This window comes from Podarcis liolepis (genome assembly GCF_965112155.1).
Source record: "Podarcis liolepis genome assembly, chromosome: 5".
Taxonomy (NCBI): domain Eukaryota; kingdom Metazoa; phylum Chordata; class Lepidosauria; order Squamata; family Lacertidae; genus Podarcis; species Podarcis liolepis.
In genome coordinates, this window is record NC_139556.1 from 81,466,910 (window position 1) to 81,526,473 (window position 59,564).

The 59,564-nt window shown below is 45.6% G+C and overlaps 1 protein-coding gene across 2 annotated transcripts; it reads left to right on the top strand.

The window, feature by feature from the left end:
• Positions 1-320: 320 nt before the first annotated feature.
• On the top strand, positions 321-32,773 carry LOC310707154 (vomeronasal type-2 receptor 1-like). 2 transcript variants are annotated; one of them, XM_083503997.1, is made up of 7 exons: positions 321-485; positions 3,564-3,858; positions 14,039-14,330; positions 17,325-18,197; positions 23,562-23,789; positions 28,545-28,668; positions 31,214-32,773. In XM_083503997.1, exons 2-7 carry the CDS (start codon positions 3,596-3,598, stop codon positions 32,203-32,205), a joined length of 2,772 nt encoding a protein of 923 aa, XP_083360123.1. In that variant the 5' UTR covers positions 321-485; positions 3,564-3,595; the 3' UTR covers positions 32,206-32,773. The 2 variants fall into 2 exon arrangements, with proteins under 2 accessions (XP_083360123.1, XP_083360124.1); XM_083503998.1 differs by lacking the exons at positions 321-485; positions 3,564-3,858 and adding an exon at positions 12,815-12,954.
• The last annotated feature ends 26,791 nt before the right edge of the window (positions 32,774-59,564 follow it).

Genomic DNA, 59,564 nt, shown 5'->3' on the forward strand with positions numbered 1-59,564 from the left:
CTGCTTCTGAGGTAAATTTCCACCCACCCACTCCCTGGTTACACTATGGCAGCTCTGGGGTTTTTTGCAGTCTGCTAACTGAACAAATAGGTACATATTAAAAATAATTGTTTTACAGAAGAATGATGTTTTCGGGGGGGGGGGGTTAATAAAAAAAATTGTAACCACCACTTCTGCCTCCAGCCTTTTGATTTCACAACTCTGCTTTTCTCTTCTTCCAAACATCCTAATTACATAATTACAAGATTTAAATAGGTAGAGGAAGGAAAAAGGAAAGAGGAGTAGGAAGGAGATACAATGGGGGCCTGTCAAATTCACAGCTAGACTCTCACATCTCCCTGAATATTAACCTTTCCCTTAGAATCATAACTGCAGAGGAAAAAAGAAAAGAAAACAAGACTTCTGCCTTCACTGGATCTGTTCCCCTGGTGCCCATTTTGGATTTCGTAACCTTCTGGGGTTCAGGTGTTTTCTGTTGCTACCAGGTAAAGACAAGTAGTGACAAGTCGTGAGGTGTTTATATTGGCTTTTAGCAAACATCGCCCCAGAGGATCTTAGGACAGCACACAGTGTTATACTATGTTCTCCTCACAACAACCTGGTTGGGTAGGTCAGACAAGAAGGAAGCGACTTATTCATTGCCAGCCAGAAGCAATTTAAATGTAGATATCTCTGGTCATCATCCAACCCCTTCAGCCCAGTGCCTAAGTACTCTTGAGACCAAATCCCACTCCTCACAGTATTTATTTATTACATTTATATTCCATCTTCCAAGGATCTCAAGGTGGTGTATTTGGTTCTCCTCCTCATTTCATCCTCTCATTTCAGCCTGTGAGGTAGGTTAGGCTAGGAGATAGTGACGGCCTCAAAGGCACCCAGGGAACTTCATGGCTGAGTGGGGATTCAAAGCCTGGTCTCCCAGGTCTTAGTCCAACACTCTGACCATTTTGCCACACTGGCTTCCAGTAGTCATGGTATGATAAGGTCATAAGAGGGTAAGAAAAGTCCTGCTGAATCAGACCAAAGGCCCATCTGCTGTAGCATCTTGTTCCTAACCATGGCCAACGTCTAGGCAGAAGATGAGGGCAATAGCCCTCTCCCAGTGTTGGTGGATTTATATTCCATGAATTTATTTGCCTAATCCCCCTTTAAAGACTAAGTTGGGTAGCCATCACTACACCCTGTGCTGTGTAAAGAAGTCTTTCACCTTGCCTGCCCTGGATCTTCTATTCAGCTTCATCAGATAACCCTGGTTCCCTAAAACTCTGGTTACGCAAGTGAGGTAAAACCTCCTCTCCGTTCATTTTCTCCACATGTAATTTTAAAAAACTCAATCATGTCCCCCCCCTTCACAGCTTTCATTTCTCCCACCATGTACCCCAGCGTTCCTTGACATATAGGGATATATCAGGCGTCAGCAAACCTTTTCAGCAGGGGGCCGGTCCACTGTCCCTCAGACCTTGTGGGGGGCCGGACTATATTTTGGGGGAGGGAATGAACAAATTCCTATGCCCCACAAATAACCCAGAGATGCATTTTAAATAAAAGGGCACATTCTACTCATGTAAAACATGCTGATTCCCGGGCAGTCTGCAGCCAGATTGAGAAGGTGATTGGGCTGGATCTGGCCCCCGGGCCTTAGTTTGCCTACCCATGGGATATATTATTTACCCATATCAAAATCTTGCTAAAGTACTTAGCACATAAGCGGACAATGTAATATTCAATTGGTAAGCCAGAGTTCCAACAAAAGGTGAACGGCAGGATCAAAGAGCAGCCAAGTCCACATTGAGTGATGAATCATTTGATGACAACATGAGACCCAGCACTATTCAACGGAGCATTTGGAAAGTGTGCAATACGTGTACCAAAATCCAGGGTGGCTGTTCTGTGTTCTGGTATAACCACCACATTTTTGCCAAGAAGTATTGGTAGGTTGCATATTTTCAGTGTTCTAAGCCTACAGTAGAGATTCAGCCAAGATGGTTGTTGCATTACAGAGAGCAAAAGTTCCCAGAGTGAATTTAACAATCAATCCCCTTTCCCAGGGAACTCTGGGAATTGTAGCCGTGTAAGGAAAAGGGTGTCCTAGCATCTCTCTGCACCTTTAATAAACCACAGTTCCCAGGATTCTTTGGGGGAAGCCACGAGAATGTTGAAAGCACTGCAATACTGCTTTAAATGTGCAGTGCAGATGGGGCCTTCGTCACAACTCACTTTAATTTGGTTGAAGCCCCTGTCACCTGCATAGACAAAGAGACAGGGCCTAAGAGCATACCCCCGGATTTCTCTAAAATGCACCTCCAGCATGCTGGGGTCCCTCAGTAAAGGTGTTGACTTGGAAAAGACTCCCTGGGGAGCGAATGACTGAAAGCTGCTGCTTTAAAAGGGGGGAGGGGGAATGTCAGTCAAGAGGCCAGATGTGGCTTACTGGATGTTCACATCTGGCCCATGATCTGCCTGCCTTGCTTCTGCACACGTGCAGCACTTAGGCTTGGAAAGAGCCTCCCATTGGGGATTTTAAAATGGATAAGTTGTGTTGATCTGTTGCAGCAAAGTGACTTGTGGCACCTTCATACCCTAATGCAGGGGTCAGCAAACTTTTTCAGCAGGGGGCCGGTCCACTGTCCCTCAGACCTTGTTGGGGGCTGGACTATGTATTTTGGGGGGGAGGGGAATGATGCAACAGCACCATGAGCCCCAGTGGTTGCTTGCCTGTGTCTTGCGAACAGCAGGGGCTGGCGGTGGGACGATGAGCGGTGCGCGAAAGGGCTCCGGAGAGGGGCTGCTTAAAATGGCGGCTGCTTGAGTGCTGCTGCTGCTGGCACCAACAAGGCCCAGTCCCCTTCCTCCTGTAGGCAGGGCGGGGAGAAGCCAGAAGGAGGGAGGAGACACCGCCGCCACTGACGTGTGAAGGAGAGGGAAAGAACGTGCGTGCTGGCGATCCACACGGTGATTCCGGACCATCCGTGGGCCGGATCCAGAAGGCTATTAGGCCTGATTTGGCCTGCGGACCTCAGTTTGCCTACCCATGCCCTAATGTGTTATGGTATCTGTTGCCATGGACAAGCGTTGTGGTTCCCAGACTTTCCCCCAGGAATGTTTGCGGGAAGCCATGACTGTTTAAAGTGGCACCATAGTGCTTTAAAACTGTGGCGTGAATGTGGCCTAAGTGTCCTCCATGTCTGATCCAGCAATGATTCTTAAACCATCGTTGTTTATTTATCCTTGTATGCAAGCAGCTGCGCTAAAGATTTAAGCAAAAGATGGGAAATAATGGCATCAGAACGAGAGAAGGGAAATGCATGAAAAGATGTGGGTCACTCCATTTTTATTAGTGGGGGAAGGAGCAGTTCTTTGAAAAATAATAGTAATAAAAACCACAACAACCTTTCCTATCCTTCCAGTACTTCGTAGACGAGGTTGTGCCTTGGCAGCTGTCGCAGCAAAGAGAATCCGCCTGTGTGGATCCTCATGGGAGCAGTCGTTCTCCTTCATAGGCTGGCGAACAGTCAACACGCGAGAGCCTCATAAAAACCCTCTGCTCTTTTTTTTGGAAGCAGCAATTATTTCCTTCCAGCAGCTCAGAGTTAAAATGGCCCGTGCAAAGTTCTGGCTGCTCACAGGGCTGCTGATGCAGGCCTTGTACGTGTTTGAGCCCACCCGAGGCGAGGAAGGCGACACAGCTGGGGGGGAGGGAGAAGAAGAGTGCCGGCTGCTTGGGAAGTTTGATCTGCGCGGCTACGTGAACGCGGAGGATGCCATGCACGTAATCGGAGGGATGTTCCCTATGCATTTCAGGACCATCCTGGAAGAAGATCCCACCAGCACGCCACCCAATTCGCCAAAATGTGAGGGGTAAGCTGCTTCCTCCTCTTCTCTAGTCCTCCAGAGAGTTTTTGCCGTATACAGAGTCAGAAGCGTCGGTCCATCAAGCTCAGAGTTGACTGGCAGGAACTCTGTAAGGTTCCACAAAGGGATTTTCTCCCAGCCCTAGCTGGGAGATGCTGGGGATGGAAGCTGGGACCACATGAAATAGATGCTCTGCTATGGAGTGGCAGCATTTCCCTTGCTTGAAAAAACAACTGTGGCAAGGCAAGGGTGTGTGTGTTGTTATTCATGGTGAGAGCTGGACAAAGGCTTTCTCAATATGCTAAGCTGGGGGCAGACAATAAGTGCATCAGAGGCCGAAAGGGGATATATAATATAGGTATCGATGCTCAGGTGTGTAGGCATTTGCTTCTTTTGTCCTGCCGTCACCTCTGAGGTAGAGCATCTTGTTTTGCATGCAGAAGGTTCCAGGTTCAATCCCCAGTCATCTCCAGGGAGGGCTAGGAGAGATTTCCTGCCTGAAAACCTGGAGAGCTGCTTCTAGATCAGGGTTTCCCAAACTTGGGTGTTTTTGGACTACAACTCCGATCATCCCTAGCTAGCAGGACCAGTGGTCATGGATGATGGGAATGGTAGTCCACAGACAGCTGGAGACCCAAGTTTGGGAAACCCAGTGCTAGACTCATTGAGCTGACTCATTGCAAAACAGCAGCCCATGCTCCTAATCAGATACGGAAGGCATTTTGAAGTTATAAACTACGAGCAAAGGCCAAGCGTCAGGAGGCAGTTTATCTGAAGTGGTTTTCCTGCTTGGTTGGCAGCATACCAAAGGGGTGGCCACCCATCCTTTGCTTCGGTAAATACCAGCGAAGCAGAGCCCACCACCTCCCGAGGGAGACTGCTCCGCTGTCAAACACCTCTCTCCATTAGGATGTTGTTTTGCCATAACTTGCTTCCCTGCAGTTTCTACCCATTTGCTTTTAGTCTTGCCCTCTGGGGACAGGAGAGAGGTGGGCTGAACTCATGGAGCAGAGCCCATTGAGGGCATCTTGACCGCCAAAGCATTGAGCCATCACTGTTGAGGACAGAGCCTACAGTGGAGTGAGGGTTCACACCATAAGCAGCAATGCTTCTCTCATGCTTCCTGGGATGAGGGTTATCGTTAAATAAAAATTGCTGGGTTGGATTTGCCATAGCACTAAGGATATGGCTCCATTAGCGCAAACATTTATGCTTGCCTGATGAAGCAATCACCCCTCTCCTTCCTTGTGCACTGTTCTGGGGGTCATCCTGACCCTCTGAAGGAGAGCATGCTGTTGTGCTCGTGTGCTCAGATCCTGCTTGCAGAATTCCCACAGGCATCTGGTTGGCCACTGTGGGAACAGGAAACTAGATTAGATGGGCCACTAGTCTGGTCCAGCCATCTCTTCTTCTTACGTGCCGGAGGGTCCTCAAATTGGTATTATTATTATTATTACTGCTGCAAGAGTGACCATGTCTTCACATAGCAGCAGGGATATCAGATGGTGCAGCAAGCATTCTCCAGAGGATATAGAACTAACAAGAAAGCAGATTCTGTCTGGACATTAGGAGAAGCTTCCTCCATGGTAGGCTGAGGCGCCGTGTTGTCCCCCAAGATTGAGGGGGACTGGCATGTGGCGGATGTGTGTGATGTCACACAAGCATCACATGCCGTGTGTCATGTGCAATTCTTGTCACTGTTGCCCTTTGGTATCTAGCACCCTCTCCCAATCCCCTCCCTCTGACCTCTCCTCAGTGTCTCACCACCAATCCCTGGGTTCTGAGCCTTCCTCCTCTGGGATTTCCCTTGGGGGTCCCTGGCTGGGGCCTCCCACCACTCCTCCTTGTCCAGCCAGTCCCTGACAATGAATTCATTTAGCTGGAGTCTGTCCCTGGAGTGGAATGAGGAGGTACAGTGCTGAGTGGGTAGAAAGGATTATACCACTTGAGTCTGCTGGTGGAGAAAAATAGGCATTTTGGAATGGCCCTCCCCAACCTTAAAGAACTCCATGCAAATTGTTCATTCATTTATTCATTCATTTATGTCATGCTTATATGACAAAATGGTTTCTATATGCCAAATAGAGCACTGAGACAGTGTAGGGAAAGCTGGAATGGAAACTTTCTCCCTGATGATTTCTAATTGGCAGGGAGTCTACCATCCATTCTGCCACATCAGCGTTTTCCCATCTCATTCAGATTTCATTCTGTCTGTTATTATATGCTAACAGCCCTGTGCATGGCGTTGCTTGGGAATTCTAGGAACGCCTGCCCCAACCCCCCACCAATGTGGTTTTTTAAAACATTGGTTCAAATTGGTACTGTTTTGATAGGTTCTGTCAGCCATCTTGATTCAAAATGGCAACCAAATGTATCCAAACATAGATGAGAACCAGCTCCTTGATCTGAAAAACAAATCTGGTTATGATAACTTAAGAGGCATGCAAATGCGTAGCAAACAAAACAAACTTTTAAAAATATGTAGTAGATGTAATGTAATATATATGCACTTTGTATATGTGTAATCTCCCAGTCTGAATCTGTAGCAACGAAACAGCAGAGGGCTATAGCTGCTGCTGCTGCTGTTGGTGTTTAAATTTACATACTACCCTTCATCCGAAGATCTGAGGGCAGTTCACAAGATAAAAGCACAAAATAAAAGCACAAAATAAATTCAGTGGTAACGAGGAGTCGGACACGACTAAACAACTAAACAACAAACATCTTGGTTCTCAAACCTAATTCATTTCGGGAGTCCGTCCCACTCCCGAAACAGTTCGAAAACTAAGGCGCGGCTTCCAGTTGGCTGCAGGAATTTTCTGCACTCAAGCAGAAGTCGTGTCAGACGTTCGGCTTCCAAAAAACGTTTGCAAACCGGAACACATACTTCTGGGTTTGCAGCGTTTGGGAGCCGATTTCTTTGACAACTAAGCCGTTCAAGAACCAAGGTACCACTGTAGTTAAAACAAAAACAAAACAATAACCCCCCCACACATTTACCTATCCATCACATTTATCTATAATATGAACTGTATTTATTTATTGCCATGAGGTTCTATAATTATGTGTAATGGATAATGCTGTCTCTTAACCAAGTTTGGTGTTGTTTTTTTCTTCTGCTTGTGGCAAAAAGGGCAATCAGATATTAACTCATTTCTTACAAGCACAATCTGCTAGCATCACTTACCTGGAAAAAGTTGCCCTACTATCCTCTAATCCAGGGGCAGACAACCTAAGGCCTGGGGGCCGGATGTGGCCCAATTGCCTTCTCAATCCGGCCCACGGACTGTCTGGGAATCAGCGTGTTTTTACATGAGTGGAATGTGTTATTTTATTTAAAATGCATCTCTGGGTTATTTGTGGGGCATAGGAATTCGTTCATCCCCCCCGATATAGTCCGGCCCCCCACATGGTCTGAGGGACAGTGGACTGGCCCACAGCTGAAAAAGGTTGCTGACCCCTGCTCTAGTCAGAAGAGGGACTTAATCACAGAGGTGTTAAAGACAATTCATAATGCCCTAGGATCCAAGGCTATTTAGAGCTTTAACTTTCAGTGAACAGCAAAACTGGTGCACCAATCCAGCATTAGGATCAAATGCAGCCCAAGCAAGCCATACAAAATAAATGACCGTATTTTTCGCTCTATAAGACACACCAGACTACAAGACACACCTAGTTTTTGGAGGAGGAAACCAAGAAAAAAAATATTCTGAATCCCAGAAGTCAGAACAGCAAGAGGGACCACTGCATAGCAAAAGCAGTGATCCCTCTTGCTGTTCTGGCTTCTGGGATAGCTGCGCAGCCTGCATTCACTCCATAAGACGCACACACATTTCCCCTTACTTTTTTAGGAGGGAAAAAGTGAGTCTTATAGAGCAAAAAATACGGTAAGTGATGGAAGTTATAAAGAACAGCCAGGGGGTAGCATTTTTGTTTGCTCTGGCTCTTGCTTCTCAGTTCTTTCTCAGTGCCATAGAACTATACAGTGGTACTTCGGTTTACGAACTTAATCCATTCCGGAAGTCCATTCTTAAACTGAAACCGTTCTTAAACTGAGGCATGGTTTCCCTAATGAGGCCTCCTGCTGCTGGTGCCCTTCCACCATTTGGATTCCATTCTTAGACTGAGGTAAAGTTCTCAAACCAAGATACTATTTCCGGTTTTGTGCAGTTTGTAAACCAAATCATTCTTAAACTGGACTGTTCTTAAACCCAGGTACCACTGTAGATTCGTTGAATTGTAGAGTTAGAAAGGAACCATGAGGGTCATCTAGTTCAACTCCCTCTTTTGCCCAACATGGGGCTCGAATCCACAACCCTGGGTTCTGTCTCTATCTCTTTTTTCATATGCAGATTTTTGCACCACAATTTTCCCTCTGTAATGTATTTTTTTGCATGCTGTTCTCAAATGTTACTCCTATACAGGCCTTTACTGGAGAACTGCACTGCAAAATTCGGGGAAGTGTGAATTTTGAATAATAGTTGCGTTTTGGTATGAATATTGTTTCGGAAAGTACGAATTTGTTTGGCTTAAATTGAATTTCTTCTTTACCCCACCACCATAATGGCTGGTACTGGAGGAAGGAGTTCCTGCAAAAATGTGGACATTTTAGTAACCAGCATTTGCTTAGCTTTGCAAACTGAGTTTCCACACCAGCCCAGCCCTCCTGGTGCCAATGGATTTCTGAGCAGCTGTTTCAAATAAAGCTCATTTAATTAATTGTAATCACTGATTAGTTCCATGAGGGAATGGATTAGAATGTAGAGATACGGCACTGAAAAATAGTTACAAGAAAAACGGTGACATTAAAAATATTAAAGGCTTAAGGGAAGCTTTAAAACTTCACGTGCCCTTTGTGGGGAGTGAATTGGTGGGTGGGTGTGTATCTCAATATCTGCAGTGCATGTGAGAGAAGATATTGGCAGGGGAGTTGTACAGGCAATGCTACATTCTCCCACCTGCTCTATAGTTAACATACACACACACAAAAAAAACGTGTTTTCAGGGAAAACATAAATAATATGTTTTCAGTGAAAAAATAATGTGAAAGAAAGGAAATGTGAAAAGAAAGAGGGAAAATAACCAAAACAAGAGTGTATAAGTACTTACTGTAAGTGATACAATTAATCCAATAAATGTTTTTCTTTTCTGAGGCTGGCAAGCCACTTTCCACCAATCCTTGGAGACTTAATTGGGGAAAGTATTTCTCTCTCTCTCTCTCTCTCTCTCTCTCTCTCTCTCTCTCTCTCTCGTTATTATTGGTCCAGGGTGAATGCTGGCAAGTGACAAAAGAATTCATTGTGGTTTCTGTAACAATAAAGTATCTGGCATCAATGATTGTTAGGAATCGCAGCCATCTCACTGGGAGTTATACCACGCATTGCCAGATCGTGGGGTATGCACTCTGAATACAAAGCAGGGATACAGCTGACCCTTCTACCAACTGCTGTGTAAACTGGAAGAGAGTCGTAGGTTTGCTTCTTGCTCTCTTCTGGGAATTCTTTAGCTGCTAAACAATAGGTAGAAGGTATTTAAACAGTACTACAGTGGTACCTCGGGTTAAGTACTTACTAATTCATTCTGGAGGTTTGTTCTTAACCTGAAACTGTTCTTAACCTGAAGCACCACTTTAGCTAATGGGGCCTCCTGCTGCCGCTGCACCGCCGGAGCACAATTTCTGTTCTCATCGTGAATCAAAGTTCTTAACCCGAAGTACTATTTCTGGGTTAGTGGAGTCTGTAACCTGAAGCGTATGTAACCTGAAGCATATGTAACCCGAGGTACCACTGTATTATGGAAGTCTTAGCACAGGCACAGAAAGGGAGACATCAGCCCTATGGGATCTATGGATGGTATTTGGCTATGTTTTAGTCAGAGTAGACCTATCTTGGACATGGTCATTTCTTTCAGTGGGTCATACTACTCTATGTTGGATTTTTTTTGCTAGCATTCTAAGGTCCACCTGCCAGAACCAGGTAGAAACAGTGTTTCAGTCAGGTGAACTTATTCATACTCAAGCTCAGGAATTTGTGATAGTCGTACCTAGAATCAAACACAAACTCCTTTCACATAAAAATCCACTCCTTGTTTCCTTCCAATAATTTTTTGGGGGGCTGCAGGGAAGGGCCATAGATCAGTGGCAGAGGATCTGCTTTGCTTTCAGAAAGTCCCAGGTTCTCCTAATTTCTCCTAATTTTGCATGCAGTTCTGCCTACTATACATATATTTGCCAGATCCTGTCAATATAATACATTTCTACTAACATACGCATTTTTATGCACAGTAAAGGTAAAGGGACCCCTGACCATTAGGTCCAGTCATGTCTGACTGTGGGGTTGCGGCGCTCATCTTGCTTTATCGGCTGAGGGTGTACAGCTTCCGGGTCATGTGGCCAACATGACTAAGCCACTTCTGGTGAACCAGAGCAGCATACGGAAATGCCGTTTACCTTCCCGCCAGAGCGGTACCTATTTATCTACTTGCACTTTGACGTGCTTTCAAACTGCTAGGTGGGCAGGAGCAGGGACTGAACAACGGGAGCTCACCCCATTGCGGGGATTTGAACCACCGACCTTCTGATCAGCAAGTCCTAGGCTCTGTGGTTTAACCCACAGCGCCACCCGTGTCCCTTATTTTTATGCATGGATCCTCCTAAAACATGCATTTTCATACCTACTGTTTTGTTGGCATACCACACCGCAAAATTTAGCAAGGTGTGAAACACAGGATAGCTGTGTTTCAGTACACATAATATTTTGGGAATTGCAAATTAGATAGGTTCACATTAAAATACAAAACTGAATTTCTCCTCTAGACCTGACACATCTCACTTGGCAAGACATTCTACATCTCAAAGTATTGGTATTCCAAGATTACATGGAGATCAGTTGGTAGAGCACGAGACTCTTAATCTCAAGATCATGGGGTCAAGCCCCATGTAGGGCAAAAGATTCCGGCATTGCAAGGGGTTGGCCTAGATGACCCTCGTGGTCCCTTCCTACTCTACAATTCTGTTATTTACTCAGTAGTCTGTGTTTGCCTGAACTTGAGTCTGGACTAACGATTCTGAACCCCTGTGTTCTGATTCAATACATGATATCCAGTCACAGAATATTTCAGGATTTGGGCCTCTCCCATTGGCCCTTAAACTCTTAGTTATGATTCACAGCTTGGCAGTTTAGACAGCCAATCACATTGTGAGTGGGAGTGGCCCAGGCCTCCAGAAATGTATATCAACAGTTGCTTTGCCCTGTGGTCCCATTCTGTTAGTTCAATAAATGTTCTTGCTGTTACAGTGGTGCCTCGCAAGACGAAATTAATTCGTTCCGTGATTTTTTCCGTCTAGCGAATTTTTCGTCTTGCGAAGCACGGTGTCGGAAAAGTTTTGGAAAAGCTTCAAAAATTGCCAAAAACCTCAAAAAAGGCTACCACACCGCGTTCTATGAGTTGCTCCTCGAAGTCAAGTCGCAACTGTATTAACGGTGTTAAGGAAAAGGAAACAAACTTGCAAAAAACGCAAGACGTTTCCGTCTTGCGAAGCAAGCCCATAGGGAAATTCGTCTTGCGAAGCAGCTCAAAAACCGCAAAACGCTTTCGTCTAGCGAGTTTTTCATCTTGCGAGGCATTCAAATTCTTTGGTTCTGTAAATGAAATAGGGAGGTAAAATGGATCTGGATGATCTCCTACACCCCTTTAGGCCACATTCCCAGAGTGGTGTAACAATCAATCCCTCTTCCCAGGGAGCTCTGGGAATTGCAGCTCTTTGAGGTGAATGGGGATCTCATAACCACTCTCAGCACCCTTAACAAATTTCAGCTCCCAGGATCCTTTTGTGGAAGCCTTGACTGTTTCTCTACAGATTTATGGTGTGAATGTGACTCTGGTGTATGAGAACTGTGTTGTACATTCTCATACAAAAACTCGAACAATCCCTTCCCTCTATTACAGCCTGAAAGCCTCTTAACGCAAGGCCTGGAGCATAATGGAAGCGTTATATTTTCCCTGATGTCAATCTAGAGAATAGGAGGGTGATAAAGGAAATGTTTTGTTGTTGTTTACTCTTGGCCCTGAACAAGTCATACTATTTCAAAAACTAGAACTAATACATCCACCTACAAAAAACAGAAACCATCCTTTATAAGCTTGCAGAGGGTTCAAGCAAAAGCCCATCCGGCACAGGAAGTAAAAGCACATGCAGTTGAGGGTGGAGCTAATCAAATGGAAAACTCTGCCTGTTTCTTCTCTTTTACATTAGGGCAATGTATGTGCTTATATCAGCGGTTCCCAAAGAGGGCTGACTACCAGATTTTGAAAAGCTGGTATTGCTGGACCAAGTTCATCAATGTTGTTGAATTAATTAAACTCAATACTTTTCATTGGAATAAATATGCACTGTGGGTTAAACCACAGAGCCTAGGACTTGCCGATCAGAAGGTCAGCAGTTCGAATCCCCGCGACGGGGTGAGCTCCCGTTGCTTGGTCCCTGCTCTTGCCAACCTAGCAGTTTGAAAGCACGTCAAAGTGCAAGTAGGTAAATAGGTACCGCTCCGGCGGGAAGGTAAACGGTGTTTCCGTGTGCTGCTCTGGTTTGCCAGAAGCGGCTTAGTCATACTGGCCACATGACCCAGAAGCTGTACGCCGGCTCCCTCGGCCAGTAAAGCGAGATGAGCGCCGCAACTCCAGAGTCGGCCACGACTGGACCTAATGGTCAGGGGTCCCTTTACCCTTTACCTATTGTTGGAATATTATTATATTATTATCTTCCTTAGGGGGTCGTGCAAACTGCTATTTAGAATAATGCTTTTTATAGGCTAGGGGGGCACTGCGGATGAATTTATGGAACCAAGGAGACAGTGCAGCCCCCGCCCAAATTTGAGAAGAATTGCACTATACCTTTAAAGCACATTCAGAGCACATTCTTTCTCTCAAAGAATTCTGGTAACTGTAGTTTGTTAAGGTTTAGGGAATTGTAACTGGGGTGGGTTTAAACTACAGGGCCCAGAATTCTTTGAGAGAAAGAACAGGCTTTGAATAGGCTTTAAAGATGCAGTGTGTCTATGGCATAGACTCTATGCACCAGCATAAAGAAACTTAAAGATGCAGGTGAGAGCTGGTGTAATGTAGTGGTTAGAACTATGCATGAGCAAGGTGTCAATGGTTAAAGCCTTGCCTCAGCACACTTCTGCAACATGGAGCAATAGTCCTGGCTTACTTTGCTGCATGCTGAGAAATAGGACTATCATTTGGTTAAATGAAGTTTAGCTGATTGGGTTTAGTTGATTTGATTTATGGAGTAGAGAAATCAGTGTACTGTATTTCACATTAATGCTCCTATTCTATAAATATAAAAGGTAAAGGGACCCCTGACCGTTAAGTCCAGTCGCAGACGACTCTGGGGTTGTGGTGCTCATCTCGCTTTACTGCTTGAGGGAACCGACGTTTGTCCGCAGACAGCGGTCATGTGGCCAGCCTGACTAAGCTGCTTCTGGCGAACCAGCACACACAAACGCCGTTTACCTTCCCGCCAGAGTAGTACCTATTTATCTACTTGCACTTTGACATGCTTTTGAACTGCTAGGTTGGCAGGAGTTGGGACACAGCAACGGGAGCTCACTCAGTTGCAGGGATTCAAACTGCCGACCTTCTGATCGGCAAGCCCTAGGCTCTGTGGTTTAGACCACAGCGCCACCCGTGTCCCTCTAGAAAGATACTTTCTCTTAAATGAGTCGTCTTGATTTTGATGAAGTGAACTTCCAAGTAAGGATCCTTAGGATTTCAGCCTGGTTTTAAGTGCCAGCATAGCAGGGATGGACTCCAACACCTATTAGCCCTCGCCAGCTTGGCCAATGGCCTGAGATGTTGGGTGTTGTAGTTCAACAACATCCTGAAGGCCATAGTTCCCCATCCCTGGAGCTCATGATTCAGTGATTTGCTACAATTTGTATGCAGAAAGTGCCTATCCTTGAAGTAAGCATGGGGTTCAGCAATGGGAGTGGGCAATTACTTGGGGGGAGCCTTCTTCCGCCTCACCCCATTCTGGTCCCATTTGTGGAGGTTGCTTCTTCTACCGCAGTACTTGCCAGTATGAACAACCTGTGGTGAATGTGGAGGATGCAGCTTTCCTTTTAGTATTTTTCTTTTCTTTTAGAGAAAGTCCTGCATGCCTTCATATTCTTCTTCTTTGCAGGTTTAATTTCCGGGGTTACCGCTGGGTCAAAGCCATGATACACGCCATAAACGTCATAAACAAGGATGAGGATATTCTGCCAGGCATCAAGCTGGGTTACCAGATCTACGACACATGCTATACAATGTCCAAGACGGTTGAGAACTCCTTGGCTTTCCTCACTGGGCAGAATGAAACAACCCCTGTGTTCCGATGCAGCACCGGTGCTCCTCTAGCAGCAGTCGTTGGAGCTGGTGGATCGACTCTTTCCATTGCATCCTCAAGAATCCTCGGGCTTTACTATTTCCCTCAGGTATCAGGAATCCTGGAAAGCAGGGGTGCAGAACCTCAGGCCCAGGGACTGAATGCCTCCCTCTAGGCCTCTATATCTGGCACTTGGGACTCTCTCCAGGCCACACCCCCTGTCCCAGGCCACACCCACCACTAGCTTTGCTTCTTACCTTCCTTGCGTGTTTCTGCCTGGCTGGACTGTGTCCTTGAACTCTGGTCATGCTTCTTGCTTGTCTGATGGAGGACAGAGAGGGATGTGTGAGTGTGTAGAAACTAGCCTATTGTACCAAGGTAAAAATTGTATTTGTTGCTCTACTGACTGTGGCCTGTGGCCCTGTCCAACATGTGGCCCCTGGAAGGTTGTGCAGAAGGAAATGTGGCCCTCAGGGTGAAAACTGTTCTTTCCCGCCACTATAATGTTTACTGTAAAAAACCAACAGAAGGTCCTCTTCTTACATCAGAAGGACATGTTGTAGGGAAGGGGAAATTATGGCTTTCCAGGATTGCAATACCCTTCAGCCACAGTAAGCATGGTTGATGGTAAGGGATGTTGGGAGTTTGAGTCCAACAACATCTGGAAGGCCACAATCTCCCAATCCTTCATATACAGAAAACATGGGCAGCAGAGCCAGGAATGGAGTCTTTATTCTCCAGAATAAACCACATTCCCTCTCTCTGGAAGTTTTGAAAGGTGTTATATGGGAAATAGCAATGTATTAGAACTGCCAGCGAGTCCTGCTTCTCCAGCTTCTTTACCTTGCCTTCCATTCTAGCTCATTGGTCCATTTCTCTAAATTGCCCATGGCTGAACCTTGGCTTGAGGGTGAATGGGTTGGTCAGTTCTCAACCCATGTGGCAACAGTCTCCACAATGCATTCTGCATGGAATGGGGTGGCAGATTTTTGCAATTCGACATCCTGAGCAAAGTCCATACAAATACTATGAAATATGAGCAGGTACATTCTGAGCTTGAGTTACAAAAATCATGACTACTAAACAAACAAGTACAGAGGAGCAAGTCTCATCCCTCTACAAAAGAGTACAAGTAATGCTTTCTTCTTTTGAGTTCTAATTTGCTTTGCTATTATGAACTGTTTTGTGGAAAAATCTCTTTTGCAGGCCTGAGCTGTGGTCCACTTGACCTTCCTGCAACTGTTGTATCATTTTCCTTCACATTTTCCTCTTTTTTTGAATTTCTTATACATGCCCTTCTTAAATCTCAGCTCATCTGTAAGCTCTTTTTGCAGCCACATTGGTTTCTTTAGATGCCTCCCACGTCAATTTCTTGTTGGAACCATCTGTATTTGTGCCTTCAGTAGAAAGTTTAAGAAAATCCCATCCATCTTGGACTCCCCTCTCTTTGAGTATTTCTGACCATGGAATCTCACCCAGTATTTCCTTAAGCTTTTTGAAATCAGTCTTCTTAAAGTCTAGAGTGCATGTGTGACTGCACTCATCTTTCCCTTGCCTGTGTACAATGAAACTCAGGAGGACATGATCACTTCCTCCCAAGGTTCCCAATACTTTCACTTTGTCGATCAGTTCCTCCCTGTTGGTGAGAACTAGACCCAAGATAGATGATCCTCTTGTTGCTCCTTCCACTTTCTGGGAAATGAAATTGTCAGTGAGGCAATGGAGTAATTTGTTGGACCTTACATTCTTGGCAGAGTTTGTTTCAATAGATATTGGAGTAGTTGAAGTCTCCCATAAATAGTATATCTCTCCTTTTGAAGATTTGGTAGTCTGTCGTAGGAAGGCATCATCCAAGTCTTCACTCTGGCTTGGAGGCCTGTATCAGACACCCACAGTAAATTCACTGTTGTTTATCTCTCCTACAATTTTTGCCCATATACTCTCAATCTGCTTTCCAAGCTCCAGGTCATGGATCTCTTCATAAATGGACACATCCTTTAAATATAATACTCCTCCTCGCTTCCTGTTTTGTCTATTCCTTTTGAACAGGTTATACCCCTCAATTTCTACATTAAAAATCATGAGTCTCATCCTACCAGGTTTTAGTAATGTCTGTTAAGTCAGATTTGCCATCCTGTATTAAGATTAAAATTCTTCTTGCTTGTTTCCCATACTCTGTGCATTAGTATTGGGACAATTGAAACCATGAGTCATTCCCTTGAGCTGCTTCCCTTCTTGTAGTTTCTTGCCCTTTAGAAGGTTTATATAGCACCACCTCAGTTTCCTGTGCATCAAAGCTATTACCACCCCCCGTACCAGGAGTTCCCCTGTCGTCTGTAATTGTGAACATAAAGTTAGAAAATATTAGTTTCAGGGATCAAAGTCAGGTTGGAGCACTGGTGAAAAATCTCATAAGGAGGGACAAGGCCAACTTTTGGAAGTAGGACCTGGTTAAGATAATTCTGGAGGCAGCGTCGATTACAGGCAAGGATCTGAATCAAAGTGTCTGTCTAAAGGAAGCTAGATGGCATCCTGACAGATCCTAGCAAAATCAGTCTTCTTCTGTCCATACTCCTTCGTTTCAACAAGAACCAGCCACTTGAAGTGTGGGATTATTTCCCATCACCCTGCTGTTTCTTTGGCCCTTCTTTGGCTCAAGCAGTCTGTCTTCCCAGTGCCCTCCTAGACTTGGATAATACATGTATGTTAGTTTCCCTTACCCCTGCCCGCCTCTTACTGACCTTTCTGCTGCTCCTTCAGTTCCTGGTCCGTAGCCACTTGGTGATAGGAAGAGAACCCTATTTGTCCATTTAGATCAGTGTTGTCTACTCTGACTGGCAATGATACTCCAGGGTCTAAGGCAGAGGTATTTCCCATAATCTGCTATCTGATGTCCTTTGAACTGGAGATGACATGAACTGCACTTGACATGTCTTGCATGCAAATCACATTCTACTAATGAACTGTAGTCCCTCCTGTTAGCCTCCATTGCTCTCAGTCAACAGAGATGTCCAGTAGTAGCAAACGGCTGAGAGAAAACAGTAGCGCACGGGACAGCAACATTTGCCTCAACCTTGCTTGTTTTTCTCTCTTTTTCTTTTAGGTTGGCTACGCCTCCTCTTCTTTACTTCTCACTGATAAGTACCAGTTCCCTACCTATCTTCGCACTATTCCAAGCGACGCTGTACAGTCTAAGGGAATGGCAGACTTAGTTCACCATTTTGGCTGGAGATGGATAGGCACAATAGCAGCTGACGATGATTATGGCAAATACGGCGTCAAAGCTTTTAAAGAAAAAGTGGAGAACACCTATACCTGTATTGCTTTCTCAGAAACAATCCCCAAAATTTACTCCAGGGAAAAGCTAAAAAAAGTTGTCGAAACTATAAAAAACAGCACTGCTACGGTAATTGTGGTCTACTCATCTGATATTGACTTCCATCCTTTACTGGAAGAGATGATGGTTAGCAACATCAGTAGTAAAACCTGGATAGCAAGTGAAGCATGGGTCACATCAGCCTTAATCGCTAGGCCTGAATATTTTCCCCTCCTTGGTGGGGCTATTGGTTTTGGTGTACGAAAGGGTGACATACCAGGCCTCAAAGAATTTCTTCTCGACGTACGTCCAGGTGAAGATCCTGAGGATGACATGGCAATTGAATTTTGGCAGTCTGCATTCAACTGCACTTGGCCGAATGCCAACATATCGTATAATACAGACAACAGAAAAAATGTAACTGGCCATGAGAACAGAGTCAATTTTGCTTCGGATGTTTTGTGCACAGGAAAGGAGAATCTTGCAGAACTTAACAATACCTACCTGGATGTTTCAGAACTTAGGATAACTTATAATGTCTACAAGGCTGTATATGCTGTTGCTTATGGCCTTGAGCAATTACGCACCTGTGAACCAGGAAATGGACCATTTGTATCCGGCCCTGACTGTACCAAGATAGATGAGTTTGAGCCCTGGCAGGTAGGCACCAATTTATTAATTTATTTCAGACATATAACAACAACATACATATACATAATAACATAATTCATCCTAACCCAGAAGCTGGTGTTTAAGCAATACATAAAAAAGAACAATCAAATAACATAAGTTATTATTCCCAGACTACAATTTATACAGAAGCCGATAAACAGTTTAAGTTAACCAAAATTTTTTATAATGTAGGGGCATTTATGTATATGTTTTTAGCCATATACATAATAAAGCTGTGTCATTCAATCCCCAAGTACAGTGGTACCTCAGGTTACAGATGCTTCAGGTTACAGACGCTTCAGGTTACAGACTCCGCTAACCCAGAAATAGTACCTCGGGTTAAGAACTTTGCTTCAGGATGAGAACAGAAATTGGGCAGCGGCAGCGGGAGGCCCCATTAGCTAAAGTGGTGCTTCAGGTTAAGAACAGTTTCAGGTTAAGAACGGACCTCCAGAATGAATTAAGTTCTTAACCCGAGGTACCACTGTAGTATTCATGCTTCAGGCCTTGCGCAAATTTTATTTTATTGTTTAATTTTCCCACAAGTGCTATTCGCCATACTTTGTTTTACCAATTTGTCCATGAAACACCCCTTTAAATTCTTCTGGTATCTCATTATTATGAGCCTGGCTTCTAGTAGAAGATAACTGATTAAAGGTTTAGACTGTAAGTTAATATTGTCTCTCTTGAAAAGATTGAGGAGACCCAGCCCTGGACATTTAGAGACATTTTGCCCAGTAATTGCTTTTATTTGGACAAATATTTTCTCCCAGAACTGAGCCACATTCCCACATGTCCACCACTGTTGTAAGTTTTGCTAAGATAATATAAATGTATAACATTCTTTTGGGTCCTCTTACCAATATAATGCTCCCCTCTTTTGACCCCCATTCTCTTTGGGGGAACCTTACAATTCACCGCCCCCCCAAAATGTTTTCCAAAGTTGATCCGCTGACAGCTACTGTTTGAATAAATTGATGTATGCCTTTGGACTTGCTGCGGTTAAAACAATGAAAACTCTTGTAGAACATTAAATTATTATAGCATAAGCTTTTGTAGACTACAGTCCACTTAGTCAGTATTATCCTGAGTTACAGATCGGAAGGAAATAAAGGCAGAAAAATGCAGGCAGCATTATTAAGTGTAGCCATTCACAAAAAGCAGTTGTTGATGACACAGACATTCTAGCACCAGGAAACCAATGGACACATGTCGCATGAGAAATCTCACTGAATTTTGCATAAAGGTAAAGGTAAAGGTAAAGGTAAAGGGACCCCTGACCATTAGGTCCAGTCGTGACCAACTCTGGGGTTGCGGCGCTCATCTCGCTTTATTGGCCGAGGGAGCCGGCGTACAGCTTCCGGGTCATGTGGCCAGCATGACTAAGCTGCTTCTGGTGAACCAGAGCAGCGCATGGAAACGCCGTTTACCTTCCCACCGGAGCGGTACCTATTTATCTACTTGCACTTCATGCTTTCGAACTGCTAGGTTGGCAGGAGCAGGGACTGAGCAACAGGAGCTCACCCCGTCATGGGGATTTGAACCGCCGACCTTCTGATCGGCAAGTCCTAGGCTCTGTGGTTTAACTCACAGCGCCACCTGCATCCCGAATTTTGCATCCCTCCACTTAAATCCACATTGGACTCATAGGCTGTGACTTCTCTCAAATGCTATTGTAGGAATAGATGTTCTCATGTGCCTCATATAGTAGGCTGCTGTTCTTCAAGCATAAATAAACTCTCTTAGCTGGTATTGCAAGCCCCATCCTTCCTGAAATCTGGACCCCCCTTCAAGCAAGCAGAGAGGCAACAGAATTGACGCACCTTTAACAGTCCACTCCATAGTGCACTGCCAGGCAAAAGAAAACTGTTGCGGATACAGGAGAATCAAAATCTTCTGTACAAGACCTTCTGTATAAGATGTTCTGCATGACAAAAGAGAATTGTTGCATTCTCCATATTTCCATAGTAGTCTGTATATTTTTTTAAAGTCCTTGTGAAAAATCACTAGCGTTTTAGTGTGACTTTCCCCTAATATACACATTTATGCAAAGCAATTTTTGCAAATGTAAATTTAAGAGAAGCATTCTAATGCACACTGTACTCTACAGTATACATTTTTGTACATATATTACTTGGCCAGAGAACTACATTGTGAAATTCATAGAAATGCAAATTTCAAAAGAGGGCTGTGTTTCTGTTTCAGAAAGTGCAAATTAGGTAGGTTCACTTTTAATTGTAAACTGAACTGAATATATCCCTCATCTCTACATACATACATGCATACATACATACAGTGGTACCTCTGGTTACGAACTTAATTCGTTCTGGAGGTCCGTTCTTAACCTGAAACTGTTCTTAACCTGAGGTACCACTTTAGCTAATGGGGCCTCCTGCTGCCGCACAATTTTTGTTCTCATCCTGAGGTAAAGTTCTTAACCCGAGGTACTACTTCCGGAGTCTGTAACCCGAAGTGTTTGTAACCCGAGGTGTTTGTAACCTGAGGTACCACTGTACAAACACACAAACACAATCAAATGCACAAAGCCATTTGCCATGAAAACAAAGTGTGGTCTTTAGAACGGACCCCAGAATCCTTTGCATGCATTTGTCGACTAATAAATCTCATACATTTCTACAAAGATAAGAGGTGGCATTAAAAGGTTTGTGCAAACCAAAACTAATAAGAACACAGAAAGCAAGCGAGTAATATTGCCTAGGACACAGAAGACATCTTTCATAGATTAAGGACTGTATTCAAGGAAGCTGTCCCATTTGCACAATGACTTAATGGCTCAGCAACAAACAAGGGCGAAGACTTGCCCCCCATTGCGGGGGCATGTCACATGGCAGGTCATGTGATGTGTCCCGCCCCTACCTAGTAGCCTGGGTCACAGGGACATCCTGCCACTGTGATGCTGGCGCTTGTGTGCTGGGTGGGGAATGCAAAGCAACGAGCTGGGCTCTGGGCTCAGCTTCCTCTTGCCTGTGTGACATTAGCTGGAAGGTGGAGGTGGAGCAGGGCTGCTGGGCTCCACATTCTGCCTCTTCCCCCCCCCCATGCAATATCAGTGGGGTAGAGGAGTGGGACCACAGGATTTTGGGGGAGCCTAGCTCCCTCCTTGAAAAGTGGGAGGGGGCCCTGAAGACCCCTAAGCCCCCACCACCTGGTGCACCTGGTAAAAAGAAAAGTTTCCCCTACCACTTCCCTCCACCTCCCAAATCTGTTCTGGGGCTTGCCTGAACCTTCTGGAGCAGATTGGAGGGGGTGCATGGAGAAAGGAGAGGGAAGGGAAACCCCCTTTTGCAAACAAAACTTCTTTTGCAAATGGGGCGACATCCTTTGATAGAACACCTAAGTTTGCCTGTGTATTGAAAGTCCAATAATAATAATAATAATAATAATAATAATAATTTATTTATATCCTGCCCTCCCCAGCTGAAGCCGGGCTCAGAGCGCCTAACAACAATAAAAGTAACACAGCATTCTAAAATCAATTCATTCTAAAATCAATTTAAAATCAAATTAATGGCAACCATTGGGCTAGAGTTCTGTGAGGATTACCAAAGGAGGGGGTCAGACTGTGCCTTGGCCAAAGGCTCTGTCTTGCAGGCCCTGTTATAAACAGAAGAGCCTAAAAAATCAGATCAGAAGGACACAAAAGCACATCTTTGGCATTTCCAAAAGCTGGGGCAATCGCTGAAAAAGCCCCATAGGGAAGGAATCTGGATCAGGATTCTCAAAGATGACCTTACCATATGGGGAAAGGTGCTTTCTGTCAGTCTTTGGCCATGGAGGAGGTTTAAAACAGGAACCTCAGTGCTGAAATGGCCACCAATAATAATAATATAATAATTTATTATTTATACCCCGCCCATCTGGCTGAGTTTCCCCAGCCACTCTGGGCGGCTTCCAATCAAGTGTTAAAAACAATACAGCGTTAAATATTAAAAACTTCCCAGCAGGGCTGCCTTCAGATGTCTTTTAAAGAGAAGATAGCTGCTTATTTCCTTCACATCTGAAGGGAGGGCGTTCCACAGGGTGGGTGCCACTACCGAGAAGGCCCTCTGCCTGGTTCCCTGTAACCTCACTTCTTGCAATGAGAAAACTGCCAGAAGGCCCTCGGCGCTGGATCTCAGTGTCCGGGCTGAACAATGGGTGTGGAGACGCTCCTTCAGGTATACAGGACCATGTGCCGCCCTGCCCTAGCTTAATCTCCTAATGCATTTTCAAGAGCAGCTCCTGTGGAGTGCCACCACAGTAGCTAATCCTTGAGGTTGCAAATAGTTAACGAGCTATTTATAGAGGGACATAGCCAACAAACTTGATGCAATGGGGGGAAATGCCAGCTTTCTGTTCAACAGTAGCAACAGAACCAGGCGGATGTGCTGGTGCATCCCTGCTCTGGCAGGACAGGTCATCCTGAAAAACAGTTGACTCACATAGTCTCGAAGCCAAATACAGACAGAAAACATTTAGTCAATGTTCTGCAAATATCCAAGAACAGAGAGGATCTTTTGAGAGTGTGTGACATCACAGTGCACATATGGGGTGGGGTGGGGCACTTCAATAACCTGACCCGAAGCCAGGGATGAAAAACAGATACCTTCCTGATTTTTGTATTTATTTACTGAAATTCCCAGCAGTTCATGCGAGCAGGGTTGTGGCTAGGCATGATGGGAGCTATTGTCCAGAAACTTCTTCTTTTTGGGGGGTGGGCGTGGGGAGAGGGATGGTCACAGGTTCCCCACTTTTATCCTAAACCTTTCAAAACAGTAGGTAAAGGTAAAGGGACCCCTGACCATTAGGTCCAGTCACGGACAACTCTGGGGTTGCGGCGCTCATCTCGCTTTGTTGGCCAGCATGACTAAGCCGCTTCTGAAGAACCAGAGCAGCACACGGAAACGCTGTTTTACCTTCCCGCCGGAGCGGTACCTATTTATCTACTTGCACTTTGACGTGCTTTTGAACTGCTAGGTTGGCAGGAGCTGGGACTGAGCAACGGGAGCTCACCCCGTCACGGGGATTTGAACCGCCGACCTTCTGATCAGCAAGTCCTAGGCTCTGTGGTATAACCCACAGCGCCACCCGCATCCCTTTCAAAACAGTAGAAGTTAGTACTATTATTTGATACTGAGCCTGGAAATGAATTGGTAACCACAGGGCCACTGATTCAAACCCTACTCGCCTGCCCATCCCACAGGTACACATATCCAAGAATTCTGGCGCCTGGATTTTACAGAAGCTGAAGTGTTCCGCCCCTGTAAAGGGCAGCCCCTTGCTCTGAGTATTACAGTCATCCAGTCTGGATGTAGGTTTGACACATCCTTACTTTTGTCTCCTGATTTGTAGCTAATGTACTACATGAAGAATAGAATGACATTTTCGGTTCTTGGAGAGGACGTACACATAGATGATAAGGGAGATGTGTATACTTCATATGACATTCTAAACTGGCAAAAAGGTGAGAATGGCGAAGTTGCCTTTGTGCCTGTTGGAACATTTAACATGACGTCGGAAACCGATATGGAATTTCATATCCAGAACGACTCAATATTTTGGAATAATCCAGCAGGAGCAGTAAGTGAATTGCATTTTCTATGCCTTCCTCTAGTTCAGTCATTTCCAAAATGGGTGGTGCCACCCCCTGGGGGTGTGGAATTACCTGGGAGGGGGGTTGCTAAGAAGCAAGTGGGTGGCAGGGGGAAAGCTGGTATCAGTGGATGAAGGTCATCACTTTGGTTGAATTAATTAAGCTAAATCGTTTTAATTGGATTTCAAATATGTTAAATGTGAAATTAACTGTTACTGTTTTGAATTTTAATGTGTTATCTTCTTTATTGGGTCATACAAATCACTATTCTGAATAATGCTTTTTATGGAGTAGGGGGCACTGGGAATGACCTTATGGAACCAAGAAGGTGGTGGGCCATAAAAGTTTGTGGACCACTGTTCTAGTTTAACCATCCATGCTACTACAACTCACACAAATTTCACAGGAATAATAATAATAATTTATTATTTGTACCCCACCCATCTGGGCACCCCACCCAGCCACTCTGGGCACCTCCCAACAGAATAGTAAAAACACAATGAAGCACCAAACATTAAAAACTTCCCTAAACAGGGCTGCCTTTGGATGTCTTCCAAAAGTCAGATAGTTGTTTATTCCCTTGACCATACTATTCTTATATGTATGGTTCCATACAGTAGTTTATAGACTTTTCACATCTTCAGTGGTTTTCTCATATTTCCTTCTAAGATTGACAACCCCAATGGACATTAATAATAATAATAATAATAATAATAATAATAATAATAATAATAATAATAATATCTTTATTGTCATTGCCCCCTTTGGGGACAACGAAATTACTTGACTGCTCCATAAAAACACTAACTAAACAATACAGTATAATACAGCAAGGGAGATTAGATGACTTTCAAAGTCCGGGCTTCCCATTCAGGGCCGAGATTGCTCTGGAGAAGAAGCTGTTCTTAAGACGGCTTGTTCTTGTCTTCATCGTCCTGTATTTCCGTCCCGACGGCAAGAGCTCGAAGAGACAGTGACCAGGATGCGATGGATCTTTTACTATGTCCAGTGCCTTCCTATGGCACCTTGTGGCATAAATCTGCTCTAAGGTGGAGAGTGGGCAGCAAAAGTGAATTTTAGAAGAATTTATATGATTTCCCTTGAGAGTCCATGTGGCAACTGGTGGGATTTCCACCTGTCTCTTTTTGTTTGTTTGTCTGTCTGTTTGTAAAGTTTGTTTGTTATAATCAATCTGGCTGTTTGTAGTAACCCTAATTTTAAAACAAGTCTAACAATTGCTCTTTGAGGAACAAGAATAAAAGGGGCTCAATCCTACCTAGTATGCACAATATTGGGTTTGGATCCAGGTTCACATCCCATGCTGGCCATGGGGCTCATTTTCACTGCTGTTGCTGGAAATCCAGAGCCCAGCACTGCCCGTGCCCTTTGCATGATAGCCAAAGTTGCATGTGCAACAGGGCCTGACAGCTGGAAGTCCGTGAGCAGATTGTGTGAGATTTTCAGAAAACCTGTGGTTGCCTCTGAGCTTCCTCCTCCAGGGGGCAAATAGCAGCTGGGGCCAGGATGTTCATTCGGAAAACAGCCTGGAGAAGAAGGGCAAACACCAGCATGCCATCACTGTCCCTGTGTGATTCTCTCCCCCCCCCCCACTCCTGCTGCTATTTCAATTAAAAACAACTGCAGTAAATTCATTGACAGATCTCCCATCACCAGTGTCACACCTATCTGTGTCCCTTGATAAAACACGCTTCATTCTACTCTCAGGACTCTTCACACGCCCTTTCCTTCTAGATTAACACCACAATGCTATAGATTCTGGCTACTGTTTTCAAACCACAAGTGAGGAAGCGTCATGTTAGGGCTTGTTCTTGTGGCATCTGCAGCAACAAGGAGCCTGCAATGACTTGTTATCTCACCCTGGAAGATTCTGGCTATAAAAGTCCCATAATATCTCCGATGGAGACATAATGCCCTCTTTCCACACCTCCTTTGAATAGACTTTTCAAGTGTCTACACAAGCAAACACACACACACATTTTGTTGGACGTACCATAGCCTGTTAACAAAAATACATTATATAAAAAGTAAAATGTTACTATGAAATAAATGCTACATATACAGTGGTACCTCGGGTTAAGTACTTAATTCTTTCAGGAGGTCCGTTCTTAACCTGAAACTGTTCTTAGCCTGAAGCACCACTTTAGCTAATGGGGCCTCCTGCTGCCGCCGTGCCGCCAGAGCACGATTTCTGTTCTCAACCTGAAGCAAAGTTCTTAACGTGAAGCACTATTTCTGGGTTAGCGGAGTTTGTAACCTGAAGCGAATGTAACCTGAAGCGTATGTAACCCGAGGTACCACTGTACATAAAATAAGGTTCTTCCATCCTTTAAGACTTCCGTCTCTCTCAGCGTGGGTCCCTCATTTTCTCAACACCTGCATTTGTTATAACAATTAACTTAAGATATATTGTCTGTTTTCTTTATACCATATTATATTGCAAGAGTGAGTCAAAGCATGTTAAAGGTTTCATATGGGAACAATGTTCTATTAAGTTTACAGTGGTACCTCAGTTTACGAACTTAATCCATTCCGGAAGTCCATTCTTAAACCAATACCGTTCTTAAACAGAGGAGTGCTTTCTCTAATGAGACCTCCTGCTGCCGGTGCCCTTCCACCATTCGGATTCCATTCTTAGACCGAGGTAAAATTCTCAAACCGGGACACTACTTCCGGTTTTGCAGAGTTCTTAAACCGAATCATTCATAAACAGGACTGTTCTCAAACCGAGGTACCACTGTGCTCTGTAATTATCCCATTCTTAACTGAACTAGTGTGTTGTTTGGTTCCGAATTCTCCCTGTCAATTTTGTGAGTTCTGCATATACAAACGTTTCTTCTTTTTGCCAGTGTGGACAAAACTGAGTTTAGCTGGGCCAATGGTTTGACTCAGTATTAGGGTTGCCATATTTTGAAGAGCAAGAACGGGAAAACGTTTGCCAACTTCCACTTTTAACTATGGATCGCTTTGACAGCTCTAATTTTAAATACCGCTACCATATGTAGGCTATAGAAGCTGTTATATATTCTAGTAGCAATGTTCTAAATGTTCAACAACAACAACATAATGATAATAATAATACATATTGCTCCCTCACTTGCCACATGAAAGTATTTGGGCTCATGTTCACATATTTGTGAATGTAAGTATGCTCACAATTTTGTGAACAGAACAATTTATTAAACTGTTTAACATGTACGGGACTCTACTTAAGGGCAGGAGGATGTTAACTCTTGCCCTCCCAGACTCCTCCTCCAAGATCTTGTAGCTGAGCCAGTGTCCTTTTAGTTCAGCCACAAGAGACGGGATTTATACAGTGTGTAACTAGTTGAGATGCTGCTCTGTCGTGCTTCTCTGCTGCAGACTAGCTTAGCTGGGTGCCTTAGATCTGAGACCAATGCACTAGAATATTTTTCTTGGGCTACTGTAAAACAAAAAACACCCCCCCTGTCATTTTGCCAAATTTAAAAAATCCACCCGGACAGAATATTTTATCCTGGAAAGGAGGACATGTCCTGAAAAAAGAGGACATATGGCAACCCTAGTCAACATAAAGCAGATTTCTATATTTCCCAATCCAAACTGCCTTGTAGAACTTGACTGTGCACATATATTGCATATATGACTACTTATCATACTTAGCTGCTGCTCTAAAGTCTTGCAGAGAGCAGGGGAAGTGGTAAGGGGTGACCCACGGGCCCGAGCCATGAATCTACTGCACCCTTCCTTTATTACTATTATTATTATTATTATTATTATTGCTCACAAGACAACTGGGCTCGCTGCAAGGTGCAATGCCAATGAAACCACACAACTACCCACCATTTAAATTTGTTCAATGGTACCAATATGTATTAGGGATGTGGGTGGTGCTGTGTTCTAAACCACTGAGCCTAGGACTTGCCGATCAGAAGGTCGGTGGTTCGAATCCGTGCAACGAGGTGAGCTCCCATTGTTTGGTCCCAGCTCCTGCCCACCTAGCAGTTCAAAAGCACATCAAAGTGCAAGTAGATAAATAGGTAACACTCTGGCGGGAAGGTAAACGGCGTTTCTGTGCACTGCTCTAGTTTGCCAGAAGCGGCTTAGTCATGCTGGCCACATGATCTGGAAGCTGTCTGCAGACAAACACCGGCTCCCTCAGCCTATAGAGCGAGATGAGCACCGCAACCCCAGAGTTGTGGACGACTGGACCCAATGGTCAGGGGTACCTTTACCTTTACTTATATGTATTAATTGGCATGTACTTTTGTCTCATGGACCTGTGTCCCAGGTCCAAAAGGTGCCTAGCAATGTTCCTGGTTGAGAATCTCCTTGAGAGCTACCTAACGAGGCTCTCAGTCAGGTGCATTGCTAGGCACCTAATGAACTCGGGACACATGGATGTGATTGTAGCTGAGTAAAAATGGCCTCCCAAGTTCTCCACCATTTTTGTATCCTGAGGGATTCTCCAAGGGCAGGAGAAATCCCCCAACAGTTTGTTGAGGGTGTCCATTAGCAATGGCACCAGCATGACTTCTCATTTCCTCCCTCCCCCCACCGTCAAAGATTTCAGCATTAGCAGCAACTGTTGTGGGCAGCCTGCCATTTTGTATCTCCACGAAAGGCCTAGCATCATTCCAAGTCACTGAGGAGGGGGAAATATAACAGCCACAATAGTCACCTCCTTGTTGCATGGCAAAAACAGATACATAGGAGAAATAACAGGTCTTTTCTGTGCCTTTCAGCGTCCACGCTCCACATGCAATCTGAACTGCCAACCTGGTTATCGGAAGGGGATCCTGCAAGGAAAGCCCTCATGCTGTTATGATTGTATAAGGTGTGCCGAAGGACAGATCAGTAATATAACAGGTATGGATGCCTATCAGCATTTTAGCCAATGGGGGAAAAGAGGACATTTGTCTAGACCCAGGATGGGGAACCTGAGACCTTCTAGATGTCAATGGACCACCACCATTCCTCAGCATTGGCCATGCAGGCTGGGGCTGGTGGAAGCTGAAGTCTAACAGCTTTTTTGGGGGGGGTGGCTCCCCATCCTTGGCGTAGACTCTAGAGAGCTGAAAATTAACTCAAGTCCAAGTCTTGCATTGGCTCAAACGGGAATCCTATATTCCACTACAGTTGTAGTTTGTCTTTCCTTCCTTTTTCTTCTGAGGCTTCATTGCAATAGGGAGGAAGAGAGTATGAACTGAAGATTGAATAGGACAGATTGAGAGGACAGTGAAGAAAGGAAGTTTGTCACTTGGCAAGAGAATATCTGAGGTCTAATTCTCATTGGCCTTTTTTGTACTTGAGTACTGAATGTCCGCACGAGCACTATTCAGGCACTAGCACCAACAGCTGCAAAGTGTGCATTCACACCTTTCAGTACTGTGTGCTTTAATTACATGGAAACTCTGAGCTGAAGAAATGGAAAGGATCAATCATGGGGGGAGGACTTCTAAGAAGGCAATAGAGCTCTTTCTTTTGGATTTCTTTTTGGGGACACACACACACACTTAATGTTTTAAATTATTTCCCCCCTTATCCTTTGATCTTTTTTTTTTTATAGCGGACACTTTATATCAAAATTTTGCCTGAAAGGTGGCGAGGGCCATGACTGGCACCACAAAGTTGATGGTGATGGCATTATGCTTTTCTTTAAAATACAGTTATGCTTGCTTAAAGAAATAAATTGGGTTGTTGCACAGTTAAGGAAATCCTGGAAAACGAATCAAAGGTGCTTTTGTCAATTGACTGAATTAATTGCATCTGCTAGAATGTGTATATTGGAGTGGGGGAAGAAACACTAGTTCTGAAGAGGGGAAATCCTTGGGAGAGATCCAACTGTCGTAATCAGATTGGACCAGTGGCGTAGCGTGGGTTGTCAGTACCCGGGGCAAGGCAAGTAATTTGCGCCCCCTAACCCGTGGATTTGCGCCCCCTAACCCGTGGATTTGTGCCCCCTAACCCTAACCCCCAGATGTTGCGCCCGGTGCAGCCGCCCCCCCCTGCACCCCCCATGCTACGCCACTGGATTGGACCCCTTCAAACAAATGGTCTTAAGTTCATTGATTTAAGTGAGCTTACTCTGAGTGTACCTAAAACACCCCTGGTGTTTTTGATGGTGCACACATTTGCTGCAGGAGGGAATGCTTTCTTAAAGACAGTGCTCGACGCAGGCAGTTTCTCCAATTTCTTGGATATAGGCTGACTTCTGAGTATATATGTATAGAACCGCACTATTAATGTTATAGGTCAACCTTTCTCAAACTTGGGTCCCCTGACATTGTTGAACTACAACTCCCATCTTCCCTAGCCAGCAGGACTGGTGGCCATGGATGATGAGAGCTGTAGTCCAACAATGTGTGGGGAAACCAAGGTTGAGAATGGCTGCTATAGTTCTAGATATTAAACTACTGCAGGTCACCTTAGAACCACATATATTAAAATACACCATAGCTGAGTGGGGACTTGAACTAGGGCCTCCCCCCTCTCCTATGATGGCACTATAACCACTATGTCACTCTGGGTCCCATGGGCCCTCAGTTTGAATCTTCCCGGTCCTATAGCTGTTGAGTTTGTTTTTAGGGCTGCTGAGCGATCTTGTCATCAGTCAATGGAGGCTGAATGGAGGGTGAATGGGGCCCCTCCACAACCTCAGCCTGTCCTCAGCCTGTACCCACCTGCCTGCCTTGCTGCTTACAACTAGTTAAGGGGTGGCTTTGCTTGTGATTGCCCATATCTCCTGGTTGCCTCGTCTTCCACTCTACAGCAGTGGCTAGTGCTCATTAGAACTGTGTAATCAGACACTTCTTGGATTTCACTTTGCTGCTCATGATCACGGGTCCCTAGCGAATGTCACACAGTAGATCCTGGTTACCCTAATAGTCTTTGACTATGACCCACCCTTAACCTGGAAGACTACCCTCTAATTTGTAACGTGTGAAAAACTCTCTGGGGTTGCTTAGCAGTGAGAAAAATGCATCCTGCGTTCATGGGTACATTTTAAACCATTCTGGACAAAAATCAGAAGGCACATTTTACCTTTTACACACACTCACCTTTCTGTGTTCTCCATCCGGACAAGGAAAAAAGGCACCAGAATCATAGAGTTGGAAGGAATCCTGAGGATCATCTGGTCCCAACCCCATGCAATGCTGGAATATGCAGCTGTCCCACACAGGGATCAAACCTGCAACCTGGGCATTATCAGCACCGCGCTCTAACCAACTGAGCTATCCAGGCATTAGTAGAGGGCACATTCCACTCATGCTTAGGGTGTGAAGCAGGGGCAGAGAGGGGGGTGGCCTGGGAGAATTCCAAGAGCCAGATAGAGAGAGAGGTCTGAAGAGGGCTTGAGGCTCCCCTATGGCCTTTTTTTTAACATTTAGTTTTGGGTTTCTTTCTTCTCCAGATGCAAGGGAATGCACAGGCTGTGAGGAAGATTACTGGTCCAACAACGAGAGAAATAAATGTGTGCTTAAGGAGGTGGAGTACTTGGCTTACGAAGATGCTTTAGGGATGACACTGATTGCGCTGTCTGTCTTTGGGGCTCTCGTCGTCCTGTCAGTGACTGGCGTATATATCAAGTTTAGGAACACAGCTCTCGTGAAAGCCAACGACCGGGAGCTGAGCTTCCTCATTCAGTTTTCTCTCGTCGGAACCTTGATGACTTCTATCCTCTTCATTGGCAAGCCAGAAGACTGGTCCTGCATGTCCCGGCAGGTGACCTTAGCCTTGGGTTTTTCAGTCTGCCTGTCTTGCGTCCTGGGAAAGACAGTGACACTCTGCCTGACACAGCTGGCCATGAACTCAAAGGTTGCTGAGAAAGCGCGGATGTTGGTGAAGCCGATTTGCCAAAAGATCATTGTCCTCAACTCTGTCCTTACCCAAGTGGGCATCGTCTGTGCCTACCTGATACTGAACCCTCCTCGCATGTACAAGAACACACAGTTCTCCATCACAAAAATCATTTATGAGTGCAACGAAGGCTCCATCCTGTACTTGTGTGTCATGTTTGGCTTTGACGTCTTCCTCGCTATCCTGAGCTTCCTCACGGCCTTTGTGGCTCGCAAGCTGCCCAATAACTTTAACGAAGCCAAGTTCGTCACCTTTGGGATGTTGGTCTTCTTCATCGTATGGATATCATTTGTGCCCGCTTATTTAAGCACACGAGGGAAGTTCAAAGTGGCCGTGGAGATCTTCGCCATCCTGGCTTCCAGCTTCGGTTTGCTGGGCTGCATATTCGTGCCGAAATGTTACATTATCTTGCTGAAACCTTTAAGAAACACAGAAGAAATCGTAGGCGGAAGAGCGGCCACCAACGACAAGAGCGCACCACCAACCTCTGCCTCGTGCACCAGTGAAGTTAACAACACCACTGTCTCTACGGTTCTTGAAGATTAGAACTTTTAAAGCTTTCGCCTGTCACCACTTCCACTAGTTTATTTGCACACGTTTTCCCATCTCTATGCTGAGAGAAAGAAGATGCCTTACCAAAGTCCCCCCCCCCCCCTTCTGCTTGTTGGGGAATAATAGCACAAATAAAGCATAGCTGATTGCTTGCTGAGAAAATAACAGGAGGAGCTTTGTATTTTCACAACGACATATAATAGCTTGGATCCAACCCTCTGCAAGCGGAAAGAAACTTCTGCTCACACAAGGGAAGGGGCCACAGGTGCTCACCACCAGCAGCGGCTGCAGCCTCCCCAGCTACGTAGTTCAGGAGGGTTCCTTCTCTCCGGAGAGGCTTTCTGGTGTGTGAGTTTATGGAGGAGGCAGCAGGAAGGAGAAGATGGGAAGACTCATGGTTCCTAGGATCCAGCCCCTACGATTCCACCTATAATAGGCCAGCCATTCAAAACCATGCAATCAGTGACTTTTCCATGTAAAAACCAACCCTCTCAGCATAGGATCAACTAACTGCATGAGAGTGCCTCTGATATTTTCCAATAAATCAAATTATTTACAACTTGCTTCATGCTATTTTATGGTTATGGGTAGGCGATCTAATTAGTGTGGAACAAAGTGGCATGATTGTTTCTCACGACCTAGGAACTATGGCACTTTTAATACAGCCTAAAATTGCTTTAGTCTAGAGGTAGCCAACATGGTGTCCTCCAGATGTTATGGACTACAGCTCCCATCATTCCTGCCCAGTGGCCATGCTGGTTGGGACTGATGGGAGTTGTAGTCCAAAACTTCTTGAAGGTACCAAGTTGGCCACGATTGCATTAGCTATCCATGTACTATCACAGAGCTGCTGCTCTTCCCGAAGATGCACAAACTATAGGAAAGGAACATAGCTCAGCAGAAGAGCATCTCTCTTGCATGCAGAAGGTCCTAAATTCAATCCCTGGCATCTCAGGTAGGACTAGGGGAGAGACTCTGGTCTGAAGCCCTGGAGAGCCACTGCCAGTCCATGTGGACAGTACTGAGCTAGAAAGACCAATGGTCTGACTCAGTATAAGGCAGCTTCCTATGTTCCTAATTAGTTAGGTAAATTGGTTGCCATGCTCACAAAATGCATGGGCTTCCAGTATGAGCAGGCCAAGAAATTTGTGCTTGTTGCAGCTGGCCCCTTGCTGACTAAAGAAAATGGGCTTGTAGAAGAATTCCCCCAAAACTGATTGTGCAAAATGACGTATCGTTCAAGATGCATTTTAGAAAATATGGGGATAAATGTCCTGCTCTAAAAAGAGAGAGGATTTTGGCAGAGCCACAGAGCCACCCTCCTAAGGCCAGTGACACTGCTGCTTACCTGGGTTCAACTAAGCTGGGATGGCAGTGGGCTCAGGACCCCACGGCTGCACCACTGGGTGTGCTGTTGCCAACCTGCAGCTCCCACCATTGCAACAGTGTAGCTCCAACCTTGTTACACCCCCACCCACCCCCCATAGCCTCAGCCCTGTCCAGGTAAGCAGGACTGACACCATTGTTGGGAGGGCAGCTCCACCCCACAGTGCTCTCTGCTGCTGAGGGAGGGGTAGATTTACTGAGGAATGTTGCTGGGAGACTTTTGCAGAAACAGCCAAAATAGGGTAATAAGTTGTAGTAACAGCACTGCCTTGGCTGGACTGGAGCATTCCATCATCCCTAGCATTGGCTCTCCAGCGGTATGGAGGTAGTATTCCCTGCCTGTTTTCCCAGCTCCATTTATTTCTGTTACTGTTGGTGTTATTACAGGGAACAGAGGCAGTGTTTACTGAGACCTCTAACAGCCTGGTATGCTTTGTACCTTATGTGCCTTATGTTGTATACACCTCTGCTCTTTGTTGAGCCAAGTTATTCAGAGAGAGTGAAACCAATATTGATTTGTTTGTAAAGGTTGTTTTCTGCAATGGTTTCATCAGAAGGAGCAAATTGTCTGGCAGCTGGGACTATGTTCATGTCCACGTGCATTTTGCCTGGGAAGCATTCTGTTTTCCAGAGCTTGCCAAAAAGCCATGGCAGCTACCTCCAGAACAGGGATTTCTGCATTGTTTCTGCATTAACCATCTCACCAGATGAGGCCCAGTTAAACGATGCAGCCCTTGAGATGGACCTCATTACTGTGCCATCACTAGCTTTTAAAGCCATGTTTTCTTGGCCTTGTGAAGATGTTCTTCATGCACATGCATTTGACACATAGTCAGAGGACAGGAATTGTGCATGGTGTCCCCACCCCATGGCATGACTGGACTGTACATACGGGCATATGAGCTGTTCACATGTGCATGCCTTGCAGGATCTGTAGGCTACAGGGCAGTAGCTCAGCAGCAGAATACCTGCTTTGCCATGCAGAAAGTCCTAGGTCCAGTCTCTGGCATCTTCAGGCAGGGCTGCGAAAGGTTCCCTGCCTGAAATCCTGGAGAACCTCTGCCAGTCAATGAAGACTAGGGCTAGGGAACTTGAAGCCCTCCAGATGTTGTGGGCATCTATCTGCCCCAGGGGGCATTGGTAATGGTCAAGGATGATGGGGGTTGTAGCCCACCAACATCTGGAGGTCCGCCAGTCACTATCTGTGGCATAGTAAGTGAGCTAGATGGGCCAATGGGAATAAGGTCCCCAAGCATACAGACCCTGTGAGCTGACCACTCTTTGATTGGATATACCCAGACACATAGGAAACTGCAGTCCACATTAGCCATGGACAAACCGCTCAGGTTCACTTTCTCTCAACATCTTGTTTTTTCAGTCTTTTAAGTTCTCCACATTTCTGCATCAGCTTGTGCTTTTTGGGGCAGTGGCAGGGAAAGTTCCTCATGAAACTTTTATCTGCATTTTAGTGCCATTTTCTCCTAATTTACAAAGTGCAAGCAATTTCCGCTAACATAATGCATTTTTCTACATTATTTTCTGAACATCTGCATTTTTTTAATGTACACTTTACCTGGGTACATGCATCTTTATATGCACTACTTGGCTGGGAAACTGCTTTGCAAAATTCAGAGGTGTGCAAACTTGGAAGGATGGCTGACTTTTGGTTTGTGCATTGAATCAGAAAGTGGAAATCAGGCAAGCTCAGCTTTAAGCGCATTTCTCTTCCATCTCTAATGCCATGCGGCCAGTTCTGCACCCCCACAGCTAATCTGCTGCCCTCAGATGGAAGGAGAAACTATCTCATTGCCAGCAATGGAGTAAGATTCAGCAGACGATCGAGCCAGCTTCTCTCCTTTGAAATGTGTGTGGAGGGGAATAGTATAGTATTTTCCTTCAAGCAACGAAGGGTCTGCTCTGGTCCTACACAGCAAACGAAGAGCACCTGCAGAGGTAAAATGTGTGTTGCTGGTTTGTATACATTACTTGCATTGGAATCACTTTTTAGAAGAAAAAAAATCATTGAGATGTTTCGCAAATTCCCCCCTTTAATTCCACTAATAAATGATCACATGAGAGATGGGTAAGTTGGCTTGTAGAGCAGGCACAAAATGAAGACTTTTCATTTGCAAAGCTTCATTAAAGAAAATTGCCTGGTCAGGTTTAACATGTTTCAGTGCGTAGGGGTGAGCATCTGTTTTGGCCCTCTGTCTTACGGGCACTCAGGGGAAATCTGCTGATGGTGCTCTATAGCCTCAGGAGGCGGTGTTCTGTTTCTTGACCTCAGATGCACCCAGCAACGTGACACTTGTTCTTGATCTCGGCAGAACTTTGGCAAAGGACAGCAGTGACTCTGGGCTGGTGGGATGCCGCTCCCAGGAGCATCTGGCAGAATGAGTTTCGAGTGACATGCAAATGCATGTCTGGAACTATTCCAGACTTTCCCCAAACACCCAAGGACTTCCTCCAAATGGCGTTCATGTGCACACAGAGGCATATTTTAAGGGCAATGGATATTTCCACAAAGATAATTCAGGAAGGGTTATACTACTGCACTGCGTCAACTGTAACATAGAGAGTCTGCTAGACTCAATGGCCCATCTTGCCCAGTGTCCTGTTTTTGCGGTGGCCAACCAGATGCCATGGGGAAGCACATATGCAGGAACTCTACCCACTTGCGATTTCCAGCAACCGGTATTCAGGGGCATGGCTGCCTCCAGCAGTGCAGGTGGAACAAAGCCATCATGGCTGGTAACCATTCAGAGCCTTATCTTCCATGAAAACCTATGACCCCTTATTCCTCAACCAAAGGATCAATGTAAGGATGAGGCACATGGTAAACAAAACTGGATTTTTATCTAAACACAATGAATGAGAGTTAAAACTTAATGGTTTCTGTAATGAGGCATACCACTTTATTTCAGTCAAAACCACTTTACAGAAAGAATTGAGTATTCTACTTAAAACTTCCACTTTTAACCAGTTTCTGAGCTTCTCCTAAAACGACTATTTGTTCTAATAATCCAGAAAGACACACCCAGCCCTTTCTAGGATCGTTCCCTTCCCCTCAGGGTAATAATCACAGTTGCTCTACCTAGCAAATTCCTAATCCCTTTCCAGGCTCTATCTAAGCCCTATCTGAAAGTTTAACCGTTGGGTACCAACTTTTAACTCTGCATTCATTCCTGATTGGTTGGTTGACACCCTGCCCAGCCTTGATTGGTTACTGGGTCTCTACGAGGATGACTGTCCATCACACCTGAGCTGCCACCAATCCACTTATAGCTATACCACACTGACTATGAGAGGAACTATGTTCAGAAACGCAAGGCTATACCTGCGCTGCAGATGCACCAGGGGGAAGTTTGTGGCTCAGTGGCAGAGCTCAGGTTTGGTATGTAAAAGGTCTCAGGTTCAATCCCCAGCATCTCTGGGCAGGACTGGGAGGGACCCGTGTCTGAAATCCTGGAGAGCTGCTGCCAGTTGGTGTAGGCAATATTGATCTAGATGGACCATTGGTCTGACTCAAAAGAGCATCTCCATCTCCATCGTTTAGCCCGGACACTGAGGTCCAGCACCGAGGGCCTTCTGGCGGTTCCCTCACTGTGCAAAGTGAGATTAGAGGGAACCAGGCACAGGGCCTTCTCGCTAGTGGCACCAGCCCTGTGGAACACCCTCCCGTCAGATGTCAAGGAAATAAACAACTATCTGACTTTTAGAAGACATGTGAAGGCAAACCTGTTTAGGGAAGTTTTGATGTTTTATTGTGTTTTTAATGTTCTGTTGGGAGCTGCCCAGAGTGGCTGGGGAAACCCAGCCAGATGGGCAGGGTACAAATAATTAAATTATTATTATTATTATTTCAAAATAAGGCAGTTTTTCACCTTTCTAGGATTTACTGGAAGGGGCATGAATGGTCCCCACTGAAAGGCCATTGTCGGAGTCTGATCAAAACAAGGAGCTAGGCTTCATTTGCCAGGCGCCCAGCATTAAATCAGAGCAGTGTTACAAGCAGGAAAAGCTGCAAGTCACCCACCAGGGAACTTAAACCCCAGTGCAATCTTTTAATTGAAACCTAATAATTTGTTTTCACATGAGCAATGCAGAGCGCAGCTGACCACCTTCACTATGACATGCAACAAAGATCTGGATGTTTTGCAGGAAACAGTTTGCTGGATTTACTGACCTGTGCAAAGCATTAATGTACTCAATGCTCTCCCCACCAGCTTCATGAAGAAATCCACCACTTTCTCCTCCCCTCTTTCAACTGCCTGTTTTGCAATTGATTGCATTGTCCTTTCAGCAAAGTGCAGGCGGTCCACCGGGAGCCCCAGCACAACATACTGTAAATTGCTGTCATAATCAACTGAGTGGCTTTAATGAGCTTACTCTAGTTCTCTAATTCCATGGGCCATCAAGAGATTTATTGAGCAGGGCTGCTGTTTATTACAGGGTTCAACGTTCAGCCAAGGCTTTGTGTGGATAATGTCATGGTAGATGTGCCTTCTCTTCTCGGAGAGCGATGGGGCTGTTAGTCTAAAGTGCAGGCAGCATCCTAGAAAAACACTTTGGCTGAAACTAAGGGGTGCCAACCTGTAGGATGACTCCCTGCAATTTTTATGTGGGACTTCAGGTTTTTAGGCTTTTGAGAAGCACAGCCATACAGAGACAACTCTCTATGTATTGAACTTCCACCAACCACCAATATAGCCAGTGCTATCATTAGGCCAACTAGGCAGATGCCTAGGACTCAGAACTGACCATTGAGGGGCAGAGTTTTATACAGATTAGATTTTGTCATAGCTTATAGGGAAGTTTTTAAAGTTTGATGTTTTATCGTGTTTTTAATATTATATTGGGAGCTGTCCAGAGTGGCTGGGGAAACCCAGCCAGATGAGCAGGGTATACATAATAAATTATTATTATTATTATTATTATTATTATTATTATTATTATTATTATTATTAAATTCCTGATAATATTTTACTTTTATTTTTAATATTTTGAAGAATTTTATCACTTTTGAAGTAAATAGTACATTGCAACCCCCCTATTTTTCCCTATTAGAATTGCCTTTCATTTTTTACTACGAGACATTTGCTTTTGAAAATTGAAATTTTGGGGGAAGGCAGATGCCTAGGGTGCAAAACACCCTGGCATCAGCACTGCATGCGGGGAATATGTTATTAAACAAAAGGAGCAATTCCAAAGCAAATCTCCACAATGCAGCGCGTGATTCATGCAACATTGATTTTTCCACCCCCCTCCTCCTACCTCTGACTGGAAGCCTTGGAGGGGGAACAAAGCCATACTTGCCAGAAATCGAATGGGAGGCATGAAGAACTACACAAAGCAGCTTCAAAGACCAGAGCACCAAAATGAGAAACATTATTTTGCACAATAGTTTGGACACAAGATCCCTTTCCTGGAAACGATGGCATTTTTCTGCTATGATGATGGGTTGGCAGTCATGCAGCCACAAAGGGTTAATTTGTCTGTCCTTCAAGAAGTCTGCTGCAGGCCGTGTCACATATTTTTAGCCCTTCTCTTTTTAAACAAAGGGAAAGGGTTTGTGATATCCCTTCCTTTACCTTTGAGAAGGGGAGTTGGAACATGGAAGTTCATTACCATGCCTTTGCAAAAGCCCTTAATCTTTCACAAGCACTAAAAACATTGGCAAAACAGAATCAGACAGACCATTGGTCCATCTACTGTCTACACTGACTGGCAGCAGCTGACCAGGGACACGGACAGGGGGCATACATATCCAGCTTTACTGGGACCTTCTGCGCATGAAGGAGATGCTCTACCACTGAGCGACGGCCCTTCCCCCAAACAGCAATTCTTCTACGCTCTATCCAATAGCTGTCAGCAAGGTTGTCCTGTAGCTTAGAAGATAAACATTGTGGGCTTGTCCACACTTCTGCCTGTTCTGCACCTAGAAAGCATGGGTCTAAGTGGTTTTGCCCTTCCCCTGCTGCCTTCCCTGGGAAAACCTGCTCTTTAGCGAAGCAAATGTCAATCTGGAGAAACCCCAGTGGATGTTCGCTTTGATTCAGCGGCAAAGATTGGGTTTCCTGGGGAGAAGCATCAGGGCAAGGGCTAGTCTGGAAGAGCCCTGTGTGTCATAGCCCCGTCTCAGTTCTGTTGCTGAACAAGCAGAGGCTAGGAGTCTCTGAGTAACTCTTGCTTGAGAGCAGAATCCATATATGAAGTCCAACAGTCCAGAGATCAGGGAATCCAGATGATTGCAGAGCCGAGAGGGGCCATGTGATGGCCTGGGATTCAGACTCCGATGCTGAAGCTGAGAGATCCCAGCCTCCAGAACCAGCTGGAGCATGAGCCTGAAGGGTCCTCACCTGTGCTGGATCCTCAGCTGCAGGCACCAGCTGAGTCTGCTCTGGCCCCTGAGGGGATGGAGGACCCATTGCCTGCAGGTGCTCCACCCTCAGCCCCATCAGAGGAAGCTGAGGCTGCCTCTGGGTCAGGTAACCCTCCAGCCTCTCCTGAGCTGCAGAGGCTCAGGGCAGAGAGGCGGAGGGAACTAAGTTCCCGCAGGAGGAGTGCTCGTCTCCAGGTCAGGAGAGGCGAGTTACCTGAGGATCGGGGCCGCCCTATGCCTCGGGGCATGTAAAAGCTGGCCAGCCCTAGTCCCAAGTTGCGGGAGCAACATGGTTGGTTGCTAGTTCCTGCTTTCCTGCCTGAGCTCCTGACCCACCCTGGCTCCCTGCTTGCAAGCCTGTTCCTGACTTCACCCGACTCCCTGCCCTGCACCCAGCTACAGCTACTACGGACTGCCTCCACGTTGGAACTTTGACCACGGACTGGACTTGGACCTTGCCTCTCGGGTAACCCACGGGACAAACACAGTCCAACAGGAAGCAGCAAGGTAAGACCAGGAACCACAGGTGGTGTTTCCAGCATCAGACTGCTGCTGAGAGCTCTGTTTAAGAAGGCCAGAGTCAACAGGTTCTCATCAGTACCTTCTCCTCTGTGAAGGCTGATCAGATGCAGGTGGAGTCACTTCACCTTCTCCACCTTCAGGCTGCTGTTAAGCAGGTGAAGGTGACTCCTAGTCCATGACAATGTGTGAGAAACTGTTGACTCCCGGTTCTTGGCTCCTGACATGCTCCAGACTGCAGCCCAACTCTGACAAGATATGCAGGCCATGTTAATTTTGCAGTTTGCCCTCCTGATTCCCCGACATGCACTTTCCCTGACACTCTTTTAGGATTATTTGAAATATCACCAGGGAAAGAGGCCCACCTTCAGATTAACAATTTGAGAAGTAAATCATCCTGCGGAAAATCTGCGTCACCACCTATCCATTCCAGGAAATGAGTCAGGTTTGAGGTCAGCTTGAAATACGGAGGCCTCCGTTTAGAAATGCCATGCTCTCCACTAGGCTCTGTAAATTAAATGAGGGGCGTTTATTTATGGCCCTGTGAGCATAACCAAAGTAATAAATGGGGCACTTGAGGAACTGCAGTAGCAGGAAGGTGATCTGGCGTGAAAATGGCAATACAGTTCTTACTATCACTTAGGCAAAATTGCCTTTGTCTTTAGTGGCAGACATTTTGTAGCCATCCAGGAACAGGTTAGCCCTTGCTCGGTGCAAAGGATCCTAAGGGTTATCATTGGGTAGCAGAATATGCCTCAATGTAACTGGATTCCAGTTGTTTATTTCAGCCAGGAGAGGTGAAGCTTTCGCAGCTGAGGGTCACATACTAGTGGTGTGGGGGGGGGGGACGACAATGGATGTCAGTCCTACCTTTCTGTGTTACATCTGGGATGCAGGTGGCACTGTGGTCTAAACCACTGAGGCTCTTGGGCTTGCTGATCAGAAGGTCGGCGGTTCAAATCCCTGTGGAATGAGCTCCCGTTGCTGTGTCCCAGCTCCTGCCTACCTAGCAGTTTGAAAGCACACCAGTGCAAATAGATAAATAGGTACCACTGTGGTGGGAAGGTAAACAGTGTTTCTGTGCGCTCTGGTTTCCATCAGTTGTGGCAGAAGCGGTTTAGTCATGCTGGCCACATGACCCGGAAAGCTGACTGTGGACAAATGCTGGCTCCCTCCGCCTGAAACAAGATGAGCGCAGCAACCCCATAGTCGCCTTTGACTGGACTTAAGCGCCCAGGGGTCCTTTACCTATTTATCTTTACATCTTGGTCATGCGAAACCTGGAGGTTTCTATACACATACACACCTAGGGTTGCCATATTTCAAACAGTGAAAATCCTGACAAAAAAGTTGTTGAGCAAGGGGCATTAGTACAGCCAAAGAACAGATTCCAGTCAAGCAAAAGCACTCAAGGAGGTGTGGCCTGGGCAGAGGACAAATTGGAGAAGCCTGGAGGGCTGCCAGAGACACCCTGCCCCTGAATGAAGCCCATTCCCCCCCCCCTTCAGTTGAAGTTCATTGCTAGCACTACCATATACTTGCCCTGGGGTGGTGTTTTTGGGGTGTGTGCATGGGTTGCACTGCAATCCTTACACAGAAGTAGGGACTGAGGGAATAACTGCTTGGTGTGACGTTGTACAATCTTCCTTTAAACATATCAAAACAAATGTTCCATGAAGAGCTGGTGTCATAGGCGTTGAATAGTGGAAAAGATGGACGAAGGACACAGCTCTGTTGGATTCACAGCTCTTTATTGCAGCAGTTAGAGCTGCATCTGGAATCAGATTGATTGCAACCTAGCTGGCTACTTTATGTAATGCTAAGTAACTTGAAACAGTAACAACTCACAACTAGCTAACCAATCAGGAGCGACAGTTTTCAATCCTTCATTTACATACTGGTGGCCCTGAGTGAAAACTGCCACTAATCTTAATACATAACAATAGGAGTTCCCTGAATTTTTTTTTTGCACAAACAAATCAGGAAGAAAGCTTGAAAGCGGAGTTGCTATTCTGCCTTAAATCAGAACAGCAGTGATCTGGTGCTGCTAAATTGTCCACACTGGAAGCATTCCTGGTATGTTAAGGCAGAGTGGGACAAGTTTCATTTAAGCTGATGGCTTGTTCATATGATCGGAGATATATGCTTACTGTATAAGGAGCTAATGATCTGAACTGTGTTTTCTTTTTAATTGCGTGGAAACGTTGGAGTGCAAAGAGTGGCACAGAAAACTAACGCAAGCAAACAAACAATAATTTGGAGATTGGTCCCTCCCCATTTACACTCATAAAATGGGTCTCAGATTCATATTTTGACTTTATAACTGCTTTCACAAATGAAAGCAACGCCTGCTTCAGCCTACACAGATTCATTCTGAAGGGAGGAAACTAGCCTCTGTATGAATATGCCTCTGGTTCTCTTCCCATGATTGGAAAACCTGATTGTTCCTGATCATGCAGAGAGGACATTATGCAGTGAGGTGGAGACTGTTATCTTTTCTCTCTCTCTCTTTTTTTCTCTTTTTAATAGTGAACCAACCTTATTTTTCTGTAGCAATTCAAAGAAAATAATCAGGAAACAGTAATTAAAGCCCACTCCCGTTCTCCAAACAGAAACTGGCATTCAGGCAATTAACCAGGTCTGTTCAAGGAGTTATTCATCACTAATGCCCCACTTATCCTCAGAAAGCATTAAAACAGGCTATTTAAGGGGGAAAACATTGCTTAAGATTGGAAAGGACTTTTGATAAACATGACTCACTTGTGTGCAAGTAAACTAATACCCTGAGGCCAAGTGTTACCAGATAATATTGTATTATATTAAGAACTTGTATGAATCCTTCATTCTACTGTATTTTTTGCTCTATAAGACTTACTTTTTCCCTCCTAAAAAGTAAGGGGAAATGTGTGTGCGTCTTATGGAGCGAATGCAGGCTATCCCAGAAGCCAGAACAGCAAGAATAGCGCAGCTATCCCAGAAGCCAGAACAGCAAGAGGGATTGCTGCTTTCACCCTCTTGCTGTTCTGGCTTCTGAGATTCAGAATATTTTTTTTCTTGTTTTCCTCCTCCAAAAACTAGGTGTGTCTTGTGGTCTGGTGCATCTTATAGAGTGAAAAATATGAATCCAGCTAATTGTGGAAAAGCAATGCCTGTAGAAGGTTAAAAAAAAAGGTAAAGGACCCCTGGATGCCTTCAAATTGCTAGGTTGGCAGGAGCTGGGACAGAGCAATGGGAGCCTCACTTTGTCGCGGGAATTCGAACTGCTGACCTTCTGGTCAGCAAGCCCAAGAGGCTCAGTGGTTTAGACCACAGTGCCACCTGCGCCCCAATGCTTGTAGAATGCCTGTGGAACCAACCTGTGTCTGGAGCTGGCAACAGGTGGAGGCATCTTTACAGAGTCTGAGGCAGGATGGATGGCAGTGCTGCCTTGCATTAGGAGCCTATTAGCTTCCAATATGCTCTGCATGCATCCTTGTGGACATACAACTATTAGGCACAATAAGGTGCCAACATTTCCTCATTGCAATCAGACTCTGAAAAGAGGCCACCCGCAGAACCTCCTACCACTTGGGGAAGTAGGGCAAGACACCTCTTTTTATAATCCATGTTATGTACTAAGCTTGAATCCTAGAACAATAGGCAAGTAGGATCCTAGAATGCAACAACTGATTGGCCTGCAGGAAAAGACCAATCAGGCTCCAGGAGGAAGTTAATCAGCCTATTAGGTTGGTAGGATTGTAGACTGCAACAACCGATTGGCCTGCAGGAAAAGACCAATCAGGCTCCAGGAGGGAAGCAGAATCAGCCAATCAGACGGGACTCATTATGTAAATAATGTATATAAAAGCCTGAGGTTTGGGGGGCAAGTCAATCACTGTTTTACAAGCTGCAATAAAGAGCATGAAATCACTACAGGACTCCGAGTATATTTCAACCCATCAGTTCAAAAGCAAAGGTTTTGTCAACCAAGGATGAGCCTGCAAATGGAATTCTAGGAAGGAAGGACAGTGGAAGTGACAGGCTCAGATTGTGGGGAGACGATTATTACAGCCAGATGCTGTCTGTCTAATTTGCTCAGCGCCGTTTGTGGCAAGAAAAATACAACAGCTGCTTTTCACAAGGGAAAGGAGAAATACTTGTTCAAGCTGTTCCAGTTAATAGCTGGCATTCCTTTGGGACTGAGGCCTCAACAGCAACACACTGCTGGCTTCACCTTAATAGAGGAACACTCCGCTTGTTCCCAACTGTGCCTCATTTACATCTTAACTGTTCATGTTATTACCTCTTTTCTCTTGTGATGGTGAATATCTTCTCTGTGGACGCGTGTGCAGAATGCAATAGAAAGCACCTTGTACTGGACTTTGTCAAGTCCTGGGCTGCATCCTTGGCTGAAGCAAATGGCTTCTGCTGCATCCGTAGCACGGAGGCAGCTTCCACTCTTGCCTTGTTTTCTCAGAGTAATTGCTTATGATCTTGCTGCCATGGTTACTGCTTTGCTTTTGTTTTGTTAGCCTCCTGTAATTTCAGGGTTGGCCCAAGTCATTCTGCTGCCCCAAGTGGCTGCATTGCACAGGGCCTCTCGTGCTGTTGCAGAGACGGGGCTTGCTTAAAAAAATCCCTTAAAAAAACAAAACAACCCCCCCCCCAAAAAAAACCCCTACTCTCCTAAGTCTTGGTTGCTTATGTGGTCCTTCTGGTGGCCTTGCTTTCTCCTTACAAGCAGGTTGACAAACCTCATACATGGTTCTCTATTTTATTAACACCCATACATGGTAGTTTAGGCTGAGAGATGGTGATTGGCCCAAGGTAAACTTCAGGGCGGAGTAGGGATTTGAACCCTGGTCCTCCTAGTGCTAAGGGACGCGGGTGGTGCTGTGGGTAAAACCTCAGCGCCTAGGACTTGCCGATTGTCAGGTCGGCGGTTCGAATCCCCGCGGCGGGGTGCGCTCCCGTTGCTCGGTCCCAGCGCCTGTCAACCTAGCAGTTCAAAAGCACCCCTGGGTGTAAGTAGATAAATAGGGACCGCTTTATAGCGGGAAGGTAAACGGCGTTTCCGTGTGCTGCACTGGCTCGCCAGATGCAGCTTGTCACGCTGGCCACGTGACCCAGAATTGTCTTTGGACAGAGCTGGCCCCCGGCCACTTAAACGAGATGGGCGCGCAACCCCAGAGTCGGACACGACTGGCCCGTACGGGCAGGGGTACCTTTACCTTTACCTCCCAGTGCTAGTCCAACACTCCAACCACTGCACAACACTGGCTATCAGTTCTGGAATGCTCTCCCTGAGGTTAACCAGCTATTGACAGGAGTGAGCCAGCAGTAAATCACACTGACCAAGCTGGAGTTAACTCTTTACTAGCCAAAACAGGGTCTGCACAGGAGTGTCAGGCCTAATGAGCCCACAGACTCATCTCTGGCAGGTCTTGCCCCCATGAAGCTGTTGCTGAGGCTGAAGATCCCCACCTCCCCACAGCCATCTGAGTCCCCTCCTCTCCAGGGTTTCCCCCAAGCAATCTGAGACTGCGTTTGTGTGAAGCTAACTTTCCTCCACCCTCTTCATGCCTCTTCTGGTTCTGGGACACCAGAGGGGAGGGGAGCTTGTCACAGCAGGAAGGGGAAGCACCCATGGCTCTTCACAAGCTGGACTCATCTCTGCCACTTGGCCTCCGTCCTCTCCTGCTTCAGCTTCTGCCCCTTATCCTGGACGTCTCTCTGTCACAGCCTCTTCCTGCTCACTAAGCCCTGTTAACTCTTCAGCTTCCAACACCTCCTCCCTGTTTTCTCCCTTTTCTCCCTCTGACCACTCATCATCCCACCACTAACCCCCTTCTACCCTTGGGGGTTGCCCTGCTTGGTTCTTGTCCCTCCTGCATACAGCCAGTCCCTGACATCTATTTACACTAGCATCATTTTGGCACCTGGTGAAAACATTTTCTATTTTACTCTCTTTCTCTGTGTATTGGTTTTCAACTTTGTAAGCTATCCTAGATATTTTATTGATGGACAGGGAATAAATCCAATAATGTTCTCCCACGTATTACATTTCCAGTGAGAAGGGAGGGAGAGAGAAAAATAACATCTGGGTGGAAGGTTATTTCATAATCCACTCCCTGCTGTGCTAATTTTCTGATTGGTGAGCTTTTTTAAAATAAATAAATAAATTAAAAATGACTCACAGCCTAATATAATCCAGTCAATTCTTCCACCTCCACTTCCCTGACATTTCATTCCACAGCATGTGTAGATCATATTTCATTCACAGCATTCCAGTGGGAAGAACAGGAAAAGAACAGTGAAGATGTCTAGTTTCTAGAATCCAGATTGGTCCTTAATAGGGCAGGGGTGGGGAACTCTTTTCAGCCTGAGGGCCACATTCCCTTGTGGCCAATGTTTTGAGGGCCACATGGCAGTGGTAGGCGGGGCCAGAGGAAAAAGTGGGTGGAGCAACTGATTCATATGTTACCTTTGTACTGTAGGCTTGTACACACATAAACGTCTGTCCTTCATAGAGAAGGCATTATGAGAGTTGAAGGACACATTACAGCCAGGCAAAAGCATACGAGTGTGAAACAGGACCAGTGAGGGATGGTCCAACATTTCTCCAATGAAAATAGGGACATCCCACTCCATAATGATGATTTTACTATTTATACCCCGTGCATCTTACTGGGTTGCCGAAGAAGAAGGAGGAGGAGGAGGAGGAGGAGGAGGAGGAGGAGTCTGGATTTCATATCCTGCTTTATTCTCAAAGCGGCTCACAATCTCCTTTCCTTTCCTCCCCCACAACAAACACTCTGAGGTGAGTGGGGCTGAGAGACTTCAGAGAAGTGTGACTAGCCCAAGGTCACCCAGCAGCTGCATGTGGAGGAGCGGGGACGCGAACCTGGTTCACCAGATTACGAGTCCACCGCTCTTACCCACTACACCACACAGCCACTTTGGGCAGCTTCCAACACATATAAAAACATTAAGCATTAAAAAAACAACCCTTCCCTATACAGGATTGCCTTCAGATGGCTCAGGGGTCAGATAACTCCATACCCTCCAACAATGAAAATAGGAACATCCTAAGGAAAAGTGGAACGTTCCAGGAAAAAAATCAGAAACTGGGATGGCTTCTCTAAATCAGGGATGACCCTGAAATAGGGACACTTGGAGGGGTCTGGGGGTGTAGCCAGGGGAGAGTTACAAGGGCCAGACAGGAAAGCCAAGAGGGCCACATCTGGCTCCTGGTCCTGCATCTCCCCCTCCTCCATGAACTGTGATATCCCCTCCTTTCAGAATGGGGACAAAGCAGAAAACAGCAGTGGCTTAGTCACTAATGAAGAATGTTTCCAGGTGATTGCATTTTGTGGGTGATGGGCGCAGCTAATCCAAACTCTACAACTGCTGCAAGCCCAGGTTAGCTAGAAGAATTTTCACCAGCTGCATTGTTACCAAAAGGGCCTTGCAAAAACAGTTACCTAGCTTTAGGACCAGGTAGTTTTCAGCTACCTGCCAGGTGGGATGTTTTTCAGCCTGTTGGCCAGAAGAGGGCCAGCTAACCCCGAAGAAACTAGCCTATGAATAGTCCTAAAAACAACAACCCGGTAACCAGAAGCGACATGGCAGAGCCATATTTCAAAAAGCCAAACTTGCCTAAGTTCGGATGTCTATATATTATCACACCGAAGGTTTCTTTTTATGGATGGAGAGGCCATATTTACACCCTGTGGGGAACCATGCATCTCTTGATGAGGAAATTATTTCAAATAGGAGCAGCGAATGTCATCAACCTGTTGATTGTGAGGAGCGAACTGAAGCACCCACTTAAGCTGTGTCCCACAGGGAATGGGTGAGGCTGGCAACAGCCCCTTGGGAGGCCTTTGACAAGTTGTTTATTATTAGCTCGGAAGCCAGGAAACAGACCACATGGCTCCTTTGTTCAAACAGGCTTTTGTGGTAAACGGAACACAGCGGGCCCTCTCCACAAAGCCAGCCTAGCACAGCGGTTTCTCCGGCAATTGGCTTGTAGACCCCCTCTATTGCACTTCAGGAAATGGCAGATGAAAGAGCCCACGTGTAACTGGGTGGATATAGCTTTGCTGCAAAGGGTGGGATAAGCATGCTGCTTCCCCCTCCTTTTAACAAATGCATGGTGTTCACACTAATGATGCACATTCGAAAAACGGAATGCTCAGCCTTCAGAGCAAGACCATGAGACACACTGAGATAGATACCTAGCTCGTTACTGGTTAGTCTAGTTGGAATTGGCTCTCCAGGGTTTTATACCCTCCAACATTTCTCTGATGAAAATAGGGATGTCCTGCTTATTATTATTATTATTATTATTATTATTATTATTATTATACCCCACCCATCTGACTGGGTTGCCCCAGCCACTCTGGGCAGCTTCCAACATAGCTTCCCTAAACAGAGCTGCCTTCAGATGTCTTCTAAAGGTTGTATAGTTACTCTCTCCATGGCTTGGGGGGTAACATAACTCCACCTTCTAACATTTCTCTGATGAAAATAGGGACAGCCTAGGGAAAAGCAGGACATTCCCAGACACCCCTTCCCCAAGTGTCCCTGTTTTTCAGGGACAGTCCCAGATTTACAGAAGCCGTCCCAGTTTCTGATTTAATCCTGGAATGTCCCACTTTTCCTTAAAGGTAAAGGTAAAGAACCCCAGACAGTTACGTCCAATCACGAATGACTCTGGGGTTGCGGCGCTCATCTCGCTTTACTGGCCGAGGGAGCCGGCGTTTGTCCACAGACAGCTTCCGGGTCATGTGGCCAGCATGACTAAGCCGCTTCTGGTGAAACCACAGCAGTGCATGGAAACGCCGTTTACCTTCCCATCAGAGTGGTACCTATTTATCTACTTGCACTTTGACGTGCTTTCGAACTGCTAGGTTGGCAGGAGCAGGGACCAAACAACAGGAGCTCACCCCGTCACGGGGATTTGAATCGCCGACTTTCTGATCGGCAAGCCCTAGGCTCAGTGGTTTAGATCACAGCGCCACCTGCGTCCCGCTTTTCCTTAGGATGTCTTTACAGTATTCTCATATTGGAGGGCATGGAGTTATGCAACCCCTGAGCCAAGGAGATAGGTACTGTAACTATACAACATTTAGATGACTTCTGAAAGCAGCTCTGTACAGGGATTTTTAAAAGTGTTTACTGGGTGGTGAAAAAATAATTAAATTATTATTATTATTATTACTATGGAATAGGATTTCCCTATTTTCATTGGGGAAATGTTGGAGGATATGTGGCATGAGGAGATGGCGTGTGATTTGGGAGCAGGGTTGCATGGAGGGAATCTCAAGGGCAGAGCCGCTTGGATGGTTGCATTTTCTCCGTGGGCCCGAGGTTCCCCACTCCGTGTTAGGAAATAACCCAAGTGGCATGATGCAGCCTTCGCCAGCCTGGTGCCCTTCAGAAGTTTTGGACTGCAATTCCCACCATAACGCATCAAAATCGAATTGAGGCTTGTGGGTCTATGTCTGCAATGCACCCTGCTTTCTAATGTGAAATGTTAATAAGAGACCCCATTTTCTCCAGCATTCAAGTTCCAAGTGTAGGAAGGTCTCCACACCAGTAGAGGACAGCCTAAGCATTACTTTCTAATCTGACTCTCTGTGACAAGACCCAAACAAAAGGACTGTGGAAGCAAAGCAAGCACAGCTGTTGTTTGTTCTGGGTAAATGCAAGAAGTCACTCTGTTGTGTGTCAGATTGTGCACAAACTCAGCGTTGATGAAACAGCAGATCTTCACGAGAATGGAGGGAGGCCGGGGTGAATGTACTTGCTTTTGAGGCACTTGCCACTAAAGTGCTTGCTGACTGTGAAACACACTTTGGGCTGAGAAAATATGGAATCCCCAAATGCAAGATAGGAGTCCTCTGGGTTCAAAGTTTCCCCAGTAGTGATGTATGGAAGTGAGAGCTGGACCATAAAGAAGGCTGATCGCCAAAGAATTGATGCTTTTGAATTATGGTGCTGGAGGAGACTCTTGAGAGTCCCATGGACTGCAAGAAGATCAAACCTATCCATTCTTAAGGAAATCAACCCTGAGTGCTCCCTGGAAGGATAGATCCTGAAGCTGAGGGTCCAATACTTTGGCCACCTCAGGAGAAGAGAAGACTCCCTGGAAAAGACCCTGATGTTGGGAAAGATGGAGGGCACAAGGAGAAGGGGACAACAGAGGACGAGATGGCTGGACAGTGTTCTCGAAGCTACCAGCATGAGTTTGACCAAACTGCGGGAGGCAGTGGAAGACAGGAGTGCCTGGTGTGCTCTGGTCCATGGGGTCACGAAGAGTCAGACACAACTAAACGACTAAACAACAACAGGTTCAAAGTGATGCTCCTAGATAACAGAAGGAAATGCTATCAATAAAATATAATCTCACAACTTCAAAATGAGAACACCAAGAGGGGGGTCCATTCATGGATCCTTTGCTCTGCGGAAGAAGCAACACTCTCGCCGCTTCTTAAAAGCAGGATTTAATCAAAACCTTGTTCTCCTCGGAAAACAAAGCCCAGGGTTACACGGTGCAAGGCAGATTTAAGAGAAGCAGGGACTTGCTTATTTGGAAAAACACAGATCTAAACACACAATCAACCAGCACACTAGTCAATGAATCTTGATACAGGAGCTTGAACGGGACGTTGTCCTCCCCAAGTCAGGACTGCAGAACTGTGTCCCTTTCCCTTAAATAACAAGCTGGCCTTTTAACAGGAGCTCACCGACAAGAGAAAGGATCATGCTGAAAGGATACCCAGCAAGCCTCACCTTACTGTCCTTTAAACAAGCATTTGTAGCAGCACAAAAAGTATTCCCTCACAGGGTTGGAGCCAGACTAAGTTTGTTAAACCACTAAGACTCTTGGGCTTGCAGATGATAAGGTTGGCGGTTTGAATCCCTGCGACGGGGTGAGCTCCTGTTGCTCTGCCCCAGCTCCTGCCAACAGTTTGAAAGCACGTCAGAGTGCAAGTAGATAAATAGGTACCGCTCCAGCAGGAAGGTAAATGGCTTTTCTGTGCACTCTGGTTTCTGTCACAGTGTTCCGTTGCACCAGAAGTGGTTTAGTCATGCTGGCCACATGACCTGGAAAGCTGTCTGTGGACAAACGCCGGCTCCCTCAGCCTGAAAGCAAGATGAGCACTGGAACCCCATAGTCGTCTTTGACTGGACTTAACCATCCAGGGGTCCTTTACCTTTTAACCTTTACCCACTTAAATCAATGGGACAAGCTAGGTGGCAATCCTAACCCCACTCACCTGGGAGTACATAAGAAGAACCAGTTTGATGAGCTCCCTGGCCCATCTAGACCAGTTTCCTGTTCTGACAGTGGCCAACCAGGTGCATACAAGAAGCCTGAAAGGAACTGGGTAGAATCACATTTTACCACTTGTGATTCCTGGCAACTGGAATTCAGGGCAAATGGCCTTTGGCATTACCATTGGGCGGTATTCAATTATGTGTTACTCAGAGTAAACCCACTGAAATTAATGAGCTCACCCACACTTTTATTTGACCTGTATTGTGATTGTATTGTATGCCAATGAATTCTCCTTTGGTCCAAGAGCTTTCTCCGTTGTCCTGCAGCTGTACCTTGCAAAAATTCATTCCGTTCCTCCTTTCTGAAATCTCCTATTTGATATACGCTCTTGCAAAAAGTCTCTGATCGCCTCCCATAAACTAAGTGGGAAAATTGTGTCCATTAATTCCACAAAGGATTCATTGCCTTGGTTTGTACATTAACAGCTTGGCCATGGCTGATCAACTGACTGTGAGTAAACTGAACTGGTTATGGAAATTTGGTTGAAGAATCCCGGAATCAATATTTAAAGACCATTAGATCCCTTTTCTAGGAGCAAAGCCATCCACTGTGTATCAGTTCTACATTTTTCATGGGCTGGTTTGGGATTACCCTGGGTGGCCAAGAAGGTATTGCCACCTGAACGGATTAATGCATGCTAACATTAAACAGTTGTGTTAAGGGAATGTCTGCCTTGACAATGGCTTGTTATGAAATGAGCAACTAATACTTCAGATTAGCTGCAACTGTATTTACTTAATGTTTTAAGTAGCAACCTCTATATTTTCTGCATTTCTGAATTAGCTCTGTGCTGCAACTACAATGTTACACTTACTTCCAGGTAAGTCCCAATGAACTAAATATAGGATTGCCATATGTCCAGGAAAATCTGGACATGTCCTCCTTTTGGGGGTCAGCATGCCCATCTGGGTGGATTTTTACATTTTAAAGGAAATGTTCAGGGGTTTTTTTGGGGGGGGGCGTTAGACTTGTGCTTGGGCTGCTTTGCACACCACGGCTGCTGCCAGCCTGAGCCATGGAAAGAGGCGCATGGGTGTGGCTTGGGGGGTCCTCTATTTTGCTCTTCAAGATATGACAACCCTACTAAATATAGACTTATTTTTCAGAAGAGATTCCTGGGGTAGTGCTGTTAGTTTCACGCAATAAAAAGCATGAAAAAACGGACTTTGGTTTTGCATAAACTTTCTTCAAATCCTACAAACTGCAGATAACCATCTGATATAAGCCAGGGCTCCTCCAGACAACCTGTTAACTGAGCATTCAACCTGATTTGCTTACATAAAACCCGTGTGTGGTGGTTGGGAGTTACTCGTGCGTAATCCTGCTCCGTTTGAGCATCGGATTGCCTGGTTAAACCCTCCGGACTGCGCAGCCCATCTTAGCGTGGCTGCTCTTAGTCACTCGTAGAATCTGTCTGTGGGCGTTTCTTAAAGCGTTGCCAACATAAGAGTTGTTTGACGCCCAATCGTTTCCGCCTTTCACTGCGCGGGAGTCTCCTGCGCAGGGTGGGCATGGGCAGTGGGGTGCTTGGGCTCTCCTCGCTAACTTCCAATGAAGAGTCCTGGAGCCCCTGCACCTCCCTGTCCCGTTGCTCTCCCTGATCCCTGGTGTTACACTCATTCTCTTCCCCTTCTTCCCGGCTGAGTCTCCCTCTAGCGCTTGGACCTTCCCCTGCAGAATCAGAGACCCTCTCCTTCTCCCGTGCCTCTGATGGCAGTTCCCTGACACCGTGCAGAAATTCTACAATGTCAACTCAGGATTGAGGAAACCTGCCTTGTTCCACAGATTTTCAGCTATGTTAACCTCTGGACTTTTTTTTCACGAGGTGGTGTTCAACTGAATTTTACCCACTGCAGACCTATTGAAATTAATGGACCTCGTGCATCCAATTAATCTGCCTTGGCCAAATTAATGGACCCAGTGGGTCTATCCTGAGTGAAACTTAGTTGAATACCAACCATAACCTTTGGTTTCATGCATATATACGTATATCTCCTTCCATTGTTTCATTGCAATATTTTAGTGGCTTTTTGACAGATGAAGAATTGCAAAACTGAACATACTCTAGACAACACTGCCTTCTTTTGATTAATAAAAGTAATCTTGCAAGCAAATCATTTGATAAAATAAACAAGAAATGCTAATATAAAGACTGTTATGCTTCTCTTTGCATCTGTTTTCTGCTTCATCAGGAACTTTTGTGTTTCTCTCATGGCCTGGCACAGAATTGGGCAACAGGCGGACTCTAGGTTGTCAAAAATGGGGGTGTAACCTGATGCTTGCAAGCCCCCAACAGAGATGTGGGGCTTCTCTAAATTTCCACTTGTCCTGTGCCTAGAAAGTATGGGGCCAAGCAGTTTCCCACTGTTCCCATGTTTTCTAGGCACAGGTCTGAGTGGTTGTGCCTTTGCCCCACAGCTCCCCCCTGGAAAACCCACTCTTTAGCACTAAACCAGAGCAAATGTCAATCTGGATAAAACTCAGTTGATATTTGCTTCAATTCAATGGTAAACAGCAAGTTTTCCCTGGGGAAAACGATGACAATGGGGCAAGCAGAAGTGTGAAGGAGCCCTAATTTGTTTTGCAAACTCCATCTTCACACCCCAAGGCTTGATGATACAGTGGTACCTCGGGTTAAGTACTTAATTCGTTCCGGAGGTCCGTACTTAACCTGAAACAGTTCTTAACCTGAAGACCACTTTAGCAAATGGGGCCTTCTGCTGCCGCCGCGCTGCCGGAGCCTGATTTCTGTTCTTATCCTGAAGCAAAGTTCTTAACCTGAAGCACTATTTCTGGGCTATCGGAGTGTGTAACCTGAAGCGCATGTAACCTGAAGCATATGTAACCCGAGGTACCACTGTATAAAGATTGTACACAGTGAAATTCACATGCTGCATAAACCTGGCTAAACCTACATCCATCTCCCTTTGTTATGAAATTTGCTATCTCCTGCAGTCTTGCCTTCCAGTTTCTGCCAGGGCTACCAGTCTTGGGCGATAAAATGTGTGCAGTAGTAGCCAAGTGGCTCTGAGCATGTGCAGAGCGCCCTGCTTTCTAAACAGAGGAACCACACTCAGCCTCTTCTGGATTTGCTTCAGATTTTTATTTAAAATTATTCAAAAAAATTTAAAAATAAAGTGCTTGTTGCAGTCAAGGACATCAAAAGGTAGAAAACTGCGACCAGATGTGTCCATGGAAAGGGTACAGCTCTGCTTTCTAGTTTAAGCCCTGTAGATGTGTATCTGATTACAGCTTTGCGACCAGGATAAGGTTGTAGAGGGATGAAAGTGCCTGCTGGAAAAAAAAAATCAGTTTGTATGATTTCAGGCCAGAGACTTAGATGGTGTGTGCCTTTTGAACCGGCAAAGCACCAAGATGCTTGCAGCTCGTACTGGGGGGACCGTGAGAAACCCCGAGATGAAGAAGCCAACACACTTTCCAAAGGTCTCCGTGGAAAAGGACACCAAAAAGACCACCCTGGACCAGATGCAGCTAAAGGCCCGGCGGGCAGCCCTCCTGCGTGAGATGGAAATGACCTGGTACCTCAAGGCATGTGAATTATCCCATGAATACACCGTAGCCTATATAAGTGGCATGCCACACAGGTAAGCTCCTTAAATGTGCTGCCCTTGAAAGACAGATAATTGAAACGATACCTTTTTGAGTACACAAAGGATTCACAGAAGTTGTTTTCTGCGGTGATGCTTTAATGTATTTTAAAGATATGGGTTTGTTGGTGTGGGTTTGTTTGTTTGTGTCTGCTAGACACCAGGAAACCCTCTTGCAAAAGCTCTTGTTTCACTAATCAGTTTTGCCTGTTGCTACGGGGTGGCTACTTTGAGAGTGTGATTGTGACTTGGTCAGAGGGCAGCTTCTAATATATCAGGCGTAGTCACACAAGGGGAGAATTTTGGCTTGTAGCTTTGCTTTTCCTATGACTTCGCTCTGGTTCCCCACAGCTTAAAGGGTTCTCGAAATGTGTGTGTGTGTGGGGGGGGGAGCATTTGCAGGAAGCAACAAGTTTTTGCTCTTAAAATAGCAGCACCCCAATTCAGCTCAGCAACCAATAGTGATTTCATAAACTGAGCCAAGCAGATAAATCAGAACAAAGAAGACAAACCAAGTTCCAGCAAAATTTCAGAAAAGGAAACAGAAAAACAAGAGCTGGATATCCATACAATTTTTAGGAATAGTTTTTTTGACTTCTCCTACACCAGAAATTAGGATCCTGTGGCCATCCAGATGTTGTTGAGCCACCACTGACCACTGACGTGACTTAAGTTACAGTACAGCCACATATGGATGACCACAGATTCCCCCATCCTTCTCTTAGACAAAAGGATGACAGTACCCACTGCCTACTCTCAAAATCACCTGATGTAAAAGCCCCCTTAATTTAGCTGCTTCTTATCCACACGACTCTCTATTTCCAGGGTTGACCACTGAGGGACCAGAGAACATCAATTTAGGGTTAAATTTGGCCCATGGCCACCTGTTGCTGACCCATATCTAAGATCTATAGGATTTGTGCTCAGCTGATGTCTCTCTCTGTATTTGCATGGATGAAATAGATAACCACTTTATAACACAGTGGCAGGCTATATGCTTTGTGTATCTAAGGTCATGTTTAATCACTAATGTCTTCTAATGAAAAGAAGCTCTTATTGTAGAACTGGGAAAGACCTCTGTCTGAGACAGTGGCAGATATATGGTCCAAGGGGCACAGCCATTTCAGGGTCCCTATTTGTTTGCCTGAATAAATGTGACTAGGTCAGTATTAGGAGTGTATGAGGATCTGGTAATAACATTTCTGCCTTTGCATTGTACTTCCCTGTTCTCTCCAACAACTTGGGAACAGTCCTGCCTGGGAGCCAGGCAGGAGGAAAGGGTGATGATAATTATGAGGCCTCTGAAATGGATGACCCCCAACCCTCAGAAAAACCCACAACAACATTGGGAACAATCAGCAAAAATGTGGCAATCATTATGCTGATAGTAATGATGAATGGCTCTACTCTACCCTGCCCCTGCTCCCAAACAACTTGGGAACAATGTGGGAAAAGGTGATAACAATTATGGTGACTCTACACAAGGCTTCCCCCTCTACGTCCACACCAGCTTTGGAACAATCTTATGGCATGAAGCAGAAACTTGAAAGGGCTTTCATATTGTCATATTCAACTGATACCCTTCTCAAGTGCCTACCTGCACCACATGCCGGCAGGCAGCAAAACAAGCACAGCAGCAACAGGACAATTCCAGAATTCCTTCCTCCAACCCTGCTCCCACCCCCATCTTTTCAAAATGTCCCTCAAGTAGCTGTCTGCTACAAAGCAAAACGAACAGCTGTGCTTGCCTACTGCTCCATGCAGCTGGCTGGCAGCAAAACAAAACAAATAGAACAGCAAATGGGTGGGGCCTGTTCTCTTCCTCCAGCACTCCACACACATGCATAATTTCTAAGAGGCTCTCCCTGGCCAGAGCAGCTGACTGCTGTATGTGCCACAAGGCCTGTGGGCAGCAAAGGCGAGGCAAGCAGACCTTGGCACTTCCTCTGGCCACTTTTTCAGAAAAAGCCCCTCCAGGGACAAGAAGTCTTCCCTGTCCCTCTTTCAATAACCCTTTCCATGGGTAGCAAAGAAAGGAGAGAGAAAACAGGCACAGCACTTCTTACTCTTCAACATTTATCCGATGAAAATAGGGACGTCCCATTCCATAATGATAATCTTACTATTGATGCCCCATGAATATTACTGGGTTGCCCCAGCCAATCTGGGCAGCTTTCAACATATATAAAAACATAATAAGACATTAAACATTAAAAAAAACCTCCCCTATATAGGATTGCCTTCAATCAGTGCGGGGGGTGGATGACTCCATACCCTCCAACTCTTCTCCAATGAAAATAGAGACATCCTAAAGAAAAGCGGGACATTCCGGAATCAAATCAGAAAATGGGACGGCTTCTCTAAATCAGGGATGTCCCTGGAAAATAGGGACACTTGGAGGGTCTGACCCCCTCCTTTTCAAGAAGTCATTCCGTGGGCTATCAAAACAGAGGAGATGGAATAATAATAATAATAATAATAATAATAATAATAATAATAATAATAATAATAATTCTAGGGCTGGGCTTCAAAGTAACTTATCAATCATAATAGCTGTGGCTTCACTCATTGGCAAAGAAAACTGATAGGTGGGAGCCATCTGCCTGGCTCATTTAACACATATTGCTTAGAAATTGCATATTATACAGCAAAATGTTCTTTTTTAGAAGTGCTGGAGTCGACTTTGTTAAAAAATTACTTAGACTGACTCTCCTATTTGACGGCACCAATGAAGACCTTCATGGCCCTAAGGGACCAGACTCCAAGGCTTTTAACTGGGGAACAGGAGAAATGCAGGAGTGGAAGCAATGCAACACAATAAAATACTAGAATTCAACAATGGTGTTGTTTGCAGTCACATTTCAAATGTATCCTCTCAGCCAACAATGTATACTATTAATCTGGGAGGCCCTTAGCTATAATGCACATACCTATAAGTTTTGCTCTGGCCTGGGACATTGCAAAGAATCAGATGATTGGAATGTATAGTACTAAAGGACCCCTGACCATTAGGTCCAGTCGTGGCCGACTCTGGGGTTGCGGCGCTCATCTCGCGTTATTGGCTGAGGGAGCCGACGTATAGCTTTCGGGTCATGTGGCCAGCATGACTAAGCTGCTTCTGGCGAACGCCGTTTACCTTCCCGCTGGAGTGGTACCTATTTATCTACTTGCACTTTGTGCTTTCGAACTGCTAGGTTGGCAGGAGCAGGGTCCGAGCAATGGGAGCTCACCCTGTTGCAGGGATTCAAACTGCCGACCTTCTGATTGGCAAGTCCTAGGCTCTGTGGTTTAACCCACAGTGCCACCTGTAAAGTACTAGGTGCACCAATTTGTATAAGGCAGCTTTACAGTAAGATGGGAGTGGACCTGAGTGAAGACTGTCTGCTCCCAAGCGCCCCCCCCCACCACTGCGGATTGGTGCAAATTCAAACTGGGTCTGGCGGGGGCCCCATGATGCTCCTGGGGAAGAAACAAATGGCTGTGGCAGCAATGGAGTTGCTCTGGACCGGGCGTCAGCAACCTGTGACCCATGGGTCGGAAGTGGCCTATGGAGGCTGTTTAACTGTTCCATGAGCCACCCCAGAACCGAGCCGCCCACTCAGTGAGTCCCCACGCTGCACCGCTAACTGGCACAGCCTGGGGACTCACTTCCATGGTGTCGGAAACTGCGTCTGCGCATGTCCAGACTTGCGCAGATGCTGAAAATTGTGGGTGTGTGCGCTCACTATCTGGCCCACGGAGGGGGCTCTGCAGGACTGATTCAGTCCAGGCAAGGTAAGCCTTGCTGACCCCTGCTTTGGACAGTAGTAGAGCCGCTGTGATGGGTTGCCACCACTGTCCACCCTGGACTGGATAAGCAGCCATACTTTCCCACTGTTTTCATGGGTGATCTGATGACATCCATCATTGTGTCACACCATGCTCCCTGGTGTGAATGAAATTTAGCATGGCATGGCAGTATATTGATTTTTTTTTTAAAAAAAACCAACAACAACCACACACCACAGTTCTAGAATGGAAGAGTTAATGCAGTGTCAAAGGAACATTAGAAACTGGGATAGAAGCACTAGCATTATAACCAGGAAAAGTAATGCAATAATCTCAACATCCTCAGCTATCTGTCTGTGAC

What these genes read in the sequence shown, in the direction of transcription:
- LOC310707154 (XM_083503997.1), top strand. Translation starts at nt 3,596, where the DNA reads ATGGCCCGTGCAAAGTTCTGGCTGCTCACAGGGCTGCTGATGCAGGCC. An exon ending in GGCTTTACTATTTCCCTCAG is followed by an intron (nt 14,331 to 17,324) that starts GTATCAGGAATC and finishes TTTTTCTTTTAG; the next exon opens with GTTGGCTACGCCTCCTCTTC. An exon ending in GGAATAATCCAGCAGGAGCA is followed by an intron (nt 23,790 to 28,544) that starts GTAAGTGAATTG and finishes TGTGCCTTTCAG; the next exon opens with CGTCCACGCTCCACATGCAA.